Raw genomic sequence first — 72,089 nt, 5'->3', positions numbered from 1 at the left:
AGAGCCAAGGCCATGTAGTGTGTGATTCCGATACCCTGAGCCTTATTACTGTAAAGTAAGAAGGTTCGTGGCAGGCATAAGCAAGGTCAATTGCCTTGTTAGGCCTCTGTAATCTTCAACCGAAAATGTGCAGAGAATGATCTCTGCCAAGGTTGTAGTTTCACACTGTATTTTAGAGTAAGGTATTTAATCACAATTATAACAAGTTATAAACGTTAACTTTGTAAATGGTAGTAACCTCTAGACTAACCAATTAGAGCTCAGTATTCAAGGCTGTTACATAAGAAACTGAAGGGTGTAAGGGTATAAAAGGAGCACTGTATCTGAATAAACTTTGGCAATCGCTTGATCACATTGATCATCTCTGCGTTGTCTGTGACTCCTGCCTTGACAATCAGTGATCTAGCCCTTCCGGGTAACTGCTCCCAGTTTATATAGTGGGCATGACGTGCTGTGGTATGGAATACTTCTTTGGTTAGTTTGGGTGAGGTGTCCTGTTTCTGTTTACTCCTGGCTTCCCCTCCTCCCTGGCAGAGCATGAGACTCACAAAGTCCTTGGTCAGACTAAATGTTACTGAGCAGCGACTAAAAACATGAGTGTTATCAGCACTGTTTCCAGGCTGAAAGTCAAAACCATAGCACTGCACCAGCTACTAAGAAGGAGAAAAATGACTGCTACTGCTGAACTCAGGACAGTGACTTTAGTGCATATTGCTTCTAGAAATTTCTTTCATTACCTCCTATTATCGTTTCATTGTAGCTCACAGGAGCTCACAGTCTGTGCAATCGAGGTGATACCTCTAGAATAGTCAAAAACAAATATTGATTTTTTTCTTCAAAAGTGGTAAATATGTTTTATTTTTTCAGTTTCTTATTGAAAAACATGGGTTTTTTTAATAATTTTCTGTCTATGTAAGAATTTTTCAGAATTTCCAAACTACTGTAGGCTTTCCTTCATCTTCTATCTAAATAGCTTTAAATGAGTTCTTTCAAACAAGAATTGTCTCTTGTAATCTCAAGACTTTACATGAGATCAAACAACACTGAAATAAATTCAGTTGTTACCTGGTTAATTTGTTCACTTCTTCCCGGCAAGTTAACAGATTTGTAAGGTGATATCTACTGAGCTCTCATGCCCGACAGAGACATAATTCAGTTGATTTTTATTTCTTTCCACCTAGATCCCTGCTGTTCTTTCCCAGCAGTTCTATTCTGCTTCGTTACCCAAGCAATACCATGAAATCTGTGTAGAGACAATAAAGTCAATTGGTTTGAAAATGGTTCTTGTTTTGCTTAATGCTGCAGGTAAGACCAGAATGTTTTACTACAGGATGCTTAGTACCGGAATGTCAAACTGCCATATCAGAAATTTAGAAGAGCACATGAAGGCAAAATAAGTTTTAAAAATCTAAATTTAATAAATTTAAATATTATCTCTTCTGCTTCCATTACCTCCTCATTCCTCTTCAACCAAACTATTGTAACCTTTTTTTATTTAACCTATTTTTATTAATCCATGACTGTTTCAGAGGGTTTTTTTCCAAGGGTAAATAGCATCTATGTAACTGACCTAATACTTTCAAGAAGTGGAAAGTATTATTACATCAATTAAAAAAGGTAATATACGGGAAATGGAAGTTAAGAAATTAAGTGTCTTTTTCTGTTTCACCAGGATCCCTTCCACCATAAAATAGGTTACAGTTTGCAAGGCTGAAGGAAGACCAAATACAGTTTTGGATTGAATGCACGCACCAGTAATTGTCACTCTATGTTACTGAAAACTCTTTGACGGGAGATAAACATAATTTTTCCATTATTTTACTTGTCTTTTGTGGGTGACACTTCATTACTGGAAGACTGTTCCTTTTTCCCTTTGCCTCATAATTCAGATTCTTGGCACACAACATTGAATTTTATGGTAAGAGTAGAGCAAATCATTCACAGCTGTCTGCTGGTTAGGTGTGCTCTGTGTTTAAAAGCTAGTCAACTTGGTGTTGCTTCAACCCAAAATCAAGTGTTCCCAAGGCTTTGGCTTAAGCATGCCAATTTTCATACCCAATTTTCTTCCTCTTTTACTATTTTGAATGTGTGGCTGACACTTCGCAGGCAGTGTTTTCTACACACTGATGTCTGGAGCCAAACTGGGTCTGAATAAGTAGTCAACAGAAATTGCTCCAGTGGGAACATTAGGTTAATTTTCCAATATTGTACTCTTTCTTCAACAATATAGACTTTAATTTCCAATCAAGGCAATAACCATGAGAAAGGATTTGTTAATTGTACTTAACATTTGGAATGGTGATGTTGCAACAGTTGGTTGAAATTTTTCTGAGCTCCACTGGCAGCACTTAGTCAAATAGACAACTTTTTTTCTCTCATGTTGGCAAATTTTAAGCTCTATTTCTAAGAAGAGATATGATAATACAGCATCCAACCACCATCTAGAAATCAACATCAGGCACCTGTCTGGGTTCTGAAACGTCCATTTGGAGTTACATATAAGGGATCTATCTGTTTTATTGTTAGACCTCATCAAAGATATTACAGCTTCTCTTTTCTCCTGTGTTCAGTAGAGCTGTCAGTTTCCCATGTTAGTGCCCCAGAACCAATACCAAGAAACAATAAAGCTTTGTATCATTTGACAAAAAAAACTAGTATGCCAGATGCCAGCTGAGCATACCCAGCCTGAACTGGCTATAGACATTAAGAAATAATGCCTACATAGATTCTGGCTATGTCAGAGCTATGCCTGATGAAGTATCTGAACTGGTAGCAATCTAAATGTAGCTTTACAGCTAATATCTGCTGCCTTGACACAATTCAGGAAGAGAAAAGGAAATACAGAAGGCTACAAATGGCCTTGGTTCATGAAATGAGGTCCATTTTCATCATTTCTGGATGACTCTTGGTCAAACTTGCTCAGGTTGCAAGTTAAAGGATGGGCTGAGTGTTTTTGTGGGCTTTACTTTAAAATGTCAGTTCAACCAGCATGATCTAGGATGTAAAGTCAACTTGTGATTTCTCTGGTTCCCACATAATCTATAGTTATGAAGATTATTGGGCTAAATCATAGAATCATAGAATAGTTAGGATTGGAAAGGACCTCAAGATCATCTAGTTCCAACCCCCCTGCCATGGGCTGGGACACCTCACACTAAACCATATCACTCAAGGCTTCATCCAACCTGGTCTTGAACACTGCCAGGGTGGAGCATTCACAACTTCCCTGGGCAACCCATTCCAGTACCTCACCACCCTTACAGTAAAGAACTTCTTCCTTATATTCAATCTGCACTTCCCCTGTTTAAGTTTCAACCCATTACCGCTTGTCCTATCACTACAGTCGGTAATGAATAGTCCCTCTTCAGCATCTCTGTAGGCCCCCTTCAGATACTGGAAGGCTTCTATGAGGTCTCCACGCACGCAGCCTTCTCTTCTCCAGGCTGAAAACCCCAACTTTCTCAGCCTGTCTTCATATGGGAGGTGCTCCAGTCCCCTGATCATCCTCGTGGCCCTCCTCTGGACTTGTTCTAACAGTACCATGTCCTTTTTATGTTGAGGACACCAGAACTGAACACAATACTCCAAGTGAGGTCTCACGAGAGCAGAGTAGAGGGGCAGGATCACCTCCTCTGACCTGCTGGTCACGCTCCTTTTGATGCAGCCCAGGATACAGTTGGCTTTCTGGGCTGTGAGTGCACACTGCTGGCTCATGTTCATTTTCTCATTGACTAACACCCCTAAGTCCTTCTCTGCAGGGCTGCTCTGAATCTCTTCGCTGTCCAACCTGTAGCTGTGCCTGGGATTGCTCTGACCCAGGTGTAGGACCTTGCACTTGGCATGGTTAAACTTCATGAGCTTGGCATCAGCCCACCTCACAAGTGTGTCAAGGTCCCTCTGAATGGCATTCCTTCCCTCCAGCGTATCAAATGAACCACACAGCTTGGTGTCATCGGCAAACTTGCTGAGGGTGCACTCAATCCCACTGTCCATGTCACTGACAGAGATGTTAAACAAGACCGGTCCCAACACCGATCCCTGAGGGACACCACTCGTTACTGGTCTCCAGCTGGACATTGAACCGTTGACCACAGCTCTTTGAGTGAGACCATCCAGCCAGTTCTTTATCCACCGAGTGGTCCACCTATCAAATTGATGACACTCCAATTTAGAAACAAGGATGTCATGTGGGACAGTGTCGAACGCTTTGCACAAGTCCAGGTAGATGACGTCAACTGCTCCACCCCTGTCCATCACTTTTGTAGCCCCATCATAGGAGGCTACCAAATTGGTCAGGCAGGATTTTCCCCTAGTAAAGCCATGCTTGCTGTCACCAAGCACATTTCTCTTTTTCATGTGCCCTAGCATGCCTTCCAAGAGAATCTGCTCCCAGATTTTGCCAGGCACAGAGGTGAGACTGACTGGTCTGTAATTCCCTGGGTCATCCATTTTCCCCTTCTTGAAAATGGGGGTTATATTTCCCTTTTTCCAGTCATCAGGAACTTCACCTGTCTACCATGTTTTTTCAAATATGATGGCCAGTGGCTTTGCAACTTCATTCACCAGCTCCTTCAGGGCCCGCAGATGGATTTCATCAGATCCCATGGACTTGTGTACATTCAGGTTCTTAAATCTTAGCTGCTTGGGGTACGTATGCCAGAAAAGCAAATTTAGTTTGTACATTCCTCTTAGGGAAGATTTTATATTTTGATGGGCTTCTAAGCAATTTGAATACGTTAACTCTCAGTTAACATAAATTAATTAGATTCCTTACTGGCATCTTCCAGGGATCTAAATGAGTGTAGTATTACACTGTCTGAAGAATTGATTCCCAAGTCATTTGGTCTGTAAAGTAACTTATAAAGAAACTGATGGAATTATAGTAAATGTGTTTTATTCTTAAAAAAAAAAAAGTCTTTCTGGAGCAAGTATTTATTGACAGCACAAATTCTTGTGGACAACATAGAAGAAACAAATTTTCCTAGCAGAAGAAAACAATGCTTTGTGAGATGAAAGATGTATGTCACTATAAAACCATGCCTATTAATTTTCTCCAGAGTATCTTGGCTTTTCAGTAATTACATTTTAAGGAAATAAATCACTTGAAAAAATGTGTAAGATAGGTCAGTTATTCTACACTTCCCTTTATGTATGTCTAGAACCATACTTCAGTGGATTTCTTAGACATTGAACTCTTCTGTTGGTTGTTGCCATGATTTACAAAGCCATCTTTTTCTTTGGCAAAGGACATGTCAAATATGCTATGGTTTTCAAGATCATTACTGAAGATATTAACATTCTGCTTTTCTTTCTCAGCAGATTGCTGACGTCTTAATGCCTGACAAGCTCTTTTACTTTCACGGATATGAGCATCTTGCTTTAGTCCATAAAGTGTAAAATATTCTAAACAGATGGACATAGCAGTACAATATTCTATTGCAGTACAAAATTATTTTAGATTCCTTGAGACATAATCTTATGCATGTGCATTGGAAAATACTTCCCATTTAAATCTAAATTTCTGTTCATTCACAACACAATAAAAAAAAAAGCCCAGAATATGACTGTCTTTATTTTAGGTAATATACAGCTAATTTTACTTATTTGTAGGAATTTATGAAAGAGAAAGAATTATTAAATTTGTAAATAAATTAACAAACAGTATTGAAGAAAAATGATTAATTGAAAAAAGGCATACTGAAACTTAATTTTCACGTAAAACATTGACAGGAATATATTTGGATTGATAATAATTTTAAGGATTTAGAGAGATGTGGTCAATACAAATATATATAGTCCCAAGTTATTGCAGGCAGCCTATTTAATTTGTATGAAAAAAATCACTATATCTCATAAAATAAATTTTTATAAAGAGTATAACAGAGCCTATGCTCTATATATGGCAAATGGGTGACACTCTTGCCAATTCAGAGTAGAAATTCAGTCTTAACACATCACATAGCCTATTAGTGCTTTGACCAAGAGGTCAAAGAGGTCTACCAAATATTGTAGACTCAGGATCACATGCTGCTTTGCCTTGTAAGTGCAAATCAGGGCAATGTAGAGAAACAAACAGGATCTAGGCCACTCTTGGAAATTTTTCCTTTTCAGGCAGCAGTCTTACTGACAGCGTCTGTCTGCAAAATATAATAATAAATGATGCTATCTGTAGGACTCCTGGTCTGGCTGAATGCGGTACCCTAGCCATTTAATTACAGTCATTTGAGTTCAAATAGGTTTAAAGGTACTCAAATATCTTGGAAAAAAAGGAAAGTTTTTTCCAGAATATATCTATGTAAAATTAACACGGCTGTTACATTTTACATTCTCATAAATCCTAACAAAAATTTATATGTTTGTTTCATATTGAACAATTTCTAAATTCTCAGTGGAGTCACTAAGAGATAACAGAAATATTAATTGCTGTCAAATGAAAATTATTTGGGGGCTACTGAGAAAAACTTGCTTCTTTAAAAAGCGTGGTAGTGCAGCCTTCAGCTGATTCATAGCATTTTACAGCTCCCATAAATATGCTGGTGCAAAACACAAAAGTTCAAAGAACAGCTGCATATTTGTGATCCAATCCAGTAATGTGATAAAGGCATTCAACAATCAAAGCAAATGAAGAATGGTTAGTATATTCTGCAGGACTTGCTCATGTTCTTGAAGCATCAATCTCAAAAATAAATTGCTGTGATAAACCTATATTAGGGAGCCTCCATAACAGTTACATCTCTGTAAACAGCAGAGTGGATGACAGAGCATAAAGTTAACAAATGTTTTGCATTAAAGCTTCAGGATCAATAACATTTTAAAGATGTTATCAAACAAAGCATTCAGTGTTGAAAATAACAGCTTCAGCTTTATGTGGATAAGAAAACCCAGCAGTCTCAGTCTCCATGCAGAAATGCAGTTGCAGAGCCAAAGTTCCCATTGCTCCTTAATGTTTATATTGCACTGTAACGAGAAGATGATCAATAGAGACTGAAATTAATTGCAGATTTTAAAGGAACAAAAGATATACACAGGTCCAATAATAACCTTCTTCTGCTCTGTGGTGTGAAGCAGTCTTCCAAGACTGGAAGGTACTCTTCCTACTTAGCGCTCTTAAGGAAAGATGAAGATACTTCCATGAGAAGTTTGCAGAGCTCAATGGAAAGCTGAAGAGTAGACGGCACATGCTTTCATTGTCTACCAGCTACAAAGATCTGATATTGTCAGATTTGTGAAGCATTGCTGCTTCAGCCCTCAGAAGGAAAACTCTTTCCAGCTGCTGGAATGAGCTGAAGGAATAAGATTAATTAGAAGCAGAGAACATTGTCAGCTTCCTGAGACAAAGACAGCTGAGCTGTTCTTTTCGAGATCATTTCCTTGTCTATTTGAATTAGAACTCTCTGTGGAAACACATAAAAGATTAACATTGTACATGGTACAGAGACAAAACAACAAACTGTGCATGTAATCATTTGGGGTGGAATTCAATTCTGGATTTAGACACCTAACTATAGATGTCTGCTGTTCCCCATGGATGTCTCCATATATGACCAAGATGTCTAAATGCAAACTTCCTGATATACTTAGAGTTTAAAGAACAATAAAGATGTGCAAATACGAAATGGCTACCCTTGCAGTCAACATTTCTCCTCTATTTAGCACTCAAAATCTATTTTGTTCATTAAAGAAGTCATTAGACATTAGACAGTGTGATTCTCTTTAGATTAAATCAATGTTGATAATACTATTCTCTCTCTGCATTTTTTTTTGTTTTTTCTTTCTCATCAGAATGATGACAAAAATTTCAAAATAGAAAAGAAAGAATTCTTTTTTTTTCTGTACATTTTCCTGAAATTTTAGGTTTAATCAGGAAAATTATTGTAATATCTGGAAAATCCATGTAATGAAACCATTTTTTTGCATCTTCTTTCATTTTCTTCCTTCCTTTCTTCTTTTCTTCTTTCCAGCCATAATTCATGCTTTCATTTCTTCTTTGAAAAAAAAAAAAGAAAACCCCAAAATAAACCATGTTTATCCAGACTTAATTTATCAGTAGTCTGGTAATCTTTATGAAAAGTTCTAATATCTGAATCTATACAGAAAAGGTCTTTATCTGATTAAAGCATCAAAAAGAAACATTTAAATAATAGTCCAATTGACTAATTCACTCATTAACTGAGATGCTGATGGTTTTCCTTGTTCAGGAATTGTAACATAGGTAACAAGGCAAAATGCAGCAACTGAAAAGGAAACATGTTCTGAGAAAAAAATTATTTAGTATTAAAATTTAAAACCTGCATAAATTCACATTTGTTTTTTCTAAGCTGGAAAGTAAGAAGCTAATGTATTTTAACAGCTGAAATTAACAGTCAGTCTAATCAACAGCTACACCACTAGAAATAGATGTGAAAACAAAATTTGGACTTTTGCCCTGGCCAGGCCATTGATTCACTCGTGAGTATGCTTCAGTTTCCTCACCTATGATATGGAGATAGTGAAACCCTCTCTTCCCATGGAATTCAATTTAAATTAGAATGAGAAACCATTTGATGTGCTTCATGTGGGTGTTTCTAAGATAAAAGAAATATTGTCACTTTCTTTTTTCTCATGTTTCTCAATTCTGACTCAGATTCCATGTAACCTAAAAATGAATACATGGAAAAAGGCAAATTTATGGACTTCATTCCTCTCCCTTTTTATCTAGATGATATCACTAACTTGATCAAAGTGTAGGCACTTACTATTTCATACTATAAAGGAATATAACTTTTACTTGACAGAGAGGAATTAGATTTAGAAAATTGTAAACTCTCAAAAGTCTGTGTTAATTTTCTTAATTAAATTCTGTCTCACTTTAAAATGTTACAATGCCTCTTTATTTACAGAATAGCTTATTCATTCAGCTCCTTCTTTTTCCCTTGAGCTTGTCAGAAGCTGTTAATGTTGATACAGTTTGACATTTTGCCCAGACTACATCAAACCGTAAACCTGAGAATAGAATGTGGCCATTAACAATTTAATAACCTGTTGCAATACTTACTTTTTTTCCACATCAGCTATGTCATGCTTGATAATGGTGTGATTTTTACTTTTACTGAATGCGATGAGACTGTTTACTTTACATGTCAAGGTTTCTAAAGTGCTTCAGAACCATAACTAGTCAGATGTTTCATTTTTAAGTACTGGCTAGTTGAACATGTCAGAATCCATAAATATACTTTAACTGAGATTTGACTAAAAGACAAAAGTTTTGTCTGAGGAGCAGACATAAAAATAGACAAGGAAGTGTAGTAGGTAAGCACATACTTAATCTGAAGAATATGAAAGTCATTGACTTAATTGGAAATGCTTTCATATATAAACTTGGCATGCAAGAATGTATTTCATGGCTAAATCTTCTATTCATGTCATAGTCTTACTAAAAACCAATAAAGCCCATAAAAGCAGTTCATTGATTTCAGCAAGCTTTAACTTTTACACTTTAATTAGAAATATGAAAACTTTATATGGAACATGGGTTTTGGAACAGTTTCCATGATCAGCGTGTATCAGTAGATTTTGGCTAAGATGAGAAGAATCTTTGGCGAACCATGGCTAAGAGAAAGTATATATTATTTCAAAGAATGAATCTGATAATGAATCAGATGACAACATGAATATTTATTTTAAAATTAGCACTCCAAAAGTGTTTGGGTAGAGAGAAATGCTTCGAGAGACTGTCTAATATTTTACTGGTGCTTGATATAGACATGCTTGATATAGATGATTATGTAGCTTTCTCCTATCTCCTGGCTAACAGTATGTTTTTTTCCCTGATGATACTTACAGGAAGATTTTATAAACTACTGCTAATCAACCACAATCTTTTGCACCCAGCTCTAATCCAGTGTTCACAATTCATTTTATGAAAACTGAAACTGCTGTAGTCTGAAGGAGCACATATCTCTGTGTTGTTTCAAATATATTTCCGTAGACTAACATCAGATATTGGTTATATCTCTATAAATTTGCAATAACTTAACTGGGTTGTTTGGAATTCTTGCCCTTTTATACTGGTCTGAGTGCATACTTTCACCACAGTAGAAACAAATCTGAATAGATTAGATAGACATAGACTAGACAATAGACATAGACATAGATTATAGACAATAGAATAGATAGAATAGATTAGACAAGTATCTCTTCTGCTCTTGTATTATGGAAAAAGCTTTGAACACTATATTTTTAATTAAACTTCAAAAATTTTAATCCTTATTGAACACTGACTCTTTGTGTGATGCTGACCTCTTCACAAACATTCTGTTACGATATCTGTAGCTTATGTAATTATGCTTCTGCTCATTTACAGCTGTAGAGTTATTATTTATGCTGGTTGTAAATCTACTTCCTTGTGCTTTTTTTTCTATCAGTATAAAAAATATGTAAGAAGTTTTGTTCTGGCTATTGCTGAGTAAGCATCCTTCTTGTACAAATAAATCTTACTTCTTCGAGAAATCTAGGGTGTTAATATTTCTTTGAAGAAGTCAGTTTCTTTCTTTGTTAGAGTGTGTCTTTTCACATAGAATTATAATTTAGCCTTTCTTTTAGTTTGTTTTGAAACTAAAAATATACCTAAATCTGCCTGAGAGATATTATAATAGAGTGTATATTAGAATACTTGTTTTACCTTTCAAAATGGAATAATTTGTGACAGTTTTTCATTATACTGTTCAGATTGAATCTGTATTCTTTATCATATTTCTGATCTTATTTTTGTAGAGCTACACAAAATCCTCTTTGAAGAATCTCTGTGATGATCATTGTAGGGTCATTGCCTTAATTGCCAGTGAGAGATGCAGCGGGGCATGTCTGTTTCAAAATTTCTTTGTATTTTACTAACTTGAACTTTTGTGGGCTGGCATCACTGCAGGAATACTTGAAATTTCTGCTTGCAGTCAAGTTGCAAATATTTGACATCAGTGTTCCTAAAGGTAGTTAGTGTAATAGTTAGTAGACAGCGGAGTGAACTATCCTGAGTGCTAAAATAATCCTGGACTATTTTTGTCTAAAGAACTAAAGAATAAGGTCATAATTTCTTTCAGTAGCTTCACAAAAAAATTCATCTACAAAATATGCAACTCCATGCATGCAAAAATGTGTAATGGATCAAGTTGCACAAACTTTATTAAGACACACTTCAACAACCTCTGAAATGAGATGTTGAGGTGAGATTGCACGTATGTAAGTGTCTGCGTATATACAAAAGTCAGTCCTAGATAAAAGTCTAAACTCAGTGCCTGTCCCCATATGATGAAAATAGGTAGCAGATTAGATTAGAATTAGTCTTTTCATTCAGTTCTTCAAGTACCATTTTCTCATCTTGTGAAAACTTATTAAACTTTCCCCAAAACCACCTTAAAATAGGATAGCTCAAATCAGCTGAGAAATCTGTGAAGTTTCAGTTTAAAGAACTTTCTGGTTTTATTTGTGGTGTTGTTTTGTTTGCTGTGTTTTGGTTTCAGATCCAATGTGATTTGTATTTAGTTCTTGTTAAAAAAAAAAAAGAACCATAATTCAGTATGCAGGTTCTGTAAATATTGGAATGATGTGCCCTGGAAATGCATTCAGGAATATAAATGCAGTTCTGGTTTTCTAATACCAATTATATTTGTTGTTCACTATTAACTGCTTCAATAACTCTTCTCAAATTTGAGCCTTATTTTACAACTCTATTTTTTGTAAGAGACGGTAGATCATATTCAAGGGTGTAAAACAGCTGATGGCTTTTGCAGGACCAATAAAATATGATGCGTGCTTTAGATATATTTCTCTGACAGTGCATTCCATCAAGACTTAGCAAATTTGTCCCTCATTTTGCAACTTAATTTTCTGTAATACCCCAGAGCCTTACCCCGAGATGGAATAAGCATATCTATTCTATGATTCTCCTGGTCTGTTTTTTGGATTTGGACAACTCTGCCTTTATAGCACCTTACTAAGATTATAGAGGTACTGTATTCTGATGTCAAGGGAAATTTCTCTGTTGTCTGAAAAAGAGCAACACCTCAAGAGCATTAGAGGAAACAGACAATATGATGTATCTCCTCTTGTATAAACAATGACATCTATAGTTGTCATTAGTATTCCCTAATATGCAACTAAGTTAAAGGTTATCATCTGGTGCAGATTTAATGGATTGCATTAGAATTCAAGCAAATGACCCTTGCAGCTCCTTTAAACTTGATCGATCACAATGTAATTGTCAAGGCGGGCCAGCAATTAATTTTCATTAGTCAGGGAAGTCATTAATGCTTGCTGTTAGGGAAAATGACTATTAGATTGAAATTGAAGGGATTCAATAATTTTTTACAATAAAAAGTTGGCCTAATTTGCTGGTTCCATATGTGCAGAAGAACAACATTGCAGCTCCATTACCATGTGATATTCCTGTTTTGATCCAGTGGTTCCAACAAAGGGTCGAATATCTCCCTTTTCATATTGAAAGGGAAAGTATTTATTACAAAATTCCTATTAGGAATATTATTTATAAAGAACGCTCCATCAATATTTTTTTTTCCTATTGCCCTTAAAGGTACTCTGGAATTTAATGCCATGGTGAAAGGCGTGTTTCCTCAAGTCCTTTGACATATAGGGATTTTTTACAGAATAAGACACAGGAGTTGAAAGACCCCAGGATCATTCAGCTGCTTTGGTAAATACTAAATTGCCTGACAATGACAGTTAGCTGTGATATACCTGCTTGATATTACTAGTGCATAACAATGCCCTTCATTCATGCAGCAGATTTCATCTGAGAACTTCAAAATATTTTTTCAAACTATACCTTCAAAAAGGTCCTCATAAAACACGGAAATCAAATTGAAACAGAAAATCAAAGACCTTAAACTTCAAGGTGTTTTTTTTGTAGATATTTAGTTTTGACATCCCTGTCTCTAAATTGGAGAGACATCAGTTTGATAGTTGCCCCACACAGTGGATAAAGAACTGGCTGGCTGGCTGTATGCAAAGAGTGATCAGTGTCCAGCTGGAGATCAGTAACGAGTAGTGTCCCTCAGGGATCGGTGTTGGGACCGGTCTTGTTCAATATCTTTGTTGATGACACAGAGTGAGATTGAGTGCACCCTCAGCAAGTGTGCCAATGACACCAAGCTGTGTGGTTCAATTGGTACGCTGGAGGGAAGGAATGCCATCCAGAGGGACTTTGACAAGCTTGTCAGGTGGGCCCATGCCAACCTCATGAAGTTTAACCATGCCAAGTGCAAGGTCCTACACCTGGGCTGGAGCAACCCCAGGCATAGCTACAGCTTGAGCAGAGAAGATATTCAGAGCAGCCATGCAGAGAAGCACTTGGGGGTGTTGGTTGGTGAGAAAATGAGCATGAGCTGGCTTCAGTGTGTACTCACAGCCCAGAAAGCCAACCATATTCTGGGCTGCATCAAAAGGAGTGTGACCAGCAGGTCAAAGGAGGTGATCCTGCCCCTCTACTCTGCTCCCATGAGACCTCACTTGGAGTATTGTGTGCAGTTCTGGTGTCCTCAATATAAAAAGGACATGGAACTGTTGGAATAAGTCCAGAGGAGGCCACGAGGATGATCAGGGGACTGGAGCACCTCCTGTATGGAGACAGGCTGAGAAAGTTGGGGCTGTTCAGCCTGGAGAAGAGAAGGCTGCGTGCGTGGAGACCTCATAGCAGCCTTCCAGTATCTGAAGGGGGCATATAAGACTGCCGGTGAGGGACTCTTCATTAGGGAATGTAGTGATAAGTCAAGGAGTAAAGGGTTAAAACTTAAACACGGGAAGTTTAGATTGGATCTAAGGAAGAAATTCTTTACTGTAAGGGTGGTGAGGCACTGGAATGGGTTGCCCAGGGAAGCTGTGAATGCTTCCACCCCTGGTGGTGTTCTAGGCCAGGATGGATAGAGCCTTGTGTGACATGGTTTACTGGGATGTGTCGCAGCCCATGGCAGGTGGTTTGGAACTAGTTGTATTCCTCTGGCTCTCCTTCCCATCCCTCCGGGAGTGGGAAGGTGAGGGGGGGGGAGGGGAAACAAAGGGGGAACTGTGCAGATTTAGTTTAAACCACGACAATGCTTTTAAGATTCTTTCCAACCCTAGCTATTCTGTGATTCTATGATTGTCCAATTTCTTTTCTGATTTAAATAATTGGTATTATTTCCTGGTATCCTCGGTGTTAGGATGCACTTTGTTGACACAACTTTACTTATCCTACAAGCGTATTCTGTTGCAGTAAGCATCTTTACTATCTCTGTAAATGTACTTTTAATAAATATGAGTAGAAGAAAATCAAAATGGACTAGGCTTGATGCAGTCCCTCTGAAAATAAATTTCACCTGCATTTGTGTACCTAACTTATTGCCCTTTTTTATTGATACATGTCACCATTGTTTGTAAGGTAGATGCTAAAAAAATAGTTTTCATAAAATTGTTTGTCCCAGTTTAGGTCAATAAATCAAATTAATGTGATGTAGCTCTGAAGGCTTTTAAAAACACTTTCTGCTTTTCGATGACTGAAGGAATTTAAGCATTGCAGTGAATAACTCACTTCATGTGCTTAAAATTTGAAAAATTTGAATAAATTGGCTCTTATCATGATGACTAAAACATATTGAAGAAGATATATTAATATTACTTATTATACTAAGAAGGGTTTAAAAAGTTTAAAGCCAAACATGAAAGTATAATATTCTCAAACATACCTAAGAGAATATGCATAGGGTAAGGCTAAGTTTTTAGACTTCCAAAATTCAGTAAGCTTTTGAAAGTTACTGAGGAAGTAAAATTCAAGTTGACTTAGATAGTATTTTCAGGTACTATTTTTCTGTCCGCATGTGGGTGTGTGTAAGAGATATTAATGACAATTAAGTATCTAGCTTCCTTTGTAAATGCCTATAAGAAACTTGTTTTCACCTTCAGCAATCTAGAATAGGTTTCACTTCATCCAGTTTGATATATACATTGGCTTCCCTATAGTAAATGAAGGCAAAGAGATACCCAGGAGTCAGAATTCACCTGATCTATTTTGATACCATGAGGAGGCAAGTGCTACCCTAACTTAAACTTTTCCTTTCTCTTCTGGTTTTAAGGGAAATTGGGATGACTAGCTCAAACATGGATGTTTGTATCATAGAACAGAATCATATAATCACAGAATCATAGAATCATAGATGTTAAACATCCTGAGTGTTTAAACGTATATGAACAGCCCCTCTACTGGTATTTATAAACCTGACCTTTCCTTGCTCAGAAGCCTGAAACAATTTCAAAAGCTACCAAGCTCTTAGGTGTCTAAAAGTCCTTGAAGTGATTTACATGAGTCAAGCATCGAAGTCACGTTTGCAAAAGTTAGCCTTTGTTATAAAATACTTACTTTCACACTTGGAAAATTTTCAATACTACTTCCATTGCATAAAGTATATTGTTCTGCACTTTGATGATTTGCTTCTTTTATAAAACAAAAAATATATTCAAGATGTGTGTGTGGCAGTCTAATCTTATTTTCAGGGATGTGGCAATCTAGATGTTCCACTTTTATAAGAATATTTTCAAATCTGGGTTCTAAATCAAAATGCTTTCTACTGTTCAACAGTGGTCAACATTCAGCACTTCCTTTAGATAATGATAATCAGCAATTCTAAAATTTGAGTATTTAGCAGACTGAGGTGTCTTAAATAATTAGACACTCAGTTAGTGCTTTATGTAACTAAACATTTAACTTCTCCAGAAAAAAAAAATGACCTTTCTGCTATTTCAGCTGATGCTTTACTGGTTGTTACCAGGTAACAACTGGCAGCAACCTAATGGTTAAGAAACAGAAATTTATTAAGACAAGTAGGACTGAGTTCTTTGGATTGATGGATTGTTCCGATGGACTCATTTTTCTCACCTTGTTATATACTTCATTTTTAATATGTTTCTGTTACAAGAGTGAATAGTGTAAGTTAAACTTCCACCTGACTTATATCTGTCACTCAGAACTGAGTTCTTAATTCATTTTGCACATTTGAGTCCAAACATTTGTGGTTTTATATGAAAGTCAGGGATGAAATCTGGCATATTCATGCAATGTATTGTATGGTACTCATTAACGGTAAAGCAGTACATTGTAATGAAAAGTTTCTGTGGGAGCTGGTGTAGGAAGACTTTTTGACTGGATAAATCCTTTTTTATTAAAATAAATGATTTTTTTTTCTTGGAGATTAAACATATATAAGCTGCCATAAATCATATTTCATAGTATTAAGAAAAAGAATAAGAATAAAACCTTTGTCTTCTCACTTTTTATACTATTACTGTTCTTATTTCTATTTAAAACCTGGATTTTTGCACTACTGAAATGTCTTCACAGAACTACCTTCAAGATAACAAGCCTTTGTTGGTGTTGTTGATCTGATTAAAAGTACCATTTTTATTTATCAGTTCTCTTTAAATAGTGATGATATTTGAAATTAAAAACCACAAGCTGTAGGTTAGTGGAAACTTGTTACAGAAGACTGTAAAGAGAGAGCCTACTTCTACTTTCCAAAGCTATAAAAAGACGAGGATTAGAACTAGGACTAGGACTTTAAATGCTTTTCAGAAGCAGTCTGCTGCATAGTTCTCATGGGTTAGGCACAAAGACAGAAGACACAAGCTGGGGATCAGACACTAGATACAGTAGTCTTGTGAGCTTTATTGCTAACCTTGCCAAAGAATAACAACAATGAACTCCTCCTGAAGCCTTTGTTACTCTTGTGTTAGGTGAGTGTCTAGAGGTACAGAAACAGCTAAAACAAAATCCTGGTTCTTCAGGAATTGATAGTCTTTTAAACACAACCCCTGGTATCCAGAGAAGCATAGATTCTTGCCCTCATTAATTCTTAAAAACCTTAATTTTCAAGGTTATATTCAGATAGTTCTACACCAACAGAAGAAGCTCAAAAACACCCCAAATTTAATGAATCTACATTTTCATTGCTAACGTGTGGTCTAAATTAATTTTTATATTGTGTAGCTTATTATTTTACATTATATAGTCTGTTTTAAATATTCCAATTTCATAGAATCATTGAATCACAAAGTGGTTTGTATTGGAAGGGACCTTCAAAGATCATCTAATCCAACTTCTCTGTTGTATACAGGGACATCTTTCAGTAGATCAGGCTGTTCAAAGTCCCATCCCACTTAACCTTCAACATTGCTGGACATGCACATCTCTGGTCAACCTGTTCCAGTGTCTCATCAGATTCACTATAAAAACTTTCCCTTATCTAACCTAAATGCACCTCCTTTCAATTCAAAGCTGTTGTTCCTTGTCTTGTTACTGTAGGGCAGGAATCAAGTTATCCTGCCAAAGGATTTTCATTTACATAACATAGTGAAAAGTTAGAAAATTACATAGTTTTCAGTGATTCAACCGGGTAAATAAAAGACATGAAAAGAGAGTTCATGAAAACAATTAACTTCTCTGTGTTTTGGTGTGCCTTTTTGCAATTTCCATCAATTATGTGTCATATAAATATCAAGCAGTTAAAGTCTTGATCAGTTTTTTTTATGTCAGTCTACACTCCGCTGTTGCCATCTATCAAATACATTTAGGTCATACTTAATAATCATTGACAGAGAAGAAAACTATAAATCTTGAAAATTAATCAGAATAGGTTATTTTCAGAGTGTTAACTCTTCTCTTGTCACAAGACACTGCTTTTTGTTTTTTTTTTTCTAGGAATAGAAATGAGGTTTCAACATTTTAATTACTCCAGTTTACTTTGAAAATATTTAATTATGTCTTTCATTGCTGTATGGCTTAGATATTTAGTTGCTACTGATATTCAAAGAAAGTTAAATAAGTCACTAATCAAAACAGAGAATTAATGAGATCATATTTTGAGTCAGACTTGTTTCTTTTAAATAAGATTCAATTCAGCAATAATTCTTTTTTGTGTTCAAATCCTCTAAAGAAGATCGCAGAAGAATTCTGTTTTTTCAGATGTGCTCTACTGACATAATCTTCAGACAGGCTCTCTTCCTAGTGTGCTATGATGCTTTTGAATCTTGGTATGTGGTATTTTCTCTTCTGATTATATACACAGAAAATTTATTAAAGGAATACTATGTAAAGTCAAGCAGTTACAAAGTATAGTAGGATGTCCATACAACTTTGATTTGATCACCCATTTGCATATGCATTCTTACAGTCTTTGATTGCATGAATGCATGCTATTTTTTCATATAACTTTTGAGTGGTGCTCTTTAATTAGGAGCTATAACTGTTCTTCATTGTCTTCACTTCTCACTACAAAAAGCACACAGCTTTTTGCAAGGAGTCATGTATTATACTTATTCCTGTCATTTTTTGAATGCTTCACAAACACTATATTTCTTTAAGAATCTTTGAGCTAAAAGAATGATATTTTCCATATGGTTTAGATCAGAAGAGCAAGGATGGTGAGATTAAAGGTCAAAAAAATTTGCTAGCATAAAATGAACAATCTGAGATGCACATGGCCTAGTTTTTTGAAGTATATGACAGTAAGGAATTAAAAAAATTAAATCTCTTCAATTTACATGTCAATTTTGAAGGTTAGCACTTCTCCAAAAACTACTCCCTGGTCTTAAAAGGGTCTTTCAGCAAATGGAGAAAATGGTGCTAGTAAGCACTTTAAGTGATGACGTGAAGTGTTTCCTTACACATAGCTCTGTGATAGAACGAAAGACACAATTATAGTGTGGCATCCAGCTCACCTTTCTATCTGCTCTTCAATTTGCTTATTTGAGTACATTTCTAATATGCTGTAGCTAGCAAAACTCTTTTCAAGAGTAAATACGTTAAAAGCTATCTACACAATTAGATATATTTTCAGACTCTTCCTGGAGAAGCTTAGGAATTGAGTATATTATTTTGTTTATATATCTATATAGTGTTATATATTTATATTATTGAAAGCAAATTTGAGAAATTAATTTTTTCTACCAGGGTGAAAGGCATGTATATGCATGTAGGAGAGGGAAGGCAAGGAAGGTGATGAACAAATAAACCCCTCATAAGTTCATACTACAGTCTGAAATGGCTCCTAAACACATATTCTCTTCTGCGGGACAAGATTACCTTGGAGCCTAGTTTTGTATCTAATGTTCATCCAACTGCATCACAAAGATATTTATATCACATTAACATACCAAACTTACAGAGTAAAAGGTATATGCTCCTTGGTCACATAGGTTTTTGTAAATTCAGACTGCAGGCTCTCTTCCTTTTAGATACAAAACTTCTTCCTTGCCAAATTCTGTTCCATCTTCTTGTAGCAAAGGGTTGGTTGTACAATGCACAGAGTTACGCTGAAGGTCATCTACACCAAGTCTCTCCTCAAAGCAGGGCTAACATGTTAGTTAATCAGCTAAATATACAGTCTACACAGTTGAATCAAAATAGTAACTTTTAAAGAATAAAATGCCTTGGGTTTCACACAAAATGTTTTCAATTTGCAGATGAAATGTGTTCAACTATTTAAAGTAATAAAAAATAGTTAATAATAGCTTATTCTTTCTCTGTAATTTTTTTTGAGGGGAAAAGAGAAGAGGTATCCCTTTCATATTGTTAAAAAAAAAAAATCTCAGCTTTATGTTTTAAGCTTCTAGCACAGCCTTGAATAAAAGTGTAATGAATGTTTTTAAACCCCAAGACAGTTAGGGTTTTTTAAAGGATTAAGTTTAAGTAGAGGCTGATGCTATGAAGGAATGTCACACATATGCTTTATTTCATATGCACTCTGCATGCAGACCTACTTTTTCGTGCATCAGATTTGATGAGTTAACAACATAGGTCTGAAAATGTTATCCTTTTTTATTTTTTTAAGTATTGATGGTCTTAATATGTAATTGAAAACCTTTCCTGACTAGTGAAAGCATTTGTGAAAGATAATTAGTTTAGATACAGGTTTTTATTTCAATATGTGTTTTTATAAAGTATTTATGCATCATATTTCCCAAGTAGATATCCCCAAATATTGTCAAGACAACTCAGCTTGGCATCTTGTTTTCCATAGTTGTTCATCTCCCAGGGTTTCACTTATTTCTTAGACTGTATCCTCAAGCTCTGTCCAGATTGTCCTCATATATGATGAAACATATTTGTGCATTAATAGTTTCTATTTCCTAGCTATATTTAGAGACCTTTTCTGTACATTTTCAAGTAAGTCATTAGAAAATTATTATTACTATTACATGCATACTTAGTGCTTTAGAAGTTAGAAGAGCTGTGCCAAAGAACTTTTCCTAAGGATTAATCATGTCTGTGACCCAGTGGATAAGAGATTCCCACCTGTCAATAAGGCTTATAAATGCTTATAGCAGCTGAGCCATAGTGTTTAAGTAACTTGCCGTGAAAGTGACTTTTAGTTGATAGGAAGTTGAAATGAGGATTTCTCTGACCATCAAAGTTATATTTTACAATGAAGATTACACAGAGATCAGGAATTTTCTTACTCTTCCCACCTGTTAAATCACATTTTATGTAAAAATAAAGTAGAATCTTCTGTAAAGCTATTTTTCAGCATGAACTACTGATGTCAATGCCACTGCAGTACTGCAGGATGATGAATGGGACAGGGAATAGATTCATGTAGCTATGACTGGGAGAGAACACAATCAAGATCTGCAAACCAATTTTTCTATAAATCTATTCTAGAACTGTATCTTTAGTTCACTGCATAAATCAGATTCTCCTTGTATCATTTACCCTCAACTCCTTTTCCATTTTGAACGATATGACACTCTCAAATCCCTTCTGCTTTCAAGGATAATTTCTTTACTTCCATTTCATCCATTTTCCTTCTTTATTAAGTCAGAGTGCCTTTTAACCCTATCATTGGGACATGACTTAATTTCCGTCTAGAAGAGGGACCCTGGGAGTACTTGGGAGCTCCTCAAGTCTGAGAACTCACACTATCCATGTGCACCCTTGCCTTCCCTACCACTTCCCTGTGAAGACCTACAGGGACTGCTGTTATGATGTCCCCTGGCCTGCATGCACCTGTAGTGATAGAGGCAGAAGGATAACTTCAGTGTGTGCAGACCTAAGGTTGTGAAGTTGTCATCATTTGCAGACCGTTTAGGGATGAGTAACAATATGCGTTAATGGCTTTCATCAAGATGGCACATATTAGGGTGCAAAATTACAGAGGCAGATGAAGCTTCTGATACTGCTAAATTTCAAATTGCTTTGTATTCTCCAATTCTCATTATTTTCACTGATTTTCTTCAAAACTAAAAGACATACTGCATTAAAGAAATGCTAGATTGAATGTGAAATATTGTTTCTTCTAGTTTTCACTCAACAGACATTTTTCGTTTTATTTGTTATAACCACTGGATGTTCTGCCCTCACAGGTGAACAGAGCAGTAACCTTTGAAGACTTTTTAGACTCCTGTTGAGTAACTTCCCCTTTCTCCTCAATCAAATAAAAATCACACATGAATACTCTCAAAGGAGGTTATTTATTATCTCAGCAGTGTGAATGAGGACAGGATTTGGCCCATAAGTAATAAAAAAGGAGTTTCTTTATGCCATTGTGAGGAAAAGTCTGTCCAGCAGCAGTAAATTATCTGAAATTCTTTCAGGATATATGAATGACTCCATAGTCAGAGTAAGCTTGTGAGGTTTAAAGCATAAAAATGGCAACCATAAATAAAAGTAGAACCCTCTGATCCCCGCTAAAATGAAATAACATAACATTCCTGAGGCACTGGTGTCTATGGAAAATACATTGCCTGGCTGACTAGGGGAAAAGAAGGGCGAAAAGTAAACCTATGATCCTTCTTAGGGCTTTGTCTTCCAAAAGCAGTTTAATGGTTCTGTTTAAAAGAACACTTTTCTATAGAAAGGCCTGTCCCATTAAGGAAGTGAGTTGACTGAGTTCATAAGACTTTCAAACATGGATAAAACAGCAAATATAAGCACATTATTCTAATAGGCAGGTTTACAAAAAGTATTTAACAAGATGGGCAAAATACAAGGAATGTCTATATCTAATCTGTAGGGTGCAAAGTAACAACAAAGGACAATAAGAACATTCTTAGCAAGGTGGCAGGGTCCACATGTCTTATTCTGAAGGAGTTAAGCTTTCTAGAAAGAAACCTGCTGTACTCTGGACATTTTAAGTACCTTGGCATGGTTAGCCTAGTTGCATTCGTGTTAACATTATCTTATTTCATTGGCACAGTAATGCCTATTATACATAAAAGAGCATCTAAAAATATGTGCCTTGGAAAGGAAAAATCTACAATCTCTGGTTTTGTTTGGAGTATTCCAAAAGTTCTGGCAGTAACAATTTAGAGGATAAAATCAAAATCCGTGAACACTGGGTTGACAATTCCATAATCTCAATTTACTAACACTGTGCTGAATCTAAGTGCATTGTGATGCTAGACATACACCACTTCTTGCAATTTCTTCATGACAGAATGAAATTTAAACTTTGTAATGAATTATGAGTTCAAACTAATCACACTGCAGAAATTTGTCAGTAATTTCTCACTGTTACAATGATAGAAGAGGCACATAAGTTTTTACATCAAGCTAAAGTCATCAAAAATGTTAAAAGCACAAAAGAGCAAGATAATTTTGTAGATGGAAAATGTTCAGAGATAAGTTCCCAGTGAAACCTTGCCTGTTTTATTCGGTTATAGAGGGTCTAAGCTAAGACCCCATAGTCAAATAATCTCTGCAGTTGACAGGAAGGATTTGTGTTCAGCACCACATGAAAATGGGCAATTTGCTTGGTTTAAAACCCTGAACCATAGATGTTTGTATGCAGTGTCAGCATAGCTTTTGACTCCTTACACAACCGCTGAATATGGTCCACTGAGTCTATGATAGTCTGTGATGATAGCTTCTTTGATGAAGGTCAGATGTTAAGGAACTAATAAAATGACACAGCAGGTTCATATTAGTCTGGTCCCTATTTCAGCATAAATCTTTTTCAACTGCTTGGCAGGAATTTTGTCACAATATAGAAACTATATAAAATTGTCTTCCTTACTAAAACAACCTGGTAGTGTCTTCATATACCGATTACTCTCTACCATAAAGTATACACTTGTATACATATACTTATTACTTTAAATATTATAAATGTAAGAGGTAACCTTCTTCTACAATAATGTTTTCAAAGATTAATAGGACTTTATTCATAGAGTTTGATCTCAAGCAACATACCAACCATACCAAGAATAGACTCCTGTTATTCATCTTTCTCTTCTTCCTTTCTTTCTTTCTTTCCTCTTCTTCAGTGATCAGTGTGTAGATGTAACTCAAGAATAGAAAGCATCAGGAAATATTATTTGATTTGCTCCCCTTTGAAGATAGGCCAAGAGAATTTGGCCTGTTGAGCCTGGAGAAGAGAAGGTTCCAGGAAGACCTTAGAGAAGCTTTCCAATATCACAAAAGGGCCTACAAGAAATCTGGAGAGGGACTTCTTATGATGGCATATAGGCACAGGACAACGCTTATTGTCTCCAAGTTGATAGAGGGTAGGTTTACATTAGATATTAGGAAGAAATTCCTCACTATGATGGTGGTAAGGCACTGGCACATGTTGCTCAGGCTGCCCCATCCCTGTCAGTGTTCAAGGCCAAGTTAGACAGGGCTTTGAGCAACCTGGTCTAGTAGAAGGTGTCCCTGCCTCTGGCAGGGAGTTGGAACTGAATGAGCTTTATGGTCTTTTCCAACCCAAACCATTCTACGATTTAATGATTTTGTCTACCACCTGAAAATTTTACTACAGGTATTTCTTGTATTTTTCTCCTCTTGGTTTTACTCCCTGATGAAAAACTGTCTTCTTTACTGGGAAAAGCAGAAAGTGAATTTAAATGTCAGCTTAAACATATTGATTAAAGATACTGGGATAAGACTAATGACAGTTTCATACGGTGTGAGTAGATTTTTATATTGATATGCCAAAAAATAAAATAAGGCATTAAAGTTATTTTTGTAAAATTCTGTGACAGAGAGAAAAAAAAAAGGTTGGTAGTTTTGTTTTTGTCTTGTTTGTTTTTTTAAATAATACGATTTTCTCTTTTGCCTTAGCTGGAGTCCATTGCTGTATTGAAAAAATATATTAACTAAATAAGTAAGGGACTGAAGAAAGAAAATGCTGTCTCCAATTTCTGGACATAGCACAAGGAAAAATAAAAACTAAACGGATGACTTCTGAAAAAGTATGTGAACACAGATAGAAAATCAATAAGGAACTACATCTGTCAAGGTAGTTTGAAAAATCCCACCTGATCCATATGAAAGTTTTGCTGGCACAGTATAAGTTAGAGAAATTTGCTTAACTTCCTACAGAAACCTATGGCAGAAGTAGAGACCGTTTCAGTTACCAGAATGCTATGCTAGAGCCTTACTAGCTCAAGGCACAAGTACACATTATATTCACATGGGTTCACAGAAAACTTTCTTTACTATGAACACTCTGGTTTACAATGTAGGCTAAGTTTTGTTAGATGGATAAAAGTCAAAACGGTCTGTAAGCCTATTAATCATAGAAGCAAACCTTCAAATAGTGATACTTGTGCACATACAGAGAATGAACCTGGCCCCATATAGATTTCTTGTGGGTATTGAGTGATAATATAATAACCCTGGTCTCACGTGCTATGATTAGACAGGCTTCCCTCTTTAGGCTTCCCTCTTTAAGCTCTATGACTTCAGAAGCTTACTGCATTATCCACAAAACCTATTTTAAAGTAGACCTAATTTAAAAGGATAGATTTTAGGAAGGACATAGAACAGAGGTGTCTTTGGAGGTCTGAATCCTTGGCTTCAGAGCCAAGCATTAATTTATTTCTTCAGATGCATCATTGTTTTTGAAGACCCTATATCAAATAAAGAGTCTTCCACACTGTTGCTTAAGTTTATGGCTCAAGAGAAACCATCCCCAGGCTGTAACACAGTCCATATGGCTGGCTGTTTGAAGTGTGCTTAGTAGTCCATTAGGGATTCTCGATTTGTACTTCTCAATCTGATTTCGATAAGACACAGGTTTCCTTTAGTGGGCTGACCTGGTGAAAACACATAATAGATTAATTCTATAATAAATTATGCTGGCAGTAAAGCTTTCTGGGCCATTTTGCCTTTTAAGTAATATTTTTTTTTAATGTACCCTTATAAAGCTGAACCAGTGTTTCATTTATAAGTCACTTTATGTATATACAGTACTTCTTGAATCTTGGGAACAAAATTTTGCACTAAGTGTATTCCATTTTATTGTGTTTCTGGAGCTACTGACACATTCTAAGGAATACTAAGAGCTTTCTGAAACATTATGTCTAGAAATATGATCCAGCTGGTTTCTATCTTAACGGTGGCATAAATATATTCATTCTATATGCAAAACCACATTTCCATGAAGACCATGATTGCCTTCTGCTTTTACTGTATTGTATTGTTTTCACACCATTCTGTTATTATCAGCCACTGAGTTTGGTTTAGATTTATCATCTACTTAGAACTTTACATAGTTCTGCTGCCATTTCTAAATACTGTTGGTAAAGAAGTAGTAAAATATATTATTTTAAGCATTGCAGCTAGTCATAGTTGACTACCCCAATGTGCTAGCTGTCCTGCAAACCCAAAGTTAAGATCTTACATATGATACATAAATTAAAACATGAAAGGTATGAGTGGAAAAACAAGGAAGTACAAAAAATCAATGAGACAAAATCCATTAAAAAGCTGGCAGCCCACTGAAAATCTAATGTTATTTAAGAATCATTCGTATTTTTAAAGAACAGTACTAGGAAAGCAGCGTAGGAACCTTCTAGATATTTCTGGGGAATGATCATAGGCATAAGGGACAGTGTGGTAAAAAAACACTGCAGTGTTTTTATATGTTTACCAGCTGAGTGACAATGACTGCTAATCATCTGTCAGCTTCTACCTTTCATTTCAGGCTCATGAGTTCCATGATATCTCTCTTTTTACAGAGACCTAACCCCGGCTCCTTCACCTCAGATTTTTTCACAGCTAACCAAGATGGTATGGTAGGAAAGAAAAAACTGAAGGCTTTTGTAAGTGACAAATGATGGCTCATTTGTCAGAGAAGAAACATACAAAAATACACAAAAAGATACAACTTCTTGATCATTTTTTTTTCTTTATGATCACATAACCTGTGAAGACAAACCTACATAGGTGCTATACAATAAGCCCATTTCACAAGAAAAAAACAAAGAACATTGATTATGAAAACAAACATCCTACTGAACTACACAGTGATATTTGTAGCAGGAAAATACAGGATCATCTGAACTCCTACTAATTCATCAACTGTCTAACAAGATTTATCTGAACACATTAGAGATTCATCTATACCTTACATGAGGGAATGAAAGAGGAGAAACGTAGAGTGAATGAAGAGGTGAAGGGGATGTCATGGGTCCTGTGGAAGGACAAAAAGTGCAGATGAAGCAAAAAAGAAGCTGAAATAGATAGAATCTGAAGAGAAAGGAGAAAGATCTGAACTCTGGGCAGAGTATTTCAGGTGTAGATGGCGTCTACACTGCAGGTATCCTGTAAGCAAAGAAATACTGAATAAGAATAAAGAGATGCAGAAATAGGAAAAAGAAGGAAAAAAAATAACGTATCAAAACAAGAAAATTAGAGAAGAACATTATATAAATAAGAAAGGTATAATGAGAATTAAAGAATTAATTGGAAAAGACTGATCCCACATACTAAATATTTTAGGCTATTGTCCTGGGTTCAGCAGTAGAAGTAATTTTTTTCTCCTTCTTGGTAGCTGGTGCAGTGCTGTGTTTTGACTTTCAGGCTGGGAATGGTGCTGATAGCACTGTGTTTTTAGTTACTGCCCAAATGTTTACTCTGGCCAAGGACTTTCTGAGCCTCATGCTCTGCCAGGGAGGAGGGGAGGCCGGGAGGAAGCAGAGGCAGGACACCTGACCCAGGCCAGCCAAAAAGGTATTCTATACCACAACACGTCATGCCCAGGATGTAACTGAGGGTGACCCGGAAGTGTAGTGCTCTGGGGGTTGGAGGAGGTATAGGTCAGTGCTCGGTCGGGCAGGGTGGGGTGAGTTATTTGTTGGCGGCTGGTGAGATGTTGTGTTCTCTTCACTTGTTATTTCCTTTATTATTATTGGTTGTAGCAGTAGTGATTTGTGTTATACCTTAGCTATTAAACTGTTCTTATCTCAATCTGTGGGAGCTACATTCTTTGAATTCTCCTTCCTAACTCTCTGGGAGTTGGGGGAGCAATGGGGGGAGTGAGTGCACGAGCTGCGTGGCTTGGTTTAAACCACGACAGCTATTTATAATAAGCATGAGAGAGAGGATTTCTTACAATGCACATAAAATTTTGATTATTAGAGAGGAATAAAATTACATAAAGCCAAGAACATAACTTCTCAATTTCCAAAATAAAGAAAAATGTTATATTAAAGAAAATTAGCATTTAGTTTAACCTTAATGCCAAGATCAAGTTAATCTTTTTATAATCAACTGAAATTATCTTTTCCCCATATGGAAGTGTTTTTTGTGTGCTGCCCAATGAGTTCCAGAAAAATTTGACTTTTCTTATAAAGTAAGTAACACGTTTCTTTCATATTTGATCTTAAAACAAAGCCTCAGTCATTATTATAAACAAAACAACACTGGCTGGCAGTAACACTGAAGGATCTTTGTAAATCACTTAATAAATCCATGCAGGTAAAAGAATGCTGTAAACAGTTATTGCAAAGTCCCAACCATAAGAAAATGTCATTTTTTGCATGAGTAATCACAATGAACCCATGATATTCATTCCAGTGCAAAGATTTGTGCAGAAGTAAGAAAAAATGCTTTCATAACTTGTTTTTTAAATTCCCACTATCTAAACTAACCCCCCCTGAAATTGCTACTATACATGGCATCTCTCCAACATAAATTATTGTTGCTTGTATCAGATAAATTTAATTTATTTACTCTTTAAAGTAATTGAATAGATATATATATTAATAAGTAGATATAATTAAAAAGATACTTTTCTAAATTTTCATGTATTTAAGCATACTTTGAGTTAATTCCAAACTTCTAAAGAGTTGTCTGATGATTCTGCAGACATTTATGCAGATGACTACCTGTGAAAAATTACATTTCTGTCCTTATTCATCACTATTTACAGCTTTGTTCATAACCACTCTCTTTGAGATGACTTTGCACTGTGCTTGGAAAGTGATGAAGAGAAAGAATAGTCACTTGAACAGGACAGTAAACAATAGAAAGTCTTCATTACTGTGATACTGAGATGGACAAAGCTGATAAGCACTTTAAAAATTCCATTTTAATTTTCTTGAATGCTTTAACCAAAGAAACATACTTTTAACTAAAATAAAGATCCTTTTAAGTATGTGGGGTACTTAAACTCTATATTGGCTGAGGATTTTAACCACTTGAAATGGTGCAAAATTACCATTACAATGGACTTCCCAACACAGTGTATGAGAAGGGGGATCTTGTGAAATAATTCTTACTACCTACATGCAAGTTAAATATTTCTATATTTTTAAGAACCCACAGTCTGATTCGACCCACACTACTGCCTAAAATGAGAACCTAGTGATGTCATAAAATAGCATATTAGGCAAACTCTCCAGGGGAGGGGAGCAACTGTCTCCACTGTCCCTGCTGAGAAGATAGGGTGGCTAAGGAAACTGTCGCAAAGCTTCTCAGCTTTCACTAGGTGTATCACTGAGGCCTCAGAATTGCTGCCATGATTCCAGACCAGTGTCATCTACAGAAATGGAAAAAAATATGTTTTTCAGACTTGTGTTATCAAACTTGTTTCCATCTTTTCACTCCTATGCTGACAGAATGGACTTCAAGATGAAATAAATAACTGCATATTCAGTTCAAAGAAGTCAAAACCCATATCAGTTATCAAAATTGAAGTACTACTTTATTCCTTGTTTCAATTTAGATTCACAAATACCTTCTAAACTGAACAAAACCTTCTACTGACAAAAGATTTAGTGTAAGGAATTTCAGAAAATTATTGTAATGATTGGACAGGGATGCTTAATTTTTAAGCGTAATGATGTGGATCACTTAAAACTTCTTGCATGATATTATACTGGCTCCTTCTGGATTTTTATATATGTGTCAGCACTCAAATTCTGCACAATTTGTTCCAGAATTTCCTACCTCTCTCACAGAGAAGTAATATAAGATTGTCTGAAGTAGGCTTTTGATTTTCTCAGTATCAGAAGGAACTTCAGAGAATGTATCTGCAGGTTAAAATATTTTTAAGGTCCATTGTTCTCTGGAGCATTTCTGTTTAGAACTGATTTGGATGCATAATCAATTCTTCCAGGGTGACAAGAAATCTATCCATAGGGTTGTTGTAAGGGTACGTCCTCTGATTGGAATCACCATCTGCGTTCTGCTTCACCTTCCAAGAACAATGTAGGAAACTAATCTGAGAGGCAAATTTTGAGCTATAATTGTCATTGTGCATCAGGCTTAAAGATTGTTGTGATCTCTCAGTTGGCTCCAAATCAACTCAGAAATAGTTTCACTAATCAGAAATAGTATGTGTCTTAGAAAGCCAAAGTAATTGTGCTTGGGGACAGCAATATCACAAAGGACCATACATCCTCTAGCTGTTGACTGAGTAAATTAACACAAAAAAATGGCTACATATTTCTTGAATTTCCTTGGACAAGGAAATCGAAATTAATTATTGTTCCTGCATAATTATTCTTTTTTCTTATCATGGTTCTAGACAATCTGCTAGTAATTACAATTTTAAACGTAATAAATGTGTCCTTTCTTAATGTCCCAGGTTATAAATCTCAGTGGGAGTAAAAGAGCACGCAACAGGTTAGACCTCTTCTTTCCTGAGGGCTGTAGGATTATTACCATGATGCTCCCAAATCCATATAAAAATCTTATTTATTTCTTTTTACCTAAATTTCGCAGAAGGCCGCAGTTGCAATTATATATTGGAATACAAAAAATGGAAGTTTATTTTAACAGAATTACACATGCTGACTGCTCTGAAATTTTTATCCCAGTTAAAGGAACTTCCTATCCAATGACATCTGAAAAGGCTTTTTGTTTTTCTTTATTTGTTTATTTATTTTTATGAATGCTCAAATATCTGACAGGGGCATAACATGAAGTAAAATTGGAGATAGATAATTTTATTTGGATATAGCTTCAAAACCTTGGAAAAACACTGTTTGATAACTGATTATATTACTTATAACAGTTGTATGGATGTTATGTATTCCTAAGCCCAAGCATATTTAAAGACATTTTCAATGAAAAAGAAGCTTAAACACAAGTGTGTAAGTGATTTAGGGGTTGGGGGGAGAAGTAGGGAAATTCCCATGTGCTCAGAAACATTGTCTCAGGTCAGGTTCTTAAACTGATTTGTCTGATAATCAACATAACCTTATCCATCCAGTTACACTGAGCTGTGCTGAAATGTGAAGCTTTTCTGAGCTCATTGCTATAATATTTTCATTACATTAATTGGCAAAAATTTTTGTCTGCCTTATATCCAAGCTGGGACCAGTAGAAAGAGTGCAACCTTGTAGCAGTATTATAGGCGGAAGAGTTTATTCTATTCCATTTTTTTCCAAATTGCAATTGGCATCACCAGAAAATGATGAAAGAAATCTGGAAAAAATGCTTATTAATTTTGATGATTATTTGCATGATTTAGATGGAGTCTAGATTTCCTTGTTTAAAGAAAGTGCCAAATAACTGCTGAGCAGAATGAAGTATTTAGTATAAGTTTTGCAAGAAAGCGCTGAAAAGTGAACATTTGTTGAAAAAAAAAAAGCCATGAAGATTAACTTTAGAAAAAATTAATAGAATTAGCAGTTGAGACTAGCCTGTCCCTGTGAAACCGACAGTATCCAGTGACTTACTTGGAGAAGTGCTGAGTTCCAGTAACAGAGATTGACTTTAGTAACAGCTATGGGTTCTGCATATTTTTTCAGAATCAAGACCTTAAGCAATTAGACCTGGAACTAAATCCTTAAATTCAACTTAGTTATCTCAAAGACAAAAAGAAGCATTCTGCAAAGTTGTTTTTGTCTTATATTTATGGAATCCTATCCTTGATTAGTCTCTCCATGTGACCACAAAAGGAAGTCAAGCATAAAAATATGAAGAACTTTTAGTCTTTTTCATGTGGATCCTGTTTCTAATCTAAACAGCCAAAGAAGAGAAAGAAAGGAAGGACAAAATATAACCAAACAATCACCCTAAAATACCCCACATTTTGAAATGTATTTCTAATGAACCCATGAAACTTAAAATTGTCCATCTAGGTCAGTACCTACATTTGATAATGGCTATTTCACAGGCTTCTAGAGGAGAATACCATAACATGGAAAAAATAATGTTTCTAAAAAACAGTCACACAGACTTAAACAAGTTTTGTATTAAGGACTTCTTTACCCATCAGTTGTGGGGTGGATTTTTTTTTTTTTTTTTTAGGTAAAAAGCCATTTTATGTCCATTTTAATGTAATGAACAGTGACTCCAGAATTTTGTTTTCCATTTCCTATGGACTTCTACTGTGTTGGGTTTTGTCTTTTTTCATCTTTTTTTTTTTAATTCTTCTTATGTTTATTTAATTCTTCCTTATGCCTATGCTTCTCTGTAACATTTCTAGTTTTTCTGTCTCCAGCAGGAGGACGGAGCCTGAGCATCACACAGATTTATATCCAGGATTTCTGTTTGCTTTTTTTTTTTTTGTCTACTTCTGATCACAGAGACGTTTTCATAGAAATTCATATCATACTTCAAGATCTTGTCCTTGGAGGACAAAAAAACTTCATTTTATTAGCAAGGTCAGGATTGTTTTTCTCACGTACACCACTAATGAATTACTTCATCCATCCGCAATGAATTTTTTCTGCCATTTTAATGTTCAGTCACTTGCTCTAGTAAGGGTCTCTTGCGGTTCTGCTACACAGACTTTTGATTTACTTCCCTGAATACTTTAGTGCCATCAGTTGACTTTATCATCTCAGTAGTCACTTCTTTCTACCCAGAATTTCTGTAAATATACAAACAGCATGGAAAGGCACAAACATTCATGCAGAAATCAACCTGTAATTTTTATTCAGTACGAACACTGATAATTCACTCTACTTCATATTTTAATGAATAACATAAATATGGGAGAATCTTATATTTTCATATTATTTTAGCTTTCCATCCTTTATGAATTTTAATGAAGTCCTTTTTTGATGTTTTTGTAGGTTTTGGAGTCCATATGAAACAAAGCAAATGGGTTTTACTGCTGAAATTTCAGTTGCCAAGGAAATAAAAAGTTTGCCCAATTTTGACAAATCTTTGAGGAAATTATATAACAATTTTTTTGGTTGCTGAATGCTTCATAAAGTCTGGCTTATGGAAATCCCCTGGTAATTAGATCCTGAAAAAGCAGTAGAAGCATCTAAACTAACAGAAACAAGTTAAGAGTTTGCCAAGACTGTAATCCCATCAATGTCAATAATGAGTCAACAATGAAAGAGTTGCTTAAAGAATGCTACGAGGTCATAACAAGTGATTATAAACCAGTGAAAAAGTATGTTTGAAGGCTAACAAAATATTTTCAGTGAATTAAGCAAAGACCAAAATAACATTTCTGAAAAATAAAAAAATAAATAATACAAAAAAAAAGACATGTGGGAATGTCATAAGGAAAATTGTTAAGTACAGAAGGACAAGAACTTGTCATTAGAGGATAAAACAGAGTGGGCTAAAGAAAATAAGCAGCTAATAAATTTATTAGGGAATAAATTATTAACTGCAAGGTCAATCAACTCTGCAATGAGTAAGATAATTTAACATTCAGAGAAGTAACAAGAATGATAATTTGAAGTACTTGGAATCAATTGCATAATTAAGCAGTTTATAATGAGACAATTTAGGAAAAATGGAACTGTAGATGAAAAAAACAGTTTTGAGGAGACAGTTACTTACACTGGAATCCAAGAAGAGTAAGACACTTAGCAGGTAACAGTCTTTTAAGGAGAATATTGAAAGAAGTCGATATATGGAGCATATACCCTCAATGCAGCACAGCCCCATAATGGGCAAGTCCCAGAAGAGGGCAGTGGTGCTCCATGAAGACCATAAAATGATGGTGGGCAAGGATTCTAATGACTGGTCTGGTGACCTTCCTAAAATGTACCTGCCTGCACAGAACTCAAGTTGGGCAACAATGCTGCAGAGTCATATTTGAACCTTGGTTATCATGGAGGTGTAAGGCTCTCCATTAGCACAGGACTGAATATATTCAAGCTTTCTCTCTTCCAATATGTCTTTATTGTTGGAAGGTGGCAGTTTCTTTGAAATATAGTAAGCATTGAGCTTCCATACCACATGAGGGTTTATCTCATTTCTCCTTGGGCTTGTCTAAAAAGACTTGATATGAAACGACTTACATCGTTTGGCCTTCACAGGAGAAATGGTTCACTGAGATTCCTGGGGTCCTATTATAAGTTACAGCAGCTGTAATTTCAGCCACTTTATGGAGCAGTCCATTTGTGTCTGCTCCAGTTCCTAATGCTACCAGCCAGTCTGTAAAATGATCCTAATCTATTACATTTAAGTCATTTGAGTCATCTTTTTGAAGATTGTTGAGTGCAGAGATACCCATAAGGAAACAATGTAAGTTTTCCATATACCACATATGTTACATGTCTAGTGAAATGTACTGCATACATTCAAAAAAAAAAATGACAGTATTAAAAAACTGACAACTTTTCATGACCTTTCGTATTGTAATGTATTTTAAACATATGGCAGGATTCTGTTTTTCTTGTGGATGTGGCAGATACAGTATGAATATTTCATTAATTGTATGTTCATGTGGAAAAAAAATTGCTCAAGAAATAAGAAATTAAAGAAAACACATTAGCCTTTTACAAAGGTGGGACAGCAGTAACTAATTCAATATATTAATGAATATTTATGGAGAAACAGTGAATATTTATCAAGAAGCAGTGAAAATCAAGAGGTAAAACAGTAAAATCACAATTATGATGCACTGGCATTCTTTATCTTTTTGTTCTAGCTTTTTCTATTAACTGTAGTGTGGCATGTTTTGTTATTTCTTTTGATCTCTGTTTGGTTTGTATTCTTTGTAGTATTTGTTTATTTGAAATATAAAATCTTTAAATCTTCTGACTGAACTGATAGATTTTCACATCTTGTTGTGGTTTAAAATCAGTCAGCGACACAGCCCCTCACTCACTCTCTCCACTTTCTCCCCCCTGCTCCTGGAGGGATAGGGAGGAGAATCGAAAGAATGTAACTCCTACGGGTTGAGATAAGAACAATCAGTTACTAAGGTATAACAGAAAACCAGTACTTCTACCAGAAATAATAATAATGATAAGGGAAATAACAAGGGAAGAGAATACAATTGCTCACCACCCGCTGACCAATACCCAGCCTGACACGAGCAGTGATCTAATCCTTCCAGGTAACTGCCCCCAGTTTATATAATGGGCATGATGTGCTGTGGCATGGAATACCTCTTTGGTTAGTTTGGGTCAGGTGTCCTGTCTCTGCTTACTCCCAGCTTCCCCTCCTCCCTGGCAGAGCATGAGACTCAGGAAGTCCTTGGTCAGAGTAAACATGACTTAGCAACAGTAAAAGCATAGGTATCATCAGCATTGTTCCCAGGCTGAAAGTCAAAACCACATCACTGCACCAGCTACTAAGAAGGAGAAAAATGACTTGCTACTGCTGAACCCAGGACACATCTATAAGTGATCACACCCAATTAAAGTTCAGAGTAATTACAATTAGATGCTTATCATACCTGAAAGCATTTTATGTGTATCATAGGGGTACAGCACCTCATTGGTGTTGTACAGAACTCATTTCTTACATTTTGTCCTTCTGGCTTCATATTGGGGAATGTCCAGTATGTTGTAATTAGGCGCCTTACACTGAAGAGAGGGAAGCATAATGCAGATTTATACCATAAAGAGTACTGCTGTCTAAGGTCAAATACACTTCAGATAATTGTTCAAATAATTTGACTTAGTCTTTGGAGATTCAAAGACGACACTTTCATGCTGTATGAAAAGAGACATTACTGCAGAATTTGTGACATAGAAAACACCTATAAGAGTATTAGCAGTCTCCTGGCATGACCTGAGGCCCCATGGGAGACTCATGCTGGAGCAATCTGCTCCCAAATGGCTGCACCCTGTGGAAAGAACCCACACTGGAGCATTTCATGAGGAACTGCAGTCTGTGGGAAGGACTTACGTTGGAGAAGTTCATAGAAGACTATCTCCCATGGGAGGGACCTCACGCTGGAGCAGGACAGTGGAGGAAGTGGAGGAAGCTTCTTCCCAGTGGAGGAAGAAGCTTCAGGGGCAACATGGGATGAATTGACCACAAACCCCATTTCTCATCCCCCTGTGCCTCTTTGGGGGAGAGGATGTAGAAAAAACAGAGTGAAGTTAAGCCTAGGAAGAAGGGAGAAGTGTGGGCAATGTGCTTCAAGATTTGGTTTTATTTCTCATTATCCTACTCTGATTTGATTAGTATTAAATTAAATTATATTTACTCCAAGTTGAGTATTTTTTGACCTTGACGTTAGTTGCTGAGTGGTCTCTTCCTGTCCCTATCTTGACCCATCAGCTTTTTGTTGTATTTTCTCTCCTCTGTCCTTTGAGAAAGGGAGTGATAGAAAACCTTTGTTGGGCACCTGGTGTCCAGCCACGATCAACCTGCCACTCAAGTTATCATCGGTCTTAGAAAGGTGCTCTAATATAGATTTGTTTCCTGATGCATGTAACTTGTAAGCTCAGGAGGTCACCTGGTCCTTCTCTGACATTGGCAAGAAGAGTAGCTGTTTAACCTTCTTTAGATAAATCCAATCCTATTGGTCATGAAACAGATAAAAAGGGTACCTTGAACTGTAAGGGAATACATAAAAATCGATGCAGAAAGCTCGTAGTGCACTGTAATTGCTTTTCATATCTTAGATAACCCTCCCCTTACTTGAAAAATAACCATAGATTTGAGGACACTTTAAATGTGCACTTTTCAAATAAGTAATTAAAATTGTATAAACTATTCCATTTAGGGGTGATTTTTAAGGGGACTGCTTCAATTGACTAACAACAAATGTGTCCCATGAATTCTGTACCATAATGTCATCAAGTTTTCCAGAGTCATATTCTTGTAAACATAATTCTGACAGTGCACATTTTAAACTTGATTCCTTCTTTGAAGAAGACAATGCCTGAAGTTGAATGAGAATAAAGGAATTAAGCCAATATTTGCATTTTTATATTAAACAAAATGTTGCAACTATTTAATTAATAATGGCATGGCAGTTTTCAAAACAATCTCAGTATCCATCTGCATTACTGAGCAAAAAGAATAATGATGGGAAAATTAATGTGTGCTATTCCCATAGTTAGAAAACTGTTACGATAAGACCAAGCTTGCAAAACACATATGCTTATGTTTATTAAATGTCTTTCTTAAATGTCTGTAGTGTTACCTTCAGCCACACAGTTGCTATTATTCATGCCCTCCTAAGGCCTTTCCTGGCATCTACATTCATACAGAATAATGTATATGGTTTATCATTCTCACTTGAGACAGATTTACCTCCTCCAAAAGTTTGTAATAATTAAGTTTCTGACTATTCCTTGCAGAAAGTTATTACCACTTGTACTGACTATCTTAGAGAATAATTTTTGAAGAAATATTGAAATAGTAATTGAATTACAGGACTAAAATAAGAAAAAAGAGTTTCAATAATGATTTACTGGATTTACTGTACCCTTCAAAAGATTGCATAGTAGAAATCTCTTGCTCAGATTTCAGTTGTTATCCCATAGCATGTATCTCAAGCAGTCAAAGAGGCATGTGAACTTCAGATTACTTAGATAAAAATGAATGGTCAGCAATGAGTTTGTCTTGTGCTACAGTTGTGTCCCTGTCTTAGAATGAAGCAATACATCTACGGCTATTATTAGTTATATGTCAAGAGAAGCTATAACTTTATGTCTGTCATTGGTTTAAAGTACAGTATTATGTCTGTAGAGGACACAGAGGGCAAACTGAGTTATGCTAACAACGAAGACAGGTAGACAGATGGCTTAAACCAGGCTTATAGTTTTAATGAAGAAAAAAAGTCCTGTCTTACAGAGGCACAACAGTGTTTTGACAGTGGAACAAAATTTAGGTTTGGGAGCATCACCCAAGACATGTGGAAAGCTTTATAAGTTGAAGGATGACTTTACCTGAAGTATTCTTATTCACCAATGTTCCCATAACTTCTGTAGAGAGACTAGCACAAATTAGCATGAAAATAAAACCCTACTTTATTACACCTAGTTGATAAAAATAAACACAGGAATATAGAAATAAATATGTATATGCATGATGCATTCACATAAATATATGACATTTAGACTGTATATATAAGGATCTGTCTTCCAGTACTCCTACCAACCATGCTGATGGGATTACAGTGAAAGAACTGTGTATCATTTTTCCACCTGCATATCTGTGCTTTCTTTTCCTGGATTGTGAGATGCCCCCACATGCTGCTGCAGTAAAAGTTAAATTTCCTTGTAGAATCTGTGGAAGGTCACTAGACATTGAATGGTTGGAGGGCTGTAACACATAGTATAGGAGACAATAAGGGAGCTGCCAGGGGAAGAGAAGGGTAAAGGGGGGGATCTACTGATTGAATTCAAGCAACATCTAAAGTCCAGCTGGATCCAGCCAGCAGATAGGTTGTGCCATGTACCTCTTTAGAGATGCTCAAAACTCAAATAGATGAAGGTGGGAATCACCTGATCTCCCTGGGATGTAAACCCTGTTTTGGAGTACTTATATTGAGTGACTTATATTGGGTACAAAAAATTGCCTTTTTAAATTCTCTCTCCTTTGATGCCTAAAACCATGTGAATGGAAACACAGGGAGGCTGATGTAGACTTATAGAGAGCAAGATATAAAATGTTCAAGTGTTGTGTTTGCATCAGGTGGAATTTTCTGTAAAGATAATAATAAAGAAGTGTACAAACAAGTAGCAGTTTCAAAGCTTACCAATACATTAGCTGTTGATAACAGAAAAAAGGAAAAAACTCTCCTTTTCATCCAGAGGTAATAGTTATTGATTCCAGATGTTTTCCAAAAATTCTTAACTCTGAAAGCATATAATGTACAAATAACACTTGACAGTCCATGTTTGGCTATAAAATGTCAAAACCCCCTGCAAACTCTAGTAGCAACTTCTCAGTGTTTACAAACAATGAAACTTTGAGCACATTACATTTTTATGTTTATTCTTCTATGCCTAGTGCCTGTAGCTTGTGTGCTTTTTCAGGAAACACCTGCCTTGCTTGGAAGTTCTAAAGCAGAAGATGTAAATTATACTCCTTGAAAACTTTACTTTTTAAAAAGCATTTTATCTGTTTTAACTCCTCTAGTATACATGTGTGTTACCTTTTATCTTACCAATTTGGTGCAGCTTTTCAAACAGCAAGATGACATCTGCTGCTGTAATTAGATGTAAATCACATTGATAATTCCTTTATATTGCAATTACAAGTAGAGAATAAATTCCAATGTCTGTTAGCTGGAATGTGTTTGCGACTAGCCTTTCACTTCAGCTTCTGTTTTATGGCAGTCTTTTGTTTTTTGTAAGTTTAATCAGTGTTCCATTACTATTTTAATTACTGTAGTACAGTAAGAGTGTGCCAGAGATTGTAGGTGGATTCTGTTAAGCAGAACAGACTTTTTAATAACGGTTCTCAGTGACTATCTACAGTTGAATTTATCACAAAACATGTTTCTGTAAAGAATACTTGTAAAGTTATTTAAATTATGCAAATTTTCCAACTCTGTGTTATTCAAGACTACATTTTAAGCATATCTTTTTAGTATTTTTTTAATTCTTGTGGTGAAAAACATACATTCTTAATGAAATATATTGATAGATGCAGAAAGCATATAAGATCTCAGAAAATTGGATAGAGGACTAGAAGAGTTTGTAGAGGGCTTATAGAGTCATGTGTATCACTGAAAAGTACTTGGAAATCACAGCCTGAAAGAAACAAAAGATTAAAAAGTAATATCTGCAAGGTAGCCATGAAACTTTCGTGAACAGTGATGAGGTAAGAATACGTATAACATAATTGCGGTGTGAAAGAATGAGATAAATGCCCTGACCAAAGATTGTTGGTTTGCTTACTCACAAAGCACATGCATACTGGGAGGAGGCAGAATAGTGTCACAGATAAAACTTGAGAAGCACATAGGTTCCTATTCCTAACAGAGAGGTTGAGAGGGTGTCCTGGTTTTGGCTGTGATAGAGTTCATTTTCTTCCTAGTAGCTGGAGTGGTGCTGTGTTTTAGATTTCAGATGAGGATAGGGATACTGTTGATAGCACACCAATGGTTTAGTTGTCACCGACTAGGTTACAACAGATAGACACAGAAAGTCATAAACAGGGAAAAGATTTAAGGTGATTTCAGCCATACATCCAAAACTTTCCATTCTGCAAGTGCTTGTAAATATGGTTAATCTTGTGACTTCAAGTATCTTTGTTAATAAATAAGCTGAGAATAAGCAACTTTGACATACCATGAAGTTCAGTTATCTTCTCTAAGTTCACCTCTTACTTTTGGTCAGGTTTTTGTGTGTGCGTGTGTGTATATGTGTGTGTGTGTCAGAAAGCTTTTGAAAAACTTATTTCTTTCCCAAAGGCTAAATTGTTTTTCTAAAATAATTCTAAATTTAAGTGATTTCAGTAGAATAGTGATTAAGATAATTAACAAAACAAAACAGCTGGCACACAAATTGTTTTCAATGATTTTCACAGGGAGATACTCCTGGCAAGGTACTAAGGAAAGCAGTATATGGGGAAGCAGTTTGGAAAAATCCTCCTTATCCTACTTAGGTACTGGGACATGCCCTAATTGAAAACCAGATGGGATAAGCATTTAGACATCCAGATCAAGGAAGACAATTATCTCAGATGCCTAAGTCAGCATAGAAACCCTGTATTTCAGGTGTCTCGGTAACTGGTGGGAGATACATGCTCACCATGCAGAGCAGGAGTGAGTACATAGTAACTTGTTTAATGTACATCCATAACTCAACTTTATTTAGACTTTTCAATGCAGACTTGCAAGTTCATTGTTGCCCATTTCTCATTAAAGGTTATCAGTGTGTAGGGAACCACCTCACATTATAAACATGCCTTTTATAATCTCTTCTCAGAATCTGCATGGGACTTAAGCAGTCCTTTCACTGGATCCTTGCAAAAGTGCCTTTGGTTCATTTTAGCATAAATCCATTAAGTACAAGGAACAGCCGTATCAATGAAGTCTAAATTTCTAAGACAAATTGCAATTTTGTGAATACCTATTGTTAAGAGATATGAACAGCTTAGGTATGGAAATATGGGAAGAATGGGGAAAGTAGAATCTTGCCCATTTGGCAAAAAAGAAGACAAAGGATAAATTCAGCCATATTGTCTAACTGTACCTTTATATCCACTGCTCTGCTGTATTTGTCTGTGCTCGGACTGCCCTGGACATATGGTAATGCTTCAGAAGGATTATAATTAGAACACAAAGGTCTGCAAAGATTTTTCCCAGTGAGCTAAGGTTGAACTGAAGATTAAATTAAAATAAAGCTGTATACCTGAGGAGCTTCAGGCACTTCTATCATTATCATTATTTATCATTTCTATCTGTATATGACTGAAGATTGTGGGCAGAATAAATGAAACACAAGTGTTCTTTATTATTTTATTTGCTTTAAGCAAAATACATGTACTTTTTCCAAAATAAAGAGATTTTAAATAATAAGTTCAAAAAGACACTGGTATTTGGCAACGTCTTTTTGATAATGTTAAACTTTAACAGATTGAGTTCAAGTTACCTATCCTTAGAAATAGTAAGGACATTTTATGTTTCTTGCTTCATTTATTGTGAAAATATTACTCACACTTTATCTAACGTCCTTTCTCAGACAACATTTATAAAATATATTCATCTTGGTTTAAAGATTTGTTCATTTCATAACATTTGAACAGTCAATTATTGCTTCATGAATCAAAAGTATCTTAGAGTTTTCAAAAAGCACTAGGTAATTGTAAGATATAAGGGTAGCTCATGATCAGTAAAATCCAGTCCCTGAAAGCAAATACTGTACCAAACCACTTCAGTGGGACTTTGAACCTCCTGACAATAATTGAAGATATTGGCAGGTGTCATTTACTGTGTCATTCACCTTGAAGTTTCCCTGGCTAGACAGGTGATTACCAGCAAATTTCAGACTGCTGGGGTAGACAAATTCTCTGTCTCTCCAGTTCATTCAGCACATGCATCCAAATTTGTATTTTCCCCCTTGGGCAAAAGTCAGTGCTATTATCCACCTGTCCTGTATTTTTTCCTTGACCTCTTCATGCTCACTTCCTGGTTCAACTGGATAGTTTAACTACCTGTACAATTTTCTTTTCTCAGTCTTAGAAACCTTATGTGCACTTTCCAAATACAGAAAAGCAAGAAAAGGGAGTCAGACCTATTTGATAATAAATAATTCTGCAGTTAATGTCATGTCCCACATGAAGCGTAAAGTACTGCAGTTTTAAAATTAGAGATGACTTAATTCAAAAAGTGTATAGTTATATATGTTATATATAAAAATAAAATCTATAGTTACCCATAGCTGTATTCTTAAAGCAAATTGCCAGCATTTGCAAATGAATATGGTGCACTGCTCTTTGTTAAAGTCACACCAGTTACATAAGGTCTTTTACTCACGCTATTACATTATTCTTTTCTGAAGACCACAACATAAAGAGATATTGCTCATGTGAGACCTGCCCTTATTTCCTTTTGGTGTTCAGGACTTCAGTGAATCTGTTATGATCACCATTTCCTATTGAACTGTCATGACGAACTTGGAGAGATACCATCCAGGATGCAGGTGTTTGGGTCAAATAAGACAGAAGGAAGTTCAAAGGCATTCCCTCCCACAATTTCTGATGCTGTAATGCCAGCACACTGTGTCACAGGAAGTCTATGAAACACCCATGCAAGGATGTACTCACCCAGTGAAACACTCTGGACATATTTCATAGCAGCTGAAAGTCAAAAAATTAATCGATTTTATTCATCAGTAACGGAAAGAAAATTTGTTCAGCTGTATTGGGAAAGCATGTTCAGTTGTGTGAGTCTTATACTTTGTCTTCTGTTAGTTAGACATTAGCTTCATCATCCTATCCAGGCCTTCCCTGTAAATTGTAATAAAAGGTGTTGTTCAATAAGCTTGTCATCCTGGCTGTTTTTCTGATTGCATATAATAGCTGGAAAACTCTTGAAACTGCATATGTCCTTGTTATCAAGAAAGCTAAAATTCTTCAAGCTCTCATGGAGGAAAGGGGATGGGAGTTAATTCTTCCTTTCTCTCCTCCCTCCCTGGAGACACACATAACTTTTGTGAGGTTAGTAAAATTTGCTAAGATTTCTGAACATGTCATTAAGCAACTCAGGGAAACTTGTCATTTTACTCTTCAGACAGCTATCAAGCATAACCAAATAAGTAGGCAATGTCTCTATTCATATCAGCAGGTGATCTATATAAAGAAGGCTTACTTTATAGAGTACTGTTTGGACTGCAATGTAATAGAGATGTAATTCATTGCTTAGATGTCAGTTTAAATAGAAGCTATTATGCCATCTAATAACAATTGCTATTTAGGCCAAAGACATGGCGCTAATATTAGTATGCAAGTAGTAACTACATAGTGTATGAAAACTTTAAGAGCAACAATAAAACAATGTACATGCAATAAGTAGCTAACTTTTAAGTAAGTAATCTTTTATAGATACTGAGCCAAGAAGGAAGGTGAAGCCTATCTTGCCTAGTAAGATTCATTAAAAAACAGATTAAAAATGCAAGAACATTTTTTACAGCACTGTTCTGCAAGATAGCAAGAAAAATCAGATTAAATCTGTAAAAGTTACAGTGCAGAGGCAAAATCCCTGCATTTTGCTATAACTCTGTGGCTAGCACTGCTTTTTTATGTGTGTTTTATAATCAGCTGGGTGATTGTGCCTTTTATTTTCAGTTTCCAGAGCTGCATCTTAATGACCATTGCCTGGGACTATTGGCTTCCCTAAATGTTCCCTGGAGTAACATCTCACTTATAAGTATCATTTTAAATGTATCCTTCTGTAGCACTTTTCTTGTGATCCTCAAGGTCTGCAAAGAGGTTATGCTTTAAGAACATGTGGCGAATGCTGGCCACCTGTTAAGAGCTAATGATGCCAAAAGAGAGCCTGTTAGGACATTTTCTTAGGGAAGGCAATAAAAAAGACAGAAATCTTTCAAGCTGGAGCAGCATTAAATTCAACCTATTTTGGACTCCGCCCTTATAAATGCTGCTTCAAACGTAGACATAATCCTTTTGAAAGGACTGGGTGAGGGCAAGAGCAGAGAGGTTTTGGCATAATAATTACAAATGTGCAGTTTTCTCTGCAAGTTTTACACTCCTATCTAGAAAGGTGATTTTATTTAATATTTCCTTTCCTCTAGAGACCACTAGATAATAAAAAAAAAAAAACTCTATAGGCAGATTAAGATTGATCTGTTTAGTAATTGTGGCCCATCTTTTCTGGTACACTTGGTATACTACATTGTCAGCAAAACAGAATGGATGGTTTCCAAATCCATTTGAAAATAATCCTATTCTGGTGACAGAGATATTTTTAAATGAATGGACAAGAAAGACAGATTTACATTTGCAGAGCTAAATTAAAAGGGTAAAATATAAATAAGGATCAAAATAAAGGTGAAAAACCACTTATTTTCCTCTGTCTCTCCCTCTGAGATTAAACTGTTTTGCAAAGTATCAAGCAAAAGACGTTTAGATAATGTCTGCCTAAACTTGATAAAAAATTAGGGTGAGATTGTTTTAGACACATTTAAAATTTAAATATGCAATCAGTAGATTTTAAGAGGAAAAGTTGGGGTGGGGCGAAGTAGAATTACATATTGCTGAGGAAACTGGAGCCATAGTGTTATAGCTTTGGCTTCAAAATGCATTTTTTCCTTGTCTCCAGATGCCACTAGCAAAATGGATAGCTTGGATCCACAGACAGAAGAAAGGATGTATTTGTTCCAGCATATGTTTGACATCCTTATTTTTGTTTGGCACCTAGAGGAACCAGCGGTTCTCATGAGGTTCAAAGTTCAAAGTTAGGTACCATTTTTGTAATTACATACAGATGCGTAAGTACGATCATAGCAGACAAATGAAGGGGTTTTTTTACATAACAAGATGCACTTGTCTGTATTCTTTACTAATCAGTTACAGGGTTTGCCATTGTTTTAAGCAGAAGAAGAAATTGCAATGTCAAAGAATTGCTTGGCCAGTAACTCTATGCAAACATAATAGTAATCATCTAAATGTATGTAAAAGGTTGCTTTTCTTCCTTGAAGCATTTGTATCTGGGTGTAGGATGCCTCACTCTTTCATTTGTGTTCATCTTGAGCAATACTTTCTTCCATTACAGTCCAAGTGATGTTACCAATGTAGTGAGGCCAATCAGATTATGAGTGATAGATGTTTCTTCTCAAACTTCATAACATAAACATGAATATAGAGTAAGTTTTAGCTTCTATAAAATCAAGTTGGTATAAAGAGCTTTCCTTTCTTCAATGACCTTTTTCATAGAGGCTGAATTACTCCTTCAGTTCCATTTTTATTTAGTTAATGTCATATTCAGTTTCAAGAACAGAAAACAAAGACAATATATATTGCATTAGTATAATGTGCAGAAATTCCATCGTTTGAGTTCTGCAAATGCTTTCAATGGAAATATAATCATAACCATAATTACTTGGCTTTGGAAGTAAAGAACAGTAGCATTGCAAAATTGCTTTCTAAAATTACTCCTACTGAAAGAAAAGCAAATCTGTATTATGAGAGAAACAGCAAATAAACAATATGATTACTATTTTAGTGGAAAATTATTACACTTCAGCATGTAATTGTATCTTGACTGCAGTAGCTTTCACTGTATCTTAATGTTAACCATTAAATTAGCACTTGTATAAAAGTTTCACATTGCAATATTTTATAAAAAAGAATATTTTTAAATTTAATCTTTTATAAACAAATTATTTCTTTAATAAGCTTATAAAAATCAATTAATAATTTGCTAATTTTCACCTTATTTTTCAACAAACCTCTGTTCTCAACTAATTTTTAAAAAGATATTTTAAATATTTAATTTAACTAAACTTTACCTGTTTTCTGTGGTTACGGGCTGTCTGAAAAGCAGCCTCAACACATGAACTCAGGTGTTCATTCTTCTCTTGCATCATCACTGACAGAGGAAGTGAGGCTGCATTCCTGTTCTCTGCACTGGGTGTTGTCAAAATTGGCAGCTCCAACAGGGGGAACACTAAGCCCCTTCTGAGTAAAAAATCAAAAGGGGAGACCTTTAACATCAGCACATTTTGTCAAAATCTGTATAACAGGAATGTTATGCATACATACATACTACAAATGCAATATATAAAACAACATGCATATTTACAAATAAACCCTGAATTTTCAACTAAAACAGATGTTGAATGCAAAATAGGTTTCTTTCTTTTTATATGGATTCATACCTTTTGGGGACAAGAGATAAATGAAGGTAAGATGAGGCCTTTAGATGTTGTCTTCATCAGTGTTGACACTCTTCCTTTGGTGCTGACAGCTGCTAATGAATTGATTTTAAACACGACACACAAGAAAATCAAAAAATGTTGGTTTTGTTTTATTTCCTTCTTGAAGAAGGATAAGAATAAGAACTATAAAAATAAAAGCCAAGGAGGTATAAACTTAAAACAGCATCAATAAAAAGAAGTTAATATGTTGAGTTAGCAATGTTCCAATTTAAGAACAGTCATTGTAGGAAACTTTATCTTATGTTGATTTTTCTAAATATGCATATTTGTACAGGTATGACTGTACTTAATTAAGACATTAACATGGAATAAAATTAGCAGTGTGTAATCCCAGACTGTTTTTAAAAACATTTAATTTTAAGACATAAGCATATGTTCATTGTTCTTCCTTTTCAGGTGGGACTGAATCTGGGACATAAAAACATACAGGTTTAAAGTTTTTTTCATGTTAGTTTCCCCCCTCATGTCATATTTACTTATAGCTATGTATTTATTGATATCTAATTTGACTTCCTGTTCTTCGCCTTTGAATGAAATACAAGAAGAAAAGCATGAGATAGAACCTGAGCAAGATTAATTCATTTCTGCTGGCAGAAATTGCTCACAATTTATTAAAATATGAGCTAAATGCACTCAGCAAAGCATAAAAGAAGTGTTTATGGGTTCCTAGAATTTTCTGAACTAAAATTTGCTTCTGGACAGATTGAACCTGTTCTTTTGTGGACTCCGTATTAAAAAAGGGACCTAGTTCTTTCTGATACTCTCCTACTGATCTAGCAGATTCTGCTATAAGTTTGATTTGAAGAGGTGCTGCTTAGCAAAACAAGCTTCATAGGGATATCTTGGAGCAGATTGTCCTGGAAGGCATGCTAATGCACATGAAAAAACCCAAGGTGCTTGGTGACAGCCAGCATTACTTCACTAGGGGGAATTCCTGCCTGACCAATTTGGTGGCCTTCTCTGATGGGGCTATGGAACTGATGGACAGGGATAGAGCAGTTGATGTCATCTACCTGGACTTGCACAAAGCGTTCGACACTGTCCCACACGACATCCTTGTCTCTAAATTAGAGCAACATCAATTTGATAGCTGCCCCACACAGTGGGTAAAGAACTGGCTGGATGGCTGTACACAAACAGCTGTGATCAATGGCTCAGCATCCAGCTGGAGACCAGTAACAAGTGGTGTCCCTCAGGGATCGGTGTTGGGACCGGTCTTGTTTAACATCTTTGTTGACAACATGGACGGTGGGATTGAGTGCACCCTCAGCAAGTTTGCCGATGACACCAACCTGTGGGGTTTGGTTGATATGCTGGAGGGAAGGAATGCCATCCAGAGGGACCTTGACACGCTTGTGAGGTGGGCTGATGCCAACCTCATGAAGTTTAACCATGAAAAGTGCAAGGTCCTACACTTGGGTCGGAGCAACCCAGGCACAGCTACAGGTTGGGCAGAGAAGAGATTCAGAGCAGCCCTGCAGAGAACGATTTGGGGGTGTTGTTCAATGAGAAAATGAACATGAGCCAGCTTCAGTGTGCGCTCACAGCCCAGAAAGCCAACCATATCCTGGGCTGCATTAAAAAGAGCAGGTCAAAGGAGGTGATCCTGCCCCTCTACTCTGCTCCCGTGAGACCTCACTTGGAGTATTGTGTGCAGTTCTGGTGTCCTCAACATAAAAAGGACATAGAACTGTTGGAACAAGTCCAGAGGAGGGCCACAAGGATGATGAGGGGATTGGAGCACCTCCTGTATGAAGACAGGCTGAGAAAGTTCTGTCTGTTCAGCCTGGAGAAGAGAAGGCTGCGTGCGTGGAGACCTCATAGAAGCCTTCCAGTATCTGAAGGGGGCCTACAGGGATGCTGGGGAGGGACTCTTCATTAGGGACTGTAGTGACAGGGTAAGGAGTAAAGGGTTAAAACTTATACAGGGGAAGGTTAGGTTGGATATAAGAAATTCTTTACTGTTAGGGTGGTGAGGCACTGGAATGGCTTGCCCAAGGAAGCTGTGAACGCTCCATCCCTGGTGATGTTTGAGGCCAGGTTGGATGAAGCCTTGAGTGACATGGTTTAGTGTGAGGTGTCCCTGTCCATGGCGGGGGGTTGGAACTAGATGATCTTAAGGTCCTTTCCAACCCTAACTATTCTATAATTCTATGAATCTATGATATTTTTCCCCCAGGATACTCTTTGTAGAACGTAGTTTCTATGTGCAGATATTACTTTCTACAAATCTATTTTTTCCTTACTCTCAGCTCTGATCTACATCCAGTCTGCTTGCAGCTTTTTTGCCATTATTGGAAGGTAGTCACAATTTTTTTAGGTAAGCACATTTGATGTAAAAATCTGTGTGCTGTACTTGAGCATTTGGAGGAGGTTATTTTGTGCCCCTTTTTGCTTCCAACAGAGTTGAAAGAATATCAGACATTGTTAAAGAGAACAGAACATAAAATAAACTTTTATTGCTCTAGAAAGTCTGTGTTTCTTACCTTTCCATAGTGATACGTGAGACTTCTGCACTCTTTGGCAGCAGATACCTTATAAAACATCTAGTTTTTTTTCAAGCATCAGACAAATATATGCCCTTTTGTACTTATATCTGCAAGAAAGCATCACATACAATTTAAAACCTAACTTGTTAAGCAGCATTTAACTGTTTAAACCAGCAGTTCCATTCTTTGCAAAACAGCTATACTCTTGTCAGCTGCAGTAAATTTTACTGCTAAACAAAACTGTCAGAAGTCACATCTATTGCTGTTAAGCTTCATATAAATGAGATCACACCTTCTGATCTCTTGCTAGTGATAGTGTTAAGATGTTGCTCGGAAGTCATGACAGGACACAGAACAAGTTTTTAAAGTCACAGAAGCAATAATCTCCAAATAATCTCTTGCTTTCTGGATAAAAAACTAATGAAAATTTAGATTGTTCTGAGACACAGTTGTGTTGGATATATAAGAAATGTTATTCTAGGAAAGGAAGTAAATATAGTTTTGAGTAGGAGAGACACAATCTTAGCCCTACCTTTTCATAATTTGGAAATGAGCCTGTTACTACTGAATAGGTGTGATGAGGAGTCCTTAATTCTTGTTTTCATCATCAAGTTAAAGCATTGATTGTGTATTCATCTTCTGTCCTGCATAGTGTGCTTCACAACTCAGGGCCTCAAACAATGCCATCTGCCTAAGGCCAGTCAAGCAATGTCAAGTCTTTTTGCTCTCTCTTTACAACCTTCCTACCTTCATCCACTGTCAGTGTCAACACTCACACTTTTTCTTTCTTACGCATTGTGATTCAGATTCAGGAAAATGTCCCCTTTTGCTGTGGTGCTCATTGTTTAAGGCGATTAAGAGCTCCAAAGTGCTAATTTTAAACATATAAGAGACAGCATTTGTCTCAAAGATTGTGCAGTTTAAAAGACAAGATTAAGGAAAACAGTACATGGGAAGGCAAGAGTAGCAGCAAACACAACGTATTGTTGGGTTCCGCAAGCTCTTCTTTCTTTCTTCTTAGATTCCCATTCCCTTTTTCCTCATTCCCTCTCTCCCACCCCTTTCTTTTCTTTTCTTTTTCTTTTCTTTTCTTTTCTTTTCTTTTCTTTTCTTTTCTTTTCTTTTCTTTTCTTTTCTTTTCTTTTCTTTTCTTTTCTTTTCTTTTCTTTTCTTTTCTTTTCTTTTCTTTTCTTTTCTTTTCTTTTCTTTTCTTTTCTTTTCTTTTCTTTTCTTTTCTCTTTTCTTTTCTTTTCTTTTCTTTTCCTCTCTTTTCTTTTCTTTTCTTTTCTTTTCTTTTCTTTTCCTCTCTTTTCTTTTCTTTTCTTTTCTTTTCTTTTCTTTTCTTTTCTTTTCTTTTCTTTTTTCTTCTCTTTTCTTCTCTTTTCTTCTTTTCTCTTTTCTTCTCTTTTCTTTTTTCTAAGCAGCAATACTACAGATTTGCCATTACAAGTTTAGCTACAAGAAAAATATATCATGTATAAAGCCTGCTGGTGTTCAAGCCTTTTTGTGAAATTGTGCAGCTGCTCTGCTGATTTGAACTTCCATCTAGCTTATGTCTGCTATTTCCATGGCTTTGTCAGCTGTGAACAGAGGTTTTACTGCATGACACTGGGACTTCAGGTATCACAGAACATCCTGTGTGATTCTGGCACACACCACAAGAGCAGACATCCCTGTTGGACCCCATTTTCCTCCTACCTCTTTCCCAATGTTATTTACACAATCCATTTTGTAACAATACTCTGCAGGCTCAGTTCCTGCGTGGCTACTCCCTTAATTTTCTTTGATCTGTGTTTTTATTTATATGGGTTTTTTTTTGAATACTTAATAAAAGGCAGATGCTCACTTTTTGCTAAACTGGAGGAAGGAAATGTGTCAGAAAATATCTCTGTGGCATCGGTCATTTCCATGTTATAAATAGCACACATCCTTAGTGAAATAAAGCATTTACACCCTCGGAAGGAAATTTGATTGCCTGTGGATATAAAGGAGACTTCTCTGAACCTTCCCAGAAAATAACTGATGAAAAAAATAAGTTTTGGGGCTGGAGATAAAAGTTCATACCTTGATTATATTACAAGTGCAGGGCAAGTTCCTGAATCACATTTTGCATTTATCTTTTATGGTTGAGACTCTGTTCTTGCTGCCTGTATAAATCTTTAATCATGAAGGTCATAATTTCCTTGTCCACACAGGCAGTTTTTAGTCCAGTGACTTGTGAGTTTAATATTGTATTTTTTTTTTAGAACTGTGAGACTTACTGCTATCTTATTTAAACTGAGACACAAGTCAGGAAAATTTCACAAAAGTAAAAAACATGGATGAAAAAAGTACCAGGTTTTAATGGTGAAAATACACCTTCAGTAGTGTCACCAAAGAAGAAACTGGTGACATGAAAAAATGGGGTTACAATTTAAATTTATAGACTAGTTTGTATAGATTTAATGTGATATTATTTCTGCCAGAGAAAGGCAAATTGCAAAAGGTCAACAAGACAACAGCTCATGTTCTGTGCCTGGGAGGTGTGTGATTATTGCTGCTAAAGTGTTTAATCTTGTCTCCTTTTTGTATGTGAATTCTTTATGGTTTATTGATAGTGAAAGCCTATGTACATTAGAAAACAGCTTTGGAACAATCATCCAAATATGTCTCTTTAACTAGTTTTGTCTTGAGATGAATGGTCAAGGCAAAGTTCAGGACCTTTTGCAGTGTTATTTCTGACTTTTATCTCTTTCTTTGGGCCTTTATGTTGCCTTGTAGTAGCAGGTACAGCTGACATTCGTGTTTCATCCTTCACTGTAGAAGTTACCAGCACTCAGTCTTAATGGACTTGCAGACCTTCCCCTCAGCAAAATTAACAACTCAACTTTCATTTCCCAAAAAAAAATAAGGAGACACATTATGCTTCACATATATTTAGCAAATAGACAAATATGTAGGTAAAGATAATGCAAAAACTCTAACACAGTGTTATCTGGGTCTTTCTACAGCATAAATTACTGTAAATCTCGGTTAATCCTCCTACAGTCCCATTAAAGTCAAAGAATAGATAGGCAATATACGGAACTTGATTGCTCTGGCCTCTTCTAGACATTAAACTTGGGATTAGAAGAGCTGCCCTTTGGAGGTAGTCTTTATCTCTACTGACTGTGGAAAGTACCTAGGGTGTCTAGCTCACACACACTTCAGTGTTTAACTTTTAGGTACCTAACACACAAGTTTCTTCCACTATCTCTACTGCCGGCTGTCATGGGTTCAGCAGTAGCATAAAACCAGCATAAAACTGTTGAGTATATTGCTTCATCATCATTCTTTGAATCTTTGTCATTTTTACATATTTATTATAACCTTTTCTTTCACTAACTAACATATGGAATTCTCCAGTAATGACCTCAGTCTACAAAGAGACATGATAATAACTGCAATTTGTGGTGATAATTCAGTGGAATATTGCCATGAAAAATTTCATGTTTAACAGGTTTTACTCAATACTTACACTACTAATTTCAGTAATCAGCAAAGTTTTTTTGTGTTCAAATCAAACCTGAAATGCTCTCTTGACCTGATTGTCATTGGTCTCCAAGTGAAATTACAGACTGATAATTAAAAATCATTTAAGTGCACTAGTTTATTTTGTTTTGTGGAGGGTTATTTTGTGGTTTTACACCCAGCCAGTCTTTAACACATGTGGTTTTGTGATTGTGATATGCTGGGAAATATGCTCACTGGTCTTTTAGCTTCTACTTCCACCTGTGTGCTCATACATCTAGTACTAATGAATTGGGCTGCGAGTCACACCAAGTAGCTGGCTGAAAGTTTGCTTTTGAATTTTTTCTTTGAATTTTCACTATTTACGTCAAATCTTTTCTTCAATTATTAAGACCTAACAATAAAATATCAAAGTGAAGAAGTACCAGATATTGTCCTCTTAAACTGACATATACATTTTGACCACAGTTTTTTTTTTTCTTTTTCATGTAATTTTTAAGCTCATTTGATCTGGATCCCATGTTGTTTGTTTATTGGCTAGCATGTTGAAGGCCTGCTTTTCATAAAGGCCTTTAAACATTAGCCTAATGATGGTAATGAATAATCAGAACTACTTTCCATATTTAATAGTTTAATTAATCAAGAGATGCTTATTCATTTAGTTTTGAACACAGAAGTAGAAAAGTGCCAATGAGTCGTGGATCAGCATATGATTTTGAAGCATGCAATACCAGAGTTTAGATGGATGCTTCAAATCCGAGTGGTGAGATTTCTGTGCACTTGCACAGAGTATCCTAGATAGCTTATTTCTTTCTCTAACCATATATGAGACTGTACATCCATGTGTGTGCTTCTTTGCCATTTGACTGTCAGTACCAACTATATTCACAAAAATACAATTTAGTCTGTGCCCAGAAGACTGTTTCTGCTTACTTCTGTATTAATGTGAAGGAATACAGTTCTAGGAAATTTGAATGCTATTTTGTATCAGTATTTCAGAGTATGTGAGTCCTAATGCCCAACCACAGAGACTGCATGAATTCTGTTTTAAAAACAGTTAGATATATTAGATAGAACAAGTACATTTAGGATTTTATCCCACAGTAGATTGGAAAATCAGTTTAGTTGACCCATTTCCTTTTAACCCTGCTTATCCTAGACCTTAATAAAACCAGTTCTCACTACATATGGAATGACCAATTTCTGAGTCCCTAGGAATTCTGTAGTAAAATTCAGTTTTCCAGGGCAAACTGTTAGAGTGTCCACTTGCTTTTCTGTGGTCCTGTGAAAATTGCTTTGTCTGAAGACTTTGCTCTTCCCACTGTTTGATTTTAAACCTCTGTTCTGAACTTTCTATAACAGTGCCATTGGGGTCTTCTTCCCCTCTGTAAATATTTCATAAAACTATTTTTCAAGGTTGGGTATTAGTTTAAATCTAATTATTTTCTCTTCCCCCCCATTTTATAGTAGTGTCTTTGTCATTACTATTGCTATTAATAACAGTTTAATTATACTAGATAGCACTGAATTTTTTCAAGGAGTATTAATGAAGCCTTGAAGAAACCAAATCAACACTAACTTTGCAAAAGGATATAAAGAGAATACCTGTACACAGAAATCAGAAGTGTTTTCAAAGGCCAATGATGATACAATCTGTCATACTCACAGTTGGATTATTGAATTTATGTTGTACATATTTCTTCCTTAGCATAGATCAGCTCAGTTTTGTTTAAGCTTGTTAAAATGTGGAAACTGAAATTCTAATCTTAATTGCCATTCTGTTGCAGCTTTTCAGATAAGACTGCTTTTTATCCTCCCTTTTTTGGAGCTAAGTGTATCATGAGAGAGACTGTACTGCTTAGTGAAAAAAGTGCTGGACTAGACTTAGTGAGTTCCTTTCCCCAGATTTGCCATTAGTCTGAATGAAAAACCCAGACAGTTTCTAACTCTTACATTAAAACTTCTTTTTCACCTGTCAATTTTAGTTTTGTCATTTTGATTTGCATAAATCATTTGTCACAGTTTAAAAACAGAAGCATAAGGAAACACCTGCTTCATAAGCACTTGTTGCTCCTGACTGAGTTACTGTTTCCTCGAGAGTAATCCAGCTTAGTTGCTTGTGGTGGATTTTAAGAATGACAATGGTGTCTGTTGTTAAGGTCTGACCTTCTAGATGATTAATGAAGAAATATTATTGATACTCTCATCTGCTCACTTTTCGACATCTTTCTTCCTTTGATAAACAACTTATCCCAGCGAGGAGTTCATGAGTGATCAGATCTGCTTTGTTCTGTACGCTAACTGTGTAATGGATACACTTTCCTTTAACCTGTCAGCATACAGGACTAAAACTTTACTCAGCTCTGCCTCATTCTTCAGTAAAACAGGAGTAGCTCCTTTGAAGTCAATGAAATTCCTCTGGTTTTATGTATGGGAAAATGAAAGAAGAATAAGGCCTTTTGTCTTCTTCCAGGGCAAATATGCTGCTTAATAAATCATCATATCAGCAGCTGTTTTTCAGTGGGGAACAGCACAATAATTGATGCCGCTGTCCAGAAATCCATAGAGGTTATTGATCAGGCCAACCTGTTAGCATTTCTATGGCATAGGACTGGAAGAAACAGGAATAAATAGGACTGGGAAAAATGGGAATGTACTGACACGGTCATTAAAAAAAGTATATTTTGCACCAACATTTCAAAAAGAATTGAATCAACACTTTTGTTTGTATTTTCTATGTTTTCCTTATATCTCTTAACTCACAGAGAACAACATAGCCAAAAATAACATTTCTTCTCACAGAGCAGGAGACCCTGTAAACATTTTAATTGCAGTAAAGTTTATTCTGTTTAGTAATTGTGAAGGTCAACAATTTAGACATGAAAGATTGAGTACATTTTGTGCAACAAAAAACATAAGAGAAACACAGATCTTAAGACAGTTGGCTTTTAAAAGCACAGAAAATTTCTGACCTCAGAAGAACACAGTTTTTCTAATTTGGTCACATTTTCACAGGCTTTTCATTTGTAATTAATCTGAACTAGTTTGTAATAAAGTTTATAAATAAAAGTTAAACACAGCTCTTGACTCATAACTATGCAATAAAATAATTCCTTGAAGGCTAAAGAATAGAAAGGATTTTTTCCAGTTCTAAAAACAGAGTATCAAAATAACTACCACAATCTAGTAGTCCATTAAATGTAAAAGGTAAGCTTGACAGTTATTTTTTCAGCAGTATTGCAACAGAATTTTTGACTATTAAAAAGTCCAGTGTACACCATGTACTTAGTTTGTAAAAACAGAGAGTAATAGAGTTGCTGATTATTATTATCATTATTGGTAAGTTTAGAAGATGACAGAGATAGTCATGACTTTTTGATAATGTGTGATTTCATTGGCAAGAGCTGATGTGGCTGTAATATAAAGGAATTTATGCAAAAGTGGGTTCCTTTAACAAGAATGGAAGAACCACATAAACTGATTCAGCAGTCCAGTATTTAAATCACTTACCTAAAGAGAGTGTCCTGTCTGTCAGACTAGGACCTGAACTTAACTTCATGTCCCATAGACATGAATTAGTTGTCAACCTTTTGCTACTTTGCGGGAAACTAGAATTTTGATACATTCTGCCCCATCCCAATATTTTTTTTAACTTATTTTTATCCCAAACACAGTTAGATACAACAGTAATAATACTGGAGATAAAACTTAACATTAATTTCTCTAGCTAACCCTAGAAAATGAAGCAGAATACAGCTACCATAAAATTTACAGCCTGAAAATCCTTATTTTCACTTGTACAAAAGAGTAGGAGCTTATAGATCTTGAGGAAAATATTATGATGGAATATCCTGGAGAAGAGATTTATTTATTTTGCTTAAATGATTCTGCTGAAACACAAAGCAGAAGATAGCCCTACTTGATCCTGTCTCTTTATTACTGAGCTGTCTGTGACAATTTATGAAGCAGCACCTGCATTGATAGCTCAATGTCCTCCCACTTTCTTCTTCCATTTGGCTGTTTGCTCACCTGTTACTTGGTGTTTGACTGCCCATTCAGAGTTATTCAGAGGTGTTGTTTTTTGTTCATTTTAATGGGACTCTAAATAAGAGACTTTTAAGTGGGATTTCCAAGGCACCTGGCAAGAAAGACAATATTCCTATTTCTTCTGCAGTGATATAAATGTTATCATTAAGGATTAAAATAATCCTGACAACTCAGTCAAGGAATTCATTTCATAAAAAAGAAGAAAAAGAGAGTAATCACAAATGCAGTTTTACTGGTATTTTGATATATAATTCACAGCTGCAAGTAGGAAAACAAGTGGAAACAACAGAAAATAGTGGGAAAATAACGTTTTTGGATGCTACGATGAACATAACACTTACAGTCACTATCTCTTATTTTGCTGGACTAGTAAGCAGTATGAACAAATAGTTCTCTGTATCCTCACTGAGTTTTGAGTGTTCTGACAGCTCATGTTCTTGGTTGTAATAGAGCAGAGTTTGTTGCAGCTGTTTGTCCAACAGATCCCAAAGCCCTCCTACCAGAGTAATTACTAATTCAAACAAGCCACACTCAAAACTGATTATGTGTCTGCACCTTGGAACAACACAGACCTAATTGTAGACCTACTTAGGTTGAGGGAAAGAAAAATCTGAAATATGTCAATATGTACTATCCATGTTCCATATGGACCCTTGTGCTGTTCTGCTGTATATCCCAGAGGTTGCACCAAGTGGATACAGAACGTCTTAAGGGGAGAAATCAGTGCAGCAGGTGATTTTGAACCGCATGTGTTTGGAGCTGCCTCACATACAGCTGTGCTGGGAAAGTGGTCTGTGTGTGCTCCCTGGAGATGCTAAACTCACAAATACTTGGTCTTCTTACGGATCAACAATGAAACTCCTCACAAAATAATTAATGACCCAGGTCCCTGTTTTTGACAGCTCACATTAAAATTGCAGGCAGCTGGCACAGCTGGCATGTCTGGGCAAAGGAGATAAACTAGATATGGCCTCCCAGAAGAGTGGTAAAAAAATTATAGCACTGAAAAAGTGTTCCTACTATAGGGGTACTCAAAGAATACAGTTGTAAATAAGAACCAGTAATAAACCTAATTCTAAAGATGATTTTGTGGTTTATACAATAGAAGGGTGAACTGAAAAAAAAATAAGAAAAAGGAAAAGAGTACACTAATTAACAGTAGTATGTGATACATGAATTAATTAGCTTTCATTACATGTGTTACACCATCCTCCCTCTTCTGCTATGCAGCAAAAATAATCTTTGTGGTCATACTATTTGTTTTCTCTTTTCTATGCTTAAAAAATGGAAAATATAATGGTAAACAGAATGCAGTTACTGACTTGTCTGTTAGTACAAGGATGTCTATCATAGTCACAGATTTCAGGTCCATATATATATATTTACTTGCATTTGCATTTACTCTGTGGGGGTTATATGTTGCTGCGAGCCAGAAGAACCGTATTTTGGTTATTTGGAAAATAATTTTTTTTCTTTCAAATTTTCTTCCATTTCTGGTTTAGTTGTTCTCTTTAACACCAGCTTTGTGGCAACATTTTAACCAGTTTACCCCTTGTTTTTATTTTACCTGAAATTAATTTTATCCCTGTTACTTACAGTGTTTTGTAAAGCTTTACAGAATATTTCAGGGCATTCCAAAAATGCTTTTATTGGCCTAAAGGTGCACTTTTGCTATACACAAACTAATCATAAAAAATCTGAATTTTTCCATCCTATTTTTTTACCTACCTAGTGCAAATACACTTTTGAAGGTAATACAGAGGTGTTTTCTGCAAATAGTATATGTGCTGTTTATATAGCCACACAAGTTTATAATAATGTTCATGCACAGCCAGAACTGACAAAAAATTGCAGACTCTGTTAACTACAGAAAAGCAGTAATTAAAGCATTCTCATTCACAACAAGCTACAAACATAAGTTTGCAAATGACCAAAGAATGAACTCTCTTTAGAAATGCAGAAAAATATTTCACCATCATTAGTTGCTGGTTTGAAAAAAAATGCTACCAAGATTGATAAATTTGTCAACCATGCTAAGTTTCTTTGATCTTGTGCCATGGCATAAAAGTACAGCTAAGTGATTAACTCTTTCTTCTTCTTAGTCATTTTATTACCTTTTCTTCTCTTCTTTCTTTCTACACTTTGCCTCAAATTCTATTGAAAGCAGGGTTACTGACACACCACTCGTTTTGTGAAATCTTTAAGGATTAGAAATTTGGACTAAAGGAACAATAGAGAAAAGACACTTGTTATATTAAAGAAAATAAAATGCTAGCAGAGGATTGGTCTTGTCAGAGTTGTTTCTGCATAATTTCTTTGCAGTTTCTCCAGAAAGTTTTTCTGATCCATAACATCAAATATAACATTAATTTCTCATAGAGTACTTCAGTCATTGATCAATTTTTGCCCAGTGGACTGATCAAGATCCTAGTAAGATATAACTTATTTTAAAGGTGACAGAATCTTTGTAGTCAACTGGAGGATGTGTGAGGTAGAAGAAACTCTCTAAATAAACATTATTTTTTCCCCCTGCATAATAACACTTTTGTTTTCTGTTTTAAGGGAAAATAAAGTTGTCTGGCATCAATATTTCTGTTTTATATAAGAGCACTGCTCCATGTTTATATTTTTCCCTTAATGCCTGCTAACTTGTAGACTACTTCTCATACATGGATTTTCACATTCCATTTTCCAAATTATATTTAGTTCAAGCTAGCACAGAGCATGGAAACTCAACTGTTCTTGTCAGCTTTTCCTTCGGCAATGGTCTAGACAGTTAAGGGAAACAAAAGCTGTTGCAAATTTATATTTGCTGTTTTGGGAAAAAGGATGACGGTGAGAGAAGATGTGGAATACAAAACTGATGCATAACAAATATAACAAAAAATCTTAAAAGAAGTAAAGAAGCTAAATCCCTCACCTGAAGGATGAGGAGAATTTACTGTTATACATAAACAAAAGGTAGAAAAATATACTAACCCAAAGTGGGGCTTTATTTGGATTAGAATTTAATGGCTGCAAATAGATTCAGTTCTGATTTTGGCTTGTTTCTTCAATAACATGGAGGTGGTTCTGATGATATTAAATATGCCAGATATATGTGTACATGATACATGAATCTTCAATTAAGCAGACTGAACATTCTTGAATATTCAGTGAACAGTGAATTTGCTTCTTGACGTCTCATCTTGAAACCTGTTGAATACAACTTTACTGACAGTAAATCTTTAGTCAGATTCTGAGTATGAGGGGAACCACTATTATAACTCCACAGAAAAAAAAGAAATCCTAATTTTTCTTAAATTTGTACTTACATGTTCTTCTCTGAAATAGTTTGTCATAACATTTGAATAAGATACTGTTTTATCACTGACACAAAATATGTGCTTTTAAACTTAAAAGGGTTTAATTTAGACAAGCTATAGAATATTTGTCATCTAATGAGTTACATTAAATGTAATTCCAAAGAATCTATTCAGAAGTCTGATTAAACCTTCTTAAAACTGCAACTTAAACTTCGTGGCATTAGTAGTTTAGGAGTTTTGAAAATATCAGCAACACTCTAGTGGATATCATTGTTTCTTAGAGTGGCTTCCATAGTCATCTGAATCTTAAATAACATGAGCATATGGGAAACAGCAGAATGATATTCTAACTTCTTCCAGCAGTAAGAAAACAGAGCATGCTTAAGAAGTGACAAAGTGGGGAAAAGAAACCAGAGTAGAAAGAAGAAAGGATAAGACAAACAAGAAGAGAGTCTGAGTTGAAGGAGATAAATTTCATCATACATTTTAGCTTCTTGTTTGGATTCTATACAGTATTTTTTTAGCAATTTTGTACTAGAAAATGACTCATTTTGGCATGCATCATAGAAATAGCTCCATCTTAGTAATAGCTAGTTTGTAACATAATTTGAAACTCGGAGATGTAAGAAGACTCAGGTTTGCAGAGTGCTCAGTTCCCAATTAAAATAGTAAGAAAGAAGAAATAAAAGCATAAAAGAGCATAAAAGAAGAGGCCAGGATCCTGGAGGATCATTCCCAGGAACCCGATGTAAACTCTTTTGTTCCCATTTCATAAAGCTACATCATAAAACTTTAAGTAGATTACTTACAAATTAACACACTTATAATCAATTATGATTATTCCATCTTTAGTCCTTTGGAAGGGCAAGTATATTGTCTCATCCTCTCCTTACTTGTGTAACACAACTGTAAATAGCTATCTGTTGAAAGTATCTATCTTCTGTATTCAGTGCAAGAATAAGCCAAAATTATCAATTACCTTTGCATGAACAAGATCTACTATAACTTCATAGAGAATGTGCTAGCCTCTTCTGTTAATACTTTGCCACCTTAGCCCACAGAGAATAAAGGAAGCAAATTTTAGGACAGATGTGAAATGAGGAACAAGGAGATGTAAGTAATAAAATTTGCCTTATGAAGACAGAAAAGGGAACTTCAGTGTGGGCAAAACTGTGAACAACGTTATTTCTCTGAGGATTTGTAAAAGACAGAGTTATTAATGCTGGTATCTTGGTTCTACATCATAGTACTAGCAGAAGTGTCTTACTGACACTAAAATACACAAATACAAAAGTCAGATTTAAAATGAGTGTGTGTATATACATATACCTATACGTCTATACATGAGTGTGTATGAGCATCCTTGCTCCCTGGTCCTACTATTCACTGAGATATCCTCAACCCTTTCACCACAAATCTGTGTATCCCTTTCAGACATATAAAACAGGAGAATACACTTGGGGGAAACAGGAATTTCTTCAGACTGCCATAATGTTTCACAGATTGGATTTCTGTGGCTTTTTCCTAACTTCCTTTTCTGGGAAACAAGGTACCAAATAAACGAGATGTTTTAACTCTGAGTTTATCTGACAAGAATCTAACCTGCGTGGCAAATTGCTAGCATCTAATACGAGTTCATTCCAAGCTGGTTTATGTCAGTTCTACTGTACTGGGACAGGAGGGGCAATGTGACATTAATATTGCAATGGTTTAGGTCCCCTCCTTGCACGGGATCAGATTGAGTTCACTGCATAATTCATGGTTGCATGTTCAATAATTGCCATTTAAGAGTGGATCTTTTAGTTCACCTCCATTTCAGTTATAGCAAACAAGTCATATTTGCTTTTGAATTGCAAGGGAAAACTGGATGAAAAAAATGTAGAAATGCTTTCTGGGGACCTTTTATTCTTTCAAAGGAAACTTGAAATTAGAGTTTTGATTGCTTGAGTGTTGTTTACCATTTAATCTATCTTGATAGAGTAGTAATATAAGAGTTCTCAGCATCTTGCTTCAGATGCTTAACAACTTTTAGTGTTTGGGTCCCTGCTGAGTATTTTAACTCATGCAAGGGGGACATGAAAACAGTGACCTACCTCTGAAAACATCTTTTTAAATCAGAAAAACATGTACTGTGTGACTGGAAGAAAACTTTTGTAAGTATCAAAATGGAAATTATGAATCAAAGCCCACAGGCTCCAGTTTCCTCTAAATGAATAAGCAATTGCACGCGACAGGATGTACATCTCCTGGACAGTGTTTGTAAAATTTGGGTGCAGTGTTTGGCCCAAATGTAACATATAGTGTGCATATATTGGATGATAAACACAGTCTATGAACTTACTAAACATAAAATACTTTATTGGAGATGAAAAAGCTACATGTAAATTTAAGAAACAATGTTTAAAATATTACTTTAGAAATAAACAAATTGTTCTCTAGGGAGGACTGCTGAGAAAAATTGCAGTTACTTTCATATATAGTACCTTAGGCACATATCTTTTCCCTACTCCCTCTAAACCAGCAGGACTTCAGATTCAAGTTGCTTATCCAGCTTTTTCCTCCAGTTCTGTTCTGCTTCTTACCTCTTATCAGTTACTGAGAAAAGAGTGCTGTTAATGCAGACTTTTAAATGCAGAGCTTGGCTCTACATAAAAAGACTGAGGAATAAGCACAAGGGTTCAACTAGGCGATCACAAGTGGTCATTTCCAAACCAAATGATTATGTAGTTCTCTGACAAATTTAAACACTCTCCTTGCTTAGGGGAAGACTACATCTTTACAATCTGTTGAGCTATAGGAATGCACACCTAATTCACAACTGGATTCACTGTTCCCACAAAACCTCATCACAATGAAAGGTCAAGTTAAAAATGACCCATTTTTTATTTATTATTTTTAACCCAGTAAATAACCTTAAAAGGTGTTAATAACTAATAATGTAAAAGATAGGAGTATCTCAGGGCTATTGATATTCAGATAAATAGTGGTTTTGATATTGGTTTCAATTCCTGATAAAGAAATGGACACAGCCAAAAGTTACTGGCCTGCTTAATCCTATTCTGTTTCTTTTCTTGAATAAATTTTCAATACTTGACTTCAACCTTAAAAATCTAACAAAATTATTCTTAAGATAAAAAGTAAATTTGAGATTATTATTTTACATGTGAACCAAGTTACAGTTGATTGCATTTAGTCATTTTTGAGTATACTTTTTTCTCAGGTGTAAAAATTTTATGGCTTTGGTGTTGACTTGACACAGCTCCTGTAAGCAGTCCTGATCTACAAATCTTATGTTTCTCTACTGCCTTATACATGTTGATATTCTATTTTCACTTAATAGTTTCACTCTTTTAAAATTTCATTGATATATTAGATATTTATAATTGTTTTGTCTTTAGAGTCCGTGAACTCTTTGGAAACCTAAAATGGAAACCTGCAAAGATTTACCTATCAAAAATCATAAAAAAAATCATTAAAATTGCAAAGGAAACTAATAAACAAAATATTCTAACATTGGTTAAATAGAAATGACATTTATTACATAGATTTCATCAGTGAAGAATATCACTAACTGTAATTAAACTTGAAAAAATTATGATAATTATACATATAAAAGAGGTGTTATAGCAAGTACATGTATAAACATATCCTTTATAACCAAAGATTATTCTAGTTCATCCCATCACAATACAGAAATTACACCACTACTACTGCTTTGAGTCTTACTCACCTGGAAGAGTCAGTTTAAATCTTAAACCTACTGGTTGTCACCCAGCTAGTTCCATATACTTGAAGTTTTAATGGTATATATACAGTTGAGAGAGACTATATTTCTAACAAAGAAAAAAATTAGAAGATGCTTCCAACAATGTGCCCAAAATGTTAACAATTAGTCAGCACTGAAATATAAAGAAATTCCAGACTTCCATGTCACTATTTATTCTTCTCCCTACTGAAAAGACTGCAGATGTTGTGATTTGAAGTCTATGGTTCTGCATTTACTTCCTCACGTGCTTTATCATCTTTGATGGCTGCAAAATGACAAAAAACACCACTTATTTTGCAGAGCAATTATAAATATTCTGTTGCCTCTATATAAGTGAAAATTATTAATTTGAACTTAATTTCAGCTTCCAAAGACAGAAAATTTCTAACATATTCTGATCAGTTGATATGACACAAATTCAGATTGAGTTCACTGAAATCAGTGAGGTTTCTTTGAATTTTCACCACAGAAAATCTTCAGGGAAGATCCTCATAGAAATCAGCAGATGCACCACTTTATATCACTTTGTATCAGCTGAAGACCTAATCTGATGTCTTGCAACAGAGCAGTTAAAAAATTGGTTGCACATATATATTTTATAAAGATATACATATAATGTTAAACACTGCAGCATATTCCTGTTATTGCCAGAATAACAAAATCTACAATAAGGAATTCTGTCTAAATAGTCAGCCTGTTTTGAGCACAAGCCAGTTAGCAGATTGACTACAAAGATGCCATCAATTTGAATCAAGAGGATGCTTTTACAAGTTGCAAATGTCTTCTGACTTTTTTCTGACTCATTAAAGCTTTTACGAATCTTGCCAGATGTTTAAGGCCTCAGGGAAAGTCAAACGTACATGGAAAGATGACAAAAGAAAAATGGGTAGATAGAAATACTGAAAATTATGCTGCATTTTTTGTTCTAATGTAACATGCCTGCTTTCGAATTGGCCTTTTCTTTCTTTGGGGACATAGTTTCTTATAGTAGTTTCATTCTTTTACAAAATAGAGCCCTGTATTTTCTGACATTCAAAAAAACCTGGTTAGCTGTAACACTACATACTTTTGCCTTTGCATTTTAGCTCCAAATTAGAGGTTGTCTTACACACTCAGTGAGTCTGTTTTGACCATTGTTGAAGTGGAAGCATAATTAACACAGATTGGAAATTTATTAATTTTGATTTTTTCCCATGTGTCCAACAGTATTTACTAAGCATTATTCCTTTAAAAAAAAGTGACCTAAACATCCTTTATCACAGAATTTTAATGAAAATCCTTTGAAATAGATATAATCTTATGTTCACTATATATTCCTACAGCAGTACTACAGTAGCAATCATGTATGCATTGCAATAGCTTTTCACAGTACATTTAATTCTGCCACTGCCATAAAGCAAAAAACATTCCTACTAAGCTTGAAAGGCAAAAAATCAGTTGGCAGTTCTGGACCTATATTAGGAATAGAGGTCTCCTGATTTTTGTAGACAGACTGTATTTGCAAATCAATTAATCTTAGGAATGTTGCTACAATAGAGGGACATACCCCAGGCTCAGGGAAATGTGGGTGGTAACAGCCTGCAGCCTGGAATAACACAAGGAAGGTTCTTGATGCCAAGGAGATAGGCTCATGCTAAGTCTGTGGCAATGAATCTCCCTTCCTACAGTTCAAGAGTAGAGAGCCAAAATACTCTGGCTCCAGACTCCAATAGAATTCAACATTTCCTCTTAAATGATCCATAAAGAGCCAGGAAAAATCTCACCAGCGCAAGCCAAAAAGAACTGGATGAATTAAAGGATAAAGCAAAAAACATTCTGCGGTGGTATAGTGGATATTAATACTTACATGCTAGGATAGTTTTGAATTTACTACAGTAGCTTGATTACTTTCCATCTCAGTTAAATCCAGTCAGAATTGCAATAAAACCTTGTAGTCAAAGAAAAGCAATTTAATAGCACGTGTCTGTTGCAGCTGACAAAAACCTATCTTAGAGCATCTCCTTCCAGTGGAGAGGAATGGGATTAGGTACCAATAGAAAATGTGTCCCTAAAGACCATCTATGCTACTACAGGTCTATAGCAACAAATGATTCATTCCAACAAGATATATTGCAGTAAATAATTAATGCTTAACACAAGGTGATAGAAAAGTAATAATTACACTGCATTTCCTCTCAACATTTCCACTTATGTCAAACGTTTCTCAAGTCTGACACTGGACCATACTGAACATACATGTCAAACGTCAAACATCAAACAAACTTTGATTTGTTTTTTTGCGTAGGATGAGTGTGTGATAGTTTTTTGTGTGCTTTTTAAGATGTCCCTCTCTAATCTGGTATTCTGAGGTAATTCTGTTTGCAAAAAAAAAAGACATTTTAAGTAAACCACTCAATGCTATAGGCAACAAGGGGTAGAAAATAGGGAATTAAAGTGAGATAATAGTCTACTTCAGTCACCCTAACCAATCAGCTCAGAATCAGGAGGCAGCAGAATTTGATTCGTATGTATAGCGTTCTGAACAAAAAGAATTAGAAGTGTTAGAACTGAATACTGGATAACTGGTCTTTTAACTATTTTAAAATCTTGGCATAATAATGTAAGTTGTGATTGGAACTATTAAAAGCAAAACTTTTGATTGTTGAGAAGAAATAAAAAGGTCATATGGTAAAAATAGTTAGACAGACTGGGAGAGACATAATTATAGTTGCGCTATTGTCTGTGTGTGAATACTTTATGGCTTTAATTACTGAACATATGTAAATATATTTTTACGACTGCTTTAATTGAGTGCATTAAAAACAAACCCACTATACAGCATTGATGTGCTATTTTTGGCCTGAAATCTTATCTGAGGCAGCTTTTAAAAGATTAATTTGTTTGTTTATTTATTTATTTATGGGGTTGAATAGCTGAGTGAAGGTCTTGTAAAGTTTTTCAGCTTCAGAGCTGCATTAACAAGTACACTTGCTTTTGGATGCAGCCATATCACCAGCTACTGCTTGTCAAAGTGAATGTATTAATTTCTTTTCTGGTTTTGCCTATCCTTACATTCCTTCAGCCTAGTACACTTGGGTGAGATTTTAAGCTGTAATGTTAAACTAAAAAGAGTTTCCAAGACTGCAAAGTGCAAAGACTACAATGTCTTTATGCCCTTTCTCTCCCTTTCTATTCCAGGGATATTTCCAGAGGAAACAGTAACTCCATCTTCAATTTAACCAGCACTTAGGGCCCATTTTCACAAAAACAGTCTCCTTAGGCCTTCCATATTACAGTCACTCCTGCACTGGTGACAGAGTGTTTTCTTAACAATATGTTCACAGTATCCAAGTTTGCTTTAACCTGCCCTGTTCACTTTTTCTTTTTTGAGAGTTTGGAGATGCTTACACTCTGCAGCTTCTGTCTCTTTTTCCTAGACTAAAATTGTAATTAATGTATGTCAGGGGATATATATTACTGCACCACTGGACATGTTGATAAAAAGCAACAGCAACAAAATATCTCATTCCTACAGACATGGACCAGATTTTGAGCCTCTACCTAGATTTGCTTCAGGTTTATTTTGACTTTGGGGTTTTCCAGATTCAGACAAAATAGAAATTGTGAAAAGTACACCAAGATTAACTTTGTTGCTTTAGTAATTTTTGTTAACTAGAGACAGATTTTTAATTTTCTCTCAATTTTTACACAGTTTTATATCAGATACATTTGGAGCTATTTAAATCATATACTCCCAGCCCCTCTACCCCCTCCAGCCCTGGTCCCCTTTCACCCTGTACTGTGAGTTTGCTTCTGCCTAAGAATAAATTGAACTGTCTGCTATAAGTCAAATATTCATTCTGGATGGAAAAGTGCAGTGTATCCCCATCTTTACTGCAGCTAAATTCAACTTCTGGTCACAGCACAGGCATTTTTGAAAGAAAGTCTGGGGAAATCTATGTAGCCTAGTAGCTATTTACATGCATACCTAAGTCTTTCTTTGCTGATGACTTATGCAAGCATCTTATCAAGTGCTGTACTCTTGTCAAATTTTCAGGATGCATGTTGAGACAAGTTGATAAAGAAAGAATTTGCTGAGGGACATGCTCCTCTTCAGGAGACCAAAGGATCTTTCTTTTTTAACAGGGATGAATGTAAGGAAAGCATTTTCAGCTCAAGCAGATGTCAAAGCTGTCTGACAACTGCCCTGCATGCTTCCAAAATTAAACATGCTACTGGTGTAGTAAAAATAGGCTTTAGTTGCATAAGACAAGAGAAAAAAATGATTGTGAGCTATTTTGGGGGTCAAAAATCTTTTTTTTCTCACTAAAATTCTATGTTATTCTGTTGCTGCTTTGCACAATTTTGAGATGCTTGTTTACATACTGAACTTCACGCATAGTTCAGTGCTTAACACTGAGGGAGACCACTTTGGTGTTTTCCATTTAGTGCTAAGTGTGATCTGTATTTTCACTTTATCATTCTATGCATTTAGATAATCTATAATAAGAAAAGATCACTCTGAATAACATGAATTTTGACATTTTGCTCACTAAACTTAATTTAGAACATCATTCATGTAGCTGCTGCTAATTTGTATTTTTCTCATGGCAACAATTTCAAGTTGGAGTCCTTTCTCTCTTCATGCTTATAAAAATGTGGATGCTCTGTTCCAGAGACTACATTTAAATAGATCTGAAAGACAAATCTACTAATCAGTATTTCACAAATGAGAAATTAAGGCAGAAAGGAATTGAGACACTTGTCCAACGTCACAAAAGAGTTAAGGATAACTTGCCCTTTGATGAAGGCCTAGTGAAGAAATGGTGAGAGGAACACTACAGCCAGTCAGAAAAACGAGCTTCTCCAGTTTCTAGTTTCTCAAAGTCAGTTGAGAGTTTCTACTCTTCCTTCCATTCATTTTAAAAAACAGATGTGGTTTGGTAGAGATTATTGAGTTACCATGAACTGTAAGTACAGTGATCTACAGTAGCCTATCAAAAATCTGAAGATTGCAAAGCACTTTTCCTTTATTGTTCTACAATAGCCACAGCAAACAAAGAATTTCTATGATTCTGAATGTCTAACATTATCACTTTGAAACAAAGACACTAATCTCTAGCATAGTAAGCATTTCCGTATTAGCAACATCTTGTGGAAAATGAGCTAGTCCTGAAGTAGTGCCCCTGAAGCCTATTTTTGGCAACAAACACACATACTTCATCTCATCTTAGGTTGCTTTGCTTGAAATGGAATTAGTTTTTCTGCAAATAAATCTCCAAATACTAGGACAAGGTTTTTAAGAAAACAAAGTGTTGCTTTACTGGTCATCCATTGCTATGTATGATGTTTCTGTCTATCTTTTAAAGCTATTCTAAGAACAAACAGCTTCTAGGCAAATCCTTCTGTTTACTTCTAATTTCGCAATAGTGTACACTTTAAAGTACTGTTTATGTCAGAATCCAAGGGATTAATTCCTCACTTAGTTACATTGGTTTAAAACACACTTAAAGATTCTGTAATTGACATTGGTAATAATGTTGATTTTTTTTTTCTGGAAAAGGTTTGATTCTTCGAATTTTTTTATCTTGTTCCTAGAAAGACTCTAATAGATTACAGCTTCACAGCCAATACTTACCAGAGAATAAAACAGTGAAGTGTTTTGGTTGATGGTACAGGCTTTCTAGGAATTGAGGCTTGCAGAAGACCTAATGCAAAGATTGTGCAGGTTTGCTTTAGAAATTTTTAACCATTTATTTAATTTTTAGACCCAATATGTAGCCTTCTGAGGTACAAATATCATTACAGAAATTTTCTGTGGAATTTCTGTTCCCATGAAGAGCATCTGATCTGGTTCAATATCATCATTCCTAAATGGAGGTACCCATAGGCAGCTTTGTTGTATGCAAACTAAATACAGTTTCCAAGCAAACTGATCGCTTAACTTCTTCATCCACTTACTGAAACCAGTTTATTGCAGATAGCATGTTTAACTAATTTCCTGCCAGTTTGTCTTAACTATAATTTCCTGCGATGCAGTGTTTCGTAACATGTCCATCTAGCTAACAAGGATGATGTGAAACATGTTTTTTTGTATTTTCAGTGGATGTGCTACTGAAAAATAACCGGAACACATACTTTAGCAGGTGTGTTAGTCTTGGCTATTCTTCCAAGCTGGATTTCCTGATGGCTTTTGCTGTTCCCATATCTCATCTCATCTCCCATGCTGGATGTGTGATGTAAGAAAGGGCGATCCTTTCAGGGAGGAGTATTTCTTTATTGACCTTTAGAAGGCTTAATAAAGGAAAAAGGACATATGAAATTGAACAAGATGGATTTATAGTATTTCTGGCAGTACAGGTTAGAAAAATACTGAACAAACTCAAAACAGAGCTGTCCAAAATGCACAGTTTAACACTTCAGCCCTGTAAAACTCATGGGAGACTGGTAGAGGGGTGTTTACTTACTCTGGTTTGAACTGTGAATTGAGCCAAGCAATACTGAAGATTGAAAGGCTGGCTAAGTGTGTTTGTAATGAGCCTCCCTTTGCAAGTCCAGGTCAGGCTCCATGCTTTGACACTGACATTCAGCCTGTCACATGTAACCGTTTCACATCATTAGTTAACAGTGTCGCCTTCAGCAAAACAGAGGTACAGTAAAAAGAATAGGGACCTCTCCAAGTCTTTTCTTTTGCTGAAACAAACTTAAAAAGTTATATCTGTACTTAGCCAGGGCAAGGAGGCTATTCGTAATTGTGTGTTTGAACTAAAATGTAAAATAAGAATCTGGGTCAAACTAAGTATAGTAGGGGGTATGTGCTCTAGGAAATGAATATTTTTTATGTCATCAACCCAAATATCTACTTTTAAAACCAGATATACCTCAAAACAAAATGTTGTCAAAGCATTTCTAACATACTCAAAGGCATTAACATAAATTTGGACTCAGGTATTTTTCAGGTATGGATACAACTTCAAATTATGATTATGACTTTATTTACAATGCTGGAATTTCAATACAAATTCCACCACAAATATGTGTGCTTTTGCGTTGCATCTCGGGTTCTAATCTGGAATCATTTAGAAGTTCATGTGGACCTCTTAGTCCCAGAGAGTGTCTGTAAACCCTAAGCAATATTCAGAATGGAATTTTACATCAGAGATCAGAAGTTTAGTGACTGGGGAATCCTGAAAGGATAATTTTAGGCAAATGGAAAATTAATAACAATACTGGGAAGAATGACTTTATCATTGAATAATATTCATGTATCTTCAATGTGCTTGGGAGGAGGTTTTATTATTGTCTCAGTAAGATAAACAAAATGAAATTCTCTAATGTGACAGAAATCTGTAATCTCATATGCTCTTACAGATGTGAGTTTTCAAGAATAGAGGAGAAAACAAACAAATTTTGACTAAATAAATGAGTGCATACAATGTACAAGGGCAAACAGACTGTTTCTTAATGATGAAAAGCTTCAGAGTACAAAACTCTTGCTTTTGTTTCTCTAGATCCCAGAAGGACAAAAGTGTTTGCATATTATTCTGCTGATGCTATCAACCTAATCACATGCGTTCACCCTCTTGTGTCAATGACAAACTTATCTTAAGGTCAAAAGCAGAATTTCTTACAGAAGAGCCACATTATTATTTTGGCTTTTCTTTGTCCTGTTTGATGCCCTTGGCAAACTGTAATTTCATCTCCCACGGTAAGAAGCATCCCTGGGTTTTGATAAAATTTCAATTTCAATTCTTCAAACACACTGAAGTCAGCATATTTTGTACATTTACATTTGCGAGACTTGGCTTTAAACTATGAGTTGAATGAAGCTGTAGGAGAGGTGCTGTGTTAAGTACTGAACCCAAGAGAGCATCTGCGGGATGTTACACCTGAGACAGACATCCCAGCTGCACTTCTACTCCACATTTCTTCAGAATGGGTTAGCATGATGCATCCATCTGCACTGTTTCATAATCAGCGAGTCGAGTAGGGAGAGCAGACAAAGTATTCCAGATGTTCCTGCAACCTTCTTACTCTTCTTAAAATAGAAAGGGAGAGAAAAGTGCAATTTTTTTTTTATTTATTTCTGTAAAGCCCTGAATTATTGTCCTGGAAATCTGTCAAAAGACAATGACATTGCAATATTTTCTGAAATACTGTATTTTGCTTACAGGTTTTAAAATCTTTAAACAGATTTACTTAGGTTTTATATGGTGGCAGACACTTATTTAATTGCTTACTACCCAACAAATCATTTACCTCAGGGGCACACTGTGAAATTGTTTAAATAAAGAAGATTAAATGGTTAGTTATGTTGTATGGTTCATTGATTCTATATTCACTCTTGGTTTCTTTGCCATACTATCATACTATTATTATTTTCACTGTATCTAAAATATCCTATGGTAAATTAACTTTGTAAGGTTTGCTCTCTTTTAATTTCAGGTAAGTTATAAGAATGATTAAGCTTTTGATTGCTTTCCTCTATTTTCCTCTATTTTCAAAAGGACATGAGTTACAGATACTACTTGCTAGAGAGATTTAAATAGTGCTGTTAAATTTGTTTTTTAAATTCTATTAAAATGTTGGAGTTTCTTGCTTCAACCACCAGTAAATTAAGAATATAGCAATGGATAGCATAAAACCAACTGATTGAGGTTTATATCCTACTAAAAACTGATGCTTCATGGTAACATCTGAGCATTTTGTTGACAACCTTCTTCTAGTCCTGCATTCATCTCCACAGCTTTTGGTCAGCCTTTAAAACCAAATCCAATGAAAAATTACATAGTTAGGTATAATTCTGTGGACAGATCCTATCTGATGAGGCAGTTCAATAATGGATTATTAGATAAATCTATAATTAAATGCTGGCCTTCAAGAAATGGTCTTTCTTGATTTTATGCTTCAAGCACTTTGAAACATAATCCACCAGTGAGTAACACATAAGTCTCATGATATGCTTCTATTTCTGCTGGGGCCACCCTATCTGCTGCTGTATTAAAGACAGAATGTTGTCTGTTTATAGGGCCTTAATATAAAGCTGTATAATAAGTTTTACATGGCAATCAAATAATTTCTCCTATCTGGTCAGGGTTGCACTTCACAAATTATGAAACCTTTCTATCCAAATTCTTCAATCTAACATTTTTGCTGATTTAGCAATACCCAGCTACTGCAGAATCATTGGCTGCATTGTAAATATTAATCTGTTCCTGTCTGAATCACATGGGAATGCACAATGCAACATCA

The sequence above is a fragment of the Melopsittacus undulatus genome, chromosome 5 (genome assembly GCF_012275295.1).
Source record: "Melopsittacus undulatus isolate bMelUnd1 chromosome 5, bMelUnd1.mat.Z, whole genome shotgun sequence".
Classification (NCBI taxonomy): Eukaryota; Metazoa; Chordata; class Aves; order Psittaciformes; family Psittaculidae; genus Melopsittacus; species Melopsittacus undulatus.
Note: the sequence above shows the minus strand (reverse complement) of the source record.